Raw genomic sequence first — 72,089 nt, 5'->3', positions numbered from 1 at the left:
TGGGGGAACTTGGACTCCAGTCCCATTTTTGCCTCAGCAAGGTATGCGACCTTGAGCCGGTCACTTCCCTTATCTAGAATAGAGTCTCCTCATCTTGCGAAATGAGGCCACGGGCAGGGAGGCTCATGAGGTGGCTCTCAGCTTTATGAGTCTCGGTTTGTGTCTGACTAAATGGAGGAAGAATTTCAGCCGGCCAGTTGAATGCCACGACTTTGTTTCCATACCCAGGCTGATTCCATTGGAGTGCCCTGCCTTGGGCTGGGAATGGCTGGCCCCTTGCCCTCTCGAGAAGCCTGTGCCAGAACCCGAGTCATCTCCTTTGGGACGTCTGAGTGGTTTCCCAACTTTTTCTGTAGCAGCTGAATTCTCTTTACGATAATAAAAGAGTTAGAAGGACTGGTCATTGTAGGTGGGTAGAAGCCATTGTAGGTGGGTAGAATTCTCTTTACGATAATAAAAGAGTTAGAAGGACTGGTCATTGTAGGTGGGCAGAAGCCATGTTGGCACTTAGACCTGACTTCATCTCCCATACCTACCTCCCACCCCCAGCACCAGCTCCAGTCCTGTGGTTCCCAGCTCACACCATAGAACATTCTGGTCTGGCCAGGTAATAGGCATTTGGATGACTAGGAGTCTGAAATGTTCCCCCTTAACACCCTTCCCTAAGCCTCCCTGTAACCTCCCCCTCGGTCCCCCCGCTACTGCTCTCTGACTACTACCAAGAAGATTGGAAACCCCTCCGTGACAACCTGAAAGATCCTGGATCACCTTATCTCTTCTCTGATCCAGGAGGAATCAAAGAAGACTCCAACAGGAACTTACTTCCTCCGCCAGTTCCCCCTCCCCACCCCCCCAAAAACCCCACAACCTATCCAAACTCACCTGAGTTGAAATGTACACCCGCAGGGATCCTAGCATCATTAATAAAACTGGGTTCATAGTTACGAACCTGAAAAAGGAACGTCCAGTCCCAGATGGCTTTTCACTGGTAAATTCTAACAAGCGTTGAAGGAAGAAATAACACCAGTTTGAGACTGTCTCTTTGAGAACAAGAGGGAAAACGTCCCAGTGTATGACATGAGGCCAACATTTATGGATACTAAAGACAAACCCACAGTCAACTCTCATGAACACAGACCAAAAAAAAAAAAAAAAGCTCATCAAAAGATAGAAGCAATATTAGGGGGCAAATTTATGTGTGTAGAGTTGTTACGTGCCCCTGTCCTTTTAACGTCCGTGGGATCTGTGGTGACACCATTTCTTTCCTTAGGAAGAAATGAGTTTTTTCTTCGTCAGTCTTGCTAGAGGCTTATCAATTTTGATATTGTCGGAGAACCAGCTTTGGTTTCCATTGATTTTTTTTTTTTCTGTTGTTTGTTAGCTTTCAATTTCATTTATTTCTGCCTTTGTCCTTGTTACTTCCCCTCCTTGCTTCGGTGGTATTTTGGTAGTTAGGGCAGGTGGAAACAGATTATTGATTAGAGACCTTACTTTTTCTCTAATACAAATATTTCATGTAAATTTCCCTCTAAGCACTATTTGAGTTGCATCACACACGTTTTGTTGTGTTGCATTTTTATTTTGGTTCAATACAAAAAAATGTTCCCACTTGAGACTTTTTTTGGACCTGTAAGTTATTTAGAAGTACGTTGGGGGCGCCTGGGTGGCTCAGTCGATGAAGCATCCGACTTTGGCTCAGGTTATGATCTCATGGTTCATGGGTTCACGCCCCGCGTCGGGCCCCGTGCTGACAGCTTGGAGCCTGGAGCCTGCTTCCGATTCTGTGTCTCCCTCTCTCTCTGCCCCTCCCCTGCTCTCATTCTGTCTGTCTCTGTCTCTCAAAAAATAAAATAAAAATGATTAAAAAATTAAAATGATAAAAAAAGAAGTATGGTGTATAATTTCCAAGAATTTAGAAGTTTTCCTTTCCTCTTTTTGTTGTCTCTTTCTGTTCTCTTTTGTTTTGATTTCTAGTTTAATTTCATTACGGTCAGAAGACATACTCTGTATTATTTCAATTTGTTTAAGTTTTGTACTTGGAGGTATGGTTAGTCTTGGTGAATGTTTTTTGAGTAGTTTAGAAGAATACATATTCTGTTTTTGTTACTGTTTTATAAATACTAGATTTAGCTGGTTGGTGGTATTTTCTATTTACCATTTGCATATATTACTGAGCGGAATGTTGAGGCTTCCAACCGTAACTTTAGATTTATCTCTTTCTCCGAAGTCTGTCAGTTTTTGCTTGCTTTATTTTGAAGGTTTGTTGTTGGGTGCAAACACGTCCTGTCTTGTCAACTTGACCTTTTTATTGTTATGTAATGTATTTCTTTGTCCCTGGCAGTTGGCTTTGTTTTTTTTTTTTTTTAATTTTTTTTTTCAACGTTTATTTATTTTTGGGACAGAGAGAGAGAGCATGAACGGGGGAGGGGCAGAGAGAGAGGGAGACACAGAATCGGAAACAGGCTCCAGGCTCTGAGCCATCAGCCCAGAGCCTGACGCGGGGCTCGAACTCACGGACCGCGAGATCGTGACCTGGCTGAAGTCGGACGCTTAACTGACTGCGCCACCCAGGCGCCCCTAGTTGGCTTTGTTTTGAAGTCAGCTTTGTCTGATACATAGATCTAGATCTAGATCTAGATCTAGATCTAGATATATAGCCACTCCATTTGTTTTTTTAAGTTGTCTCTACATCCAACTTGGGGCTCGAACCCACAACCCCGAGATCAAGAGTCACACGCTCCTCCAACTGAGCCAGCCAGGCACCTACCCCCACTCCAGCTTTCTTTTGAGCAGTGTTTGCATATCATCCCTTTCTCCCTCCTTTTACTTTTAACCCACCTACTAATAGTATATTTCACGTGAGTTTTTGTGAAGATATAGTTGGCTCATATTTTTTAATTCATTCTCACGGTCTCTGTCCTTTAATTTACACGTTTAGACCATTTAAGTCGAATACAGTTATTGATCTGCTTGGATTTATGCCTACCGTTTGATTATTTATTTCTTTTCAGTTTCTTCCCTCGATTTTCATTCTGGGTTCCCGTGTTCTGCCGTCTTTTGCGTATTTTGAATGTTCCTTAGTGTTTTATTTTAATTGATCTCTTGTATGCCTCCTATGTCTTTGTGTGTGTGCGTGTGTGTGTGTGTGTGTGTGTGTGCGTGCGTGTTTGCGTGTTTGGGTGCATGCTGTAAGGATTCCAATATACATACTTTATGGTGGATTCAGAGTCAGCATTTTACCTCTTGACGTGCAGTGTGGAGACCTTACCCCTCTTCTTTTGTTACATTTATCTTCGGGTTACAATGGCAAACACTGAAACCCCCATAGACCATGTTGTAATTCTTGCTTTCAACAAAGAGCTCAAGAGGAGACGTATAGTGTTTTACATTTACTCAGATGTTTACCATTTCTGCTGCTCTTTCCTAATTTTTAATGTTCCCCGTTTCCATCGTGGTATCATTTCCCTTTTGTCTGAAGAGCTTTCTTTAGCTATTATCTTAGAGGAAGTCAGCTGCCAGTGAGTGAGCTTCTTAGATCTGAGAATATCTGTGTTTCACCTTCATTCCCGAAAGACAGATTCGCTGGATATAGAACTGCGTGTTGGCAGTTCTTTCCTGAAGTGCTTAAACAATACTGGGCCACCTCCTTGTCTCCTCCACGGTTTCCAGTAAGGAATCTGTAGCCTTTTGAGTTTTTGTGCTTCTAGGTAATAGGCCATTTCTCCCTCGCTGCCTTCAAGATGGTTTTGGGTCTCGTTTTTTCTTTGGGCCTATCCTAGGTGAGGTTTGCTCTGCGTTTTGAATTTGTAGATTTGTGCCTCTGGGGAAATTTAGCCAATTCTCAGCCACTAGTTTGTTAAGTTTTTGTTTGTTTGTTTTGTTTTGTTTTGTTTTCTGCCATGCCCTCTCTCTCCTCTCTTTTTGGGACTTCCAGGACACAAAATGACAGACCTTCTGTTACTGTCCCTTGAATCCCTTGGGGCTCTGCTGTTTTGTTTTCAATCCTGTATCTCTTTGTTGTACAGATCGGCCAATCTCCCTGGTTCTGTCCTCAGGTTCGGGCACTCTTCTCTCCATGCTGTGTTGAGCCTGTCCAGGAGGTTTTGTTTTCCGTTATTTCATTTCTCAGTTCTAGAATTGCCCAGCTTCTGTGTCTCTGCCCAGACTTCTCCCGTAGGTTTCACGGTTGCCTGTGACTGGTTGCCGGAGCAGTGTTCTAATAGCTGCTTTCAAGTCTTTTGGATTTTAGCCAGGACGTTTTGAATGTTATGTTACGAGCCTCTGGATCTTGTTTAAATCCCATGGAGAATGTTGATATCTTTGTTTTAGCAGGCAGTCGACTTGGTTATGTTCAGAGAGCAAGTTCTAACCCAACCTCCTGTGACTGTGGCCCCCCAGTGTTCTTAGTCTCAGGTAGGCTGTTTAGGATGAGATCCATGCTGGGGGCGGGGGGGCCTGGGTGGCTCAGTCGATTAAGCGTCCGTCTTCGGCTCAGGTCATGATCCCACGGTTCATGGGTTCGAGCTCTCTCTCTCTATCAAAATAAATGAACTTAAAGGCGGGGGGGGGGGGGGGAAGGACGAGACCCATCCATGCAAAGCTCGTGGGTGAGCACAGGAGTTTATAAACAATTTATGGGGTGCCTTTTCCTGAGCTGCTCCCTCTACATAATTTCTTTAGTACTTCCTGATTGCAAGGGGCTTCCCCGTTTCGGTCATTTAGCTACCAAGGTTGGTCAGGAGGACAGAGAATAAAAAAAAAAAAAAAAAAAAGCATGGTCTCACCCCATCTTCTTGGAACCACAGCTCCGCGGAACGTAGAGGAAGGCTCTTGGCCCTCAGAGTTCTGGCCCTGCGGGCTGCCATTGCCTCTGGGGGTGGGGGGGGGGTTGTGACCTGAGAGGACAGAGCGAAGGAAAACAAAACAAAACAAAAAATAACCGGGGGATTTCCCCCTCTCTCTGAGCATCAGGAGTTCTTTCCTGCTCCCCGAGCCAAAGCTGACAGTGCGTTGGGGTCAAGCCATGGGGTAATACTGGAGGAGACGGTCATGGGAAACTCACTGGCCCTTTGGTGGCATTTTGAATTCCTGTCTTTCCTAACCTTTCCTGTCTTTCCTAGCTGCTCTGTGCAGTCTCTCCAGGTTTTCGAGTCTGGTACCCTGGGAAAAGCAGGACGATGGAGTGTGGGCGCTCTCTCTTTTGCCCAGCCGGAACCTCTCTGGCCATTTTTTGAATATGGAAAATAGTAGGGGTCTAAACAATGAGGGCATTAACTGCCTCTTACCCAGCTTTACGTCTTTGCCTGAGAAACCACCTTAGGACCCACATGCATCTTTTAGGAGGAAGGTAGGATTACTACTGCCCGTCACCTGATGAAACAAACAATTGCTTCTTTCTTGATTCTACAGCTGAAAGGAAATGCGGAGTACTTTTCTCATTAAATCTGTTTTATTTAAATGAACGTTCTTTTTCAAAGTCCCGGGTTATGCATACAACTCACATATTTCTTTTTTTATTTAAAATAATTTTTTTATAGTTTATTTATTTCGGAGAGAGAGAGCTCACGCGAGCCGGGAGGGGCAGAGAGAGGGGGACAGAGGATCTGAAGCAGGCTCCGGGCTGACAGCCGAGGGGCTTGAACTCACAAACCACGAGACCACGACCTGAGCCGAAGGGGGACTCTTCACCAACTGAGCCACCCAGGCACCTCAACAACTCCCAAGATTTCTGAAATCCTTCTGGTCCCAACTAGAAAAGGACCGGGAAGGTCATGCTTCTGTAAATCTGAATGCAGCAGGCACCCTCTGTCTCCTAAGGGAAGAAGCATTTCTTTAATGAAGATCGCTTTGTTGTGGACATTTTTCAGCATCCTGTTTTCCATTCCCAAGGTCCTATGTGCTTATTGTGATTCCTGGAGAAGTGATGATCGTGAAAATCGTTTAGTTAACACGAGAGAGAGGGGGAGAGAGAGAGAGAGAGAGAGAGAGAGAGAGCTTCTGTGAACATCCAGAGTGAAGTTGCAAATCCCTCCCTTTGCGCTAAATGGTTAAAGGGGTCACCAGGGTGGTGCATGATATTCAAAGACCTGTTGTTCAGGAGGGGTGGGGAGCAGGAAGCTCCTGGTTGTTAGAAGAGAATGGAATGTTTCAGGGAGTGAGGGTTTGTCACGGTGGGAAGGTCTGGCTCCAGCTTGAGCCCACTCACAGGATGTCAGGGGGAAGTGTGACTAAGGTCACGGCCACGCCACGTGGTGGGCCAGCTGGAGCCAGAGCAGGGGCCCCTGTGGCCACACATCCTGAGTTTCCATGGTCTAATGCAGTGGGCTTGACCGAAAGGGTGGATGCAGGATGCTGGCTGGGCGTGCGGAGTGCGTGGGCTGTATGTCTTAAGTGACAGTGGGTGGAGATTACAGTATTTCATCTGCTTTTCCTTTGACACCTTTTAAAGCTACAGCCCACGTTTTTCAAAGGTGTATGCCTGTGTCAGCCAGAGGCCTCTTGAACCCCTTCGAGTGCTCCAGAACACAGGGAAAATTTCCATTTGACCGCCATGTGCCACAAATGGGGAAATTTCACGTGAGATCGAGAACCTGAAACGCCATGCCCGTTGAGCAGTTTATCAGGGGGTTATTTTGAAATCCTTCTCCCGTGATTTTCAGACGCTGCCGTATCTGAACGTGGCTCCTAACTTTTCTTGGGAGAGAAGGGCTGGCTCTTCAGGATGCCTCGCAGCCTGGGTCTCAGGATTTCAGCAGCTCTTTGCTGTTGTCGCCCCGTCTGACGGGTTGGATGTGCCCTTAGAGGAAACGGAATGTATTTTTCGTCGCCGGGGTGTATCGTCCCTACGGAACACGGGAGAGTATATGTCAGGTATATGTCAGCTGGGAAGAGTATTTTGCCGATGAGTTTCAACGCTGCTGGCGTGCTTCAACTCTGCGCCTCCTTGAACAGCGCCTAGTATTTTCCTCATTGCAAAGCGGTTAAACGAGGCTCCGAAGATTGGTCTTAGAAGTTTTATCCTCCGTCCCGATTTGAGAAGGTCTCACGTCCGCCTCACTAAAACTGGGGAAACGTTCCTCTCTCCTCTCCGCCCTCCCCCAACAAATGATTTTGAAAAAAAAAAAAATGCTCCAAGGAAGGAGGGGAAGGATTTTCTTCAGATTAGTTAGGTAGTTTAAATTCAGACCTTTTGAGTTCAAGTATCACCATAGAAACACGGGTGGGAGGCTGTTAAGTACTGGAGGCTATTATTGTTAGACATCATTGTTGAGGAGTGCTGCATTTTTCAGTCCGTGCCTCCTGGCAGGAATTCATTGAAGTGTAAAAAGCATCTCCTTTAAAGTGCTAAGTATTTATTTAGTTCCGGTGTTCTTCCTAAAAATTAAAGACTTGCATTCCTCCTACGGGGAGCGAAAAGATAGCATAAATCACAATCCTTAGTTGTATCATTTTGACTGTAATTGCCACGTTCAAGGTAGGAGTGTACCTGGAAAACAAGGTACCTGAAAGAGACAGGTAACGGCTCGAGAGGCTGTGAAGTCTTCAGCAGAAAGGAAAAAGTGGGGAAACCACCCCCCCACCCACTTCGTTGAAGTGAGTTCATAGGTTTGAAAGAAAATCAATTGAGCGGGTGGTTCGGTTTGGCTTTTGTTGGGCGGAGGGGGGAGGATCTGAAGGAGAGGATACACAGATGGATGTGTTTGGGGACTTATAACACTGGTTCTCAGCTGACTTTGCCCCCAGGGGACATTTGGCAGTGTTTGGAACCGGGTTTTCATTGTCACCTAAGGGGTGGAGGCCAGGGTTGCTGGTAAACGCCTTATAATGCATAGGACAACGGCCCTCCCTGTCCCCCCAAAACAAATGATCTGGCCCCAAATATCAACAGCGCTTATGTGGAGCAACTGTGACTTATTTTTTAACGTTTATTTTTGAGAGCGAGTGAGAGAGAGACAGAGTGCGAGCAGGGGAGGGACAGAAAGAGAGAGAGAGAGAGAGAGAGAGGGAGGGAGACATAGAATCGGAAACAGGCTCCAGGCTCCGAGCTGACGGCACAGAGCCCGACGCGGGGCTGGAACTCACAAACCGCAACATCATGACCTGAGCTGAAGTTGGACGCTCAACCACCTGAAACACCCAGGCGCCCCAATAACCGTGACTTCAAATTAACACAGAAAAGACACTAAAACCAGAGCCCTCCCTTTGTCACTGAGCTGTGTGGAAGAAATTTCATCTGGAGGCATCCCTCTTAGCACATAGCTGTATCTATCTAAATATTATTTCTAGACTTCTCAGAGAGTAGTTGACTACAGCTCGCTCACGAAAAGGATTGCCTTGGCGATTTCTGGGGTCCATGATTTTTTTTAGGTTCTCATTTTCAGGGTTCACTTCTTTTCCTCAAGCCCAGATTTCCCATCGTATAAATTTGGCTTCTACTTCATTTCATCCCTCCACTGTGGAGGTAATAATTAGCTGGTGGCCATTCGGCGTGAAGGACTCTTTTGTCCAAGGTATTTAGAGGCTGCTCTTAACATTGCCCCTGAGACTTAGATAACCATCAACCAGTCAGCAGCGCTAGGGGCTGTTAACCTTGCTGAGATCCCTGCTAAGTACAAAATAGTAGGGTGGAAAAGTCAGAATACAATGCATTGTAAGAATCCGGCTGTGTTAACATCAAGTGGCATTAATAATTAATTTCTTGCGAAGAAAACGCCTAAGTTCTATTCTTTTTTTTTTATTTATTTCTTTATTATTTATTTATTTATAGTAATCTCTAACACCCAGTTTGGGGCTTGAACTCCCCACCCACGAGCCCCAGAGTTCCGTTTTTAAATGTCGAGATTGTGCCCGGAGACTCACAGATTGAGTTGCAAGGCCTCAGCAGTGGAGAGGTCCCGGGGCTCCCATCCACCATCCAAACAGGTTCCTTTCTTCAGTGTCCCAAGTGGTCACAGATTTGTAAAAGGTAGTGGACCCGTGGTATCTGGCGCGATCTATCATTCTCAGGCATTTTGGAACACCTAACTGCTGTTTTAAATGTCAGAACGCTAAAATCGATGAAGACAGAATTTAGCCCAGACCGAAAGGATAGGTGGACGGAACAGCAAATAGAACAATCTGGTCTGCTGGCTTTATAAAACGAAACCTTTTCTCATAGTCCTGGGAGAAGACCAAATGTCTGCTTCTTAGTTTTAATTAGGAAGTGTGCTTTAGCTGCCCGAAAAATAAATGATCTCTGCCCTCTTCAAATTACATTTTGAGAAGATTCTACCACTATCTCCACCAAAAAAAAGAAGAGGTATATGTGGCTATAAAATAACACACAGATCGAACCATCTTCTCAGTTATAGACAGTAACTGTCAATTTTAAGAAAAATAAAGATTGTTTTCCCCCCTATATAACCTTTTCAAAAAACCTTGAACATGGACATACAGGCTTTTGTTGTCATGGTTCACTGAACATTAACCTTTTGCTTGCTAACAATTGAAATTCCACAGAAAATACAGAACGGCCTTATCATTTAAAGCAATATTTAAAAAATACACCCCTTGGGGATGCCTGGGTGGCTCAGTTCGTTAAGCATCCAACTCTTGATTTCAGCTCAGGTCTGGATCTCACGGTTCAGATCGAACCCCACGTTGGGCTCTGCACTGACAGTGCGGAGCCTGCTTGGGATTCCTTCTCTCCCTCTCTCTCTGCCCCTCCCCCTTTAACATAAATAAATAGTCTTAAAAAAAAAAATATATATATATATATATATATATATATATATATATATATACACACATCTTGGCTTGAAAAGACTTCTATATTATATTGTTTTATATGTTTTCCTACTGAATTTTTTTTAATTTTTTTTAAACATTTTATTTATTTTTGAGACAGAGAGAGACAGAGCATGAGCGGGGGAGGGGCAGAGAGAGAGGGAGACACAGAATCGGAAACAGGCTCCAGGCTCCGAGCTGTCAGCTCAGAGCCCGATGCGGGGCTCGAACTCACGGACTGCGAGATCGTGACCTGAGCTGAAGTCAGACGCTTAACTGACTGAGCCACCCAGGCTCCCCCCTACTGAATTTTTAAAAAATTTCCTGAGGGGGAGAGAATCTACTGAAAAGGGTGGGAAGTGATTTTTACTCTGGGTCCGTTCTTTTTATTTTTGTTTCTCCGCAGTTTGAATCTCTCAAAGAGCCCATTACAATTACTTAGAAACTTGGCCTGAGATACAGTTTTCTGTCTGCTTCTAACAAGGTGGCTCTGAGTGAGGCCCTTGCCCTCTCAAACCAATTTTGTTAGAACGATGTTTTTAAAAATTTTTTAATGTTTTTATTTATTTTTGAGAGACAGAGTGTGAGCAGGGGAGGGGCAGAGAGAGAGGGAGACACAGAATCGGAAGCAGGCTCCAGGCTCTGAGCTGTCAGCACAGAGCCCAACGTGGGGCTCGAACTCGCAAACCTCGAGATCAACCGCGGACCCTTAACCGACTGAGCCACCCAGGCGTCCCCCAAGTTTGTTAACTATTAAAATGAGAGAGGAAAACCAGTGCTGGAGGGGATAGATGAAACAAGATTGGCAGAGACAATCTTTGAAGCCAGGTAAAGGTAACGTTGGTTCATTATACTAGTCTCTCAACTTTTGTACGTGCTTTTTAAGAACATCCTTATTAATAAAAATATTTTTATTTATTTTTTTAAGTTTATTTATTTATTTTGAGAGAGAGAGAGAGAGAGAGAGAGAATCTCAAGCAGGATCCGCACTGTCAGCACAGAGCCCGATGTGGGACTTGAACTCATGAACTGAGAGATCATGACCTGAGCCGAAACCAAGAGTCGCATGCTTGACCAACTGAGCCAACCAGGTGCCCCCCAAATTTTTTTTTAAAGGGCGACAGAAATAGATAAAAGTGTATCTTGTTCTAGGACTACCGTTGGTGTTCTCAAAAGGTCAGGGGGAAGATCTGAATATACTTCAAGGCCAAGTGCAAAGGCCGGCCTGGCATGGGATCAGTTCAGGACCTGTATTTGGTGAGTGGAAGAAGAAGGGACTAGATGTGAATGTTTGAGGAGGGTTACACCTAGAAATTCCTTAGTTAGACCCGGCTGACTGCCTCTTTTTGAGGGGGGGAGGGTATATTCTCAAAAACACCTTTTTAAAACCAGTTTATTTATTTAATAAATCTCTGTGCCCGACATGGGGCTCGAACTCACAGCCCTGAGATGAAGAGTTGCGATGCCATCACAACACGTGCCCTCCTTCATCCCCATCACCTGTTTCCCCCCTCCCCACCCCCCCCCACCTCCCCTCTGGTAACCATCACTTTGTTCTCTATAGTGAAAGAGTCTCTTTCTTCCTTTGTCTCTCGTTTTTTCTTTGCTCGGTATTTGTCGATATTTTTCTTTGCTCCGTATTTGACGGTATTTGTCTTTCTCTGACCGACTTATTTTGCTTAGCGTTACACACTCCAGGTCTGTCCCTGTTGTCGCAAATGGCAAGATCTCATTTTTTATGGCCGAATGATACTCCATTATATACACACACACACACACACACACCGCGCATCTTCATTCATTCATCTATCCATGGATGCTTGGGTTGCTTCCATAATTTGGCTATCGCCATAATGCCGCTGTAAACATTGGGGGTGCATATAGCCTTTGAATTAGTGTTTTTCTTTTAATTTGTTTTTGTACATTTATTTATTCTTTAGAGACAGAGAGGCAGAGCACTGGTCGGGGAGGGATAGAGAGAGAGGGAGACAGGATCAGAAGCAGGCTCCGGGCTCTGAGCCGTCAGCACAGAGCCTGACGTGGGGCTCGAACTCACAAACCGTGAGATCATGACCTGAGCCGAAGTCAGACGCTTAACCGACTGAGCCACCCAGGTGCCCCTGAATTAGTGTTTTTGTATTTTGGGGGGTGAACCCCCAATAGTGTGATTACTGTATCAGAGTAGAATAGTTTTATTTTTAACTTTGAGGGACCTCCATACTGTTTTCCAGAGTGGCCGCACCCGTTTGCGTTCCCACCAATAGACCTGGCTCCCATAAAGCCTCCAGCGAAGGCACTTTTCGAATGAAGCCTATTGTGTGCTCATCCCCTTCAGCCTGTTGTTTTCCTTTTACCTGAAAACTGGCCCAAACCATTGCCAAAATCTTACATGCTCTTAGCAAGATGATCAGGAATTCCTTCAGCCCTGGCAATTCTAGGATCTGCTCATTTCGGGGACGCTTTGGTCTTTGCCCTCGAGCTCCGATTAAATGTCTCATGTCAGTGGTTGCCTTTCTGGAGCCATCCCCTCATTACCTTGGTAAGAGTTGTTTCTTTCTTTTTTTAAAAAAAAATTTTTAATGTTTATTTTTGAGAGAGAGAGAGAGAGAGAGAGAGATAACGAGAACGAGTGGGGGAGGGGAAGAGAGAGAGAGAGAGAGAGAGAGGAAGACACAGAATGAGAAGCAGGCTCCAGGCGCCGAGCCTTCAGCACAGAGCCCGACTCGGGGCTCAGACTCACAGACCGTGAGATCATGACCTGAGCCGAAGTCGGACGCTTGACCCACTGAGCCACCCAGGTGCCCCTGTAAGGGCGGTTTCATTCTGATGTATGGGATACACCTTAGGTAGAACTTCCCCCGTGTGCATCTTGGAACTCCCCTGATTCCTCAAACCTCACACTTGGCTTTCTGTAAAGTCCAACCAGAGCTACTGAGAACAGAGTCTTGGGACCCATCTTCAAAACCCCAGAAATACATTTTGAGATAAAAGCTCCAGAGCTATTTCTAGCAACCCCATGAGTGTGCACGTGTCCTTCCTAGGTCTCCCAGCGAGGAACAGGGCTCTGAAGGGCAGACGCTCAGAGCCCGCCCAGGTCCTTGCTACCTTCTGAGGCTGGAGACAGATGTCACGCCACCTGCCACCCTGATGTGCAACTACAATACGCTCCCCATTTACTTTGTGATAATGACTTTCTTTTCTTGGCCCAACTCCAAGTGAAGTCCTTGAAGAGGGTGAGGGGAAAAGAGGAAGGGAAGCATTCGATTGCGATTATGCGTAACTGCATAATAAATGAACTTGAGGAGGTTCAGTGCGGAGAGCAAATACAGTAACCATGACACTGTTCATGGTGACTTTGTGAGTAATTTCTACATAGACCTCCCTTTACTTAGAACCTGCTACCCGATCTCTGTCCCCCAAACTGCAGCGTTTCTCTAAGGGAAGAGAGGCAAAGAAGCCGGCTTACCGTTGGCTGCCTATTCTGATATTTGATTCTCACATACTCATTGAACAGATACGTATTGGACACACTGTGTGCGTTGGGACCCTGGACAAGATGCTGGGACCGTTGTAGTAGGCAAGACAGCCTCAGACCCCTCTTCTAATGTGGCCTGTTGGTACATTCTCTTTGGCTCACCCAGTGCTATAAACGCTATGGTGTTTTTTCCTCTTGAAAAATTGGGAGATTTGCATCTGGTATTTGAGCTCTCGGGGGCACCTTTGGTTGGGATCCCCCTCTTTATGCGCCTCCCTACACAGTGATCACCCTCTGAGACGGGGAGCCTTGGGTGAGAGCCGGGGTAAGAGGCCAGGTTGGTTGGGATGGGAGGTGTGGCTCCCAGCAGTTCTCTCTGCCAGTGGGCAATGCTCTTGAACTCTGCCCTTCACCCTGCCCTTCCCAGGCCACTCTGGCTTGCTGCGCAGCTAGCTGCCTTGCGAGGTTCAGGATTAGAATTTAAATCAGAAAGGGGAAATTGTGCTGCCAGTTTTTTCTAGTCCTCCACACCTGTCTTTGCAGTTCTTACCTGCTTGTGGTGCCGCTCACCTTTGAGAGCACACCCTACCTCTCCTTCTCGAGCATTCTGAAGGCTAGGCACTTTTGGGGCTCAAGGCTGGGGGGCAGGCAACAGAGAACAGAGCTGCACGCTGGGGCTCTTCCAGCTTCTGCCAGGTCACTTGCTTTGAGCTGATTTACATATTGGGCTTTCTTTGTACATTTCCTTTGAAGAAAGCCTTCCAGAGCTTAAGGTATTGTCTGTTTCACTAATTTAGAGCCCACAAATTGCCTTAGGTTGTTCGTTATCTTTCCTAATCTTTGTATCTGGTCTCTCTAATTGCATCTTGAATTCTGGAGGGCAGGGTCTCTGTCCCCTATGTTTCTACTGACCCAGAGCCCAGCCTTGGACTGCACGAAGTGAGTTAGAAGAAGAGATATTTGGGGCACAATCAAACCAATATTTCACTTACTGATTTTTAGGGCACAGGGTCTATAGGTGATACAAATTTAAATTTTTTTAAAGCATTATTCTGCTTTAACTTTTTTTTTTACATTTATTTATTTTTGAGAGACAGAGACAGAGCACAAGTTGGGGGAGGGGCAGAGAGAGCAGGAGACACAGAGTCTGAAGCAGGCCCCAGGCTCAGAGCCATCAGCACAGAGCCCGATGCGGGGCTCGAACTCACAAACTGTGAGATCAGGACCTGAGCCGAAGTCGGACGCTTAACCGACTGAGCCGCCCAGGTGCCCCCAAATTTAAATTTTAATACCCTGAGACCCTCTTCTGAGGGCACATGCATTCCTTGCTCCTCTTAAAATTTGTATAATTTTGAATATGGAAGCCATCCATAGCATCGTCTCTTTATTTCCCCAATCTGTTGGGATCTGTCTTATTAAATCAAGGGCTAAAAGTAAGGGACAAGTGGTGACAGGCCTGGTTGGAACAATCCTGGGAGCCTCAAGCCACCTTATGTGAGGGAGAACCAGGGAGGGCCGGGCACTTTGACAGTATTCAGGGTGGAGACCACAGTCCTGTCAGAAATACCCTGGGGATTCCCAAACTCTCCTGCTAAAAAACATTGTACTTACAACAAGGCATCTCTCCCTGGGCAACTAGGACATCCCAGGTCAAGTTGGAGGCATGACTGAACCTGCAGTTGGGAGCCTTGGTTTACTTGTTAACCCCACCATATTCTATGTATTTAACCCTCAGCAGTCACTCACCTTTTTTTTAAGGTTTATTCATTCTTTAAAAAAAAATTTTTTTTTACGTTTATTTTTGAGACAGAGAGAGACGGAGCATGAACGGGGGAGGGTCAGAGAGAGAGGGAGACACAGAATCTGAAACAGGCTCCAGGCTCTGAGCTGGCAGCACAGAGCCCGATGCGGGGCTCGAACTCACGGACTGTGAGATCATGACCTGAGCCGAAGTCGGACGCCCAACCGACTGAGCCACCCAGGCTCCCCAAGGTTTATTCGTTCTTGAAAGACAGAGACAGAGCCCAAGCAGGGGTGGGGCGGAGAGAGAGGGAGACACAGAATCTGAAGCAGGCTCCAGGTTCTAAGCTGTCAGCCCAGAGCCCGACGCGGGACTCAAGCCCACGAACCACAAGATCATGACCGGAGCTGAAGTCGGACGCTTAACCCACTGAGCCACCCAGGCGCCCCACTTCTGTGTAATTGTTCCATGTTGGGTCAGTTTTCGGTTCCCCGATGGAGAATATGAGTTTATAATAATTACTGTGGATAGCAATTCTCTTTCTCCTCCTAGTAACCATATAAAATAGGTACTGTTAGTTACCTCCATTTTGTAGATGAGAAAACAGGTCCAGAGATGTTCAGGAAGTTGCCCAAAGTTATACGGTTTGTAAATGGTGAAGCTGGGACTTGACCCTGGCAGTCTGGCTCTTAAAACCTGTGCTCTTAACCTTACTCTGCTGTCTGCAGTGTAGACAAGCGTGATAGAGTAAACGAATTCAAGAAAACCAATTGATTGTGTGTGTGTGTGTGTGTGTGTGTGATTAACAATGGTTAGAATTTTGGTGCTGCTTTTCACAGCCACTATATGACGCACAGCGTTTCTGCAATCAATTGTAACGTCATTTCCAGGTAACTTATTTATCTAGAACTCAAGAGGCTCAATAGTGGGGCTTCGTGTCCTCATTTAGCCAGAACTTGGTCAGCCTCAGTTCTGTGGCCACAGACAGACTCTACCCGATAACCACCAACTCCTCAGCTTCTGAGAGATGCCACAGAGGGAGTGCCTCTCTGATTGGAGTGACCCGTCTCAGACTAGAGAGAGATTCGGTCTGAAGTTTGTGTCATGACATCAGGTGATGGATCTCCATAAACCATGTAGTTGGGGTGTTTTTCCAACAGCGTGGCTCAGGTACAAAAGATACTGATACTGAAGTCGCTGTGGTGGCTTTGCGGTGTTATTTGGTACCGATGCTCTTTACTTAGCGTGCATTGTGTTTCTTAGCTATGTAAACTAAGGCTAATGCCATTCATTACCCACAACCCCATTTAATGTTTATTCTTGATACGGAGAGAGACCGAGCATGAGCGGGGGAGGGGCAGAGAGCGAGGGACACCCAGAATCCGAAGCAGGCTCCAGGCTCGGAGCCGTCATCACAGAGCCCCGTGTGGGGCTTGAACTCGTCAAACTCGAGATCGTCACCCGAGCCGAAGCCGAGTGCTTCACCGACGGAGCCACCCAGGTGCCCCCATGTTTCTTTAGTCATTTAAAAAATTGTTTAAATATTTGGATCAGGACGGTAGGCTTTCTGTATCCATTAGGGCAACAGCAACAACCCGAAGTCACGGAGGACAAATGAATCCAGCTCTAAAAAGAAAGGTCTTAAAGAGACGTATAACATAGAATTTAGACCTTCCACACGTCCCACCCCTGGGTCTACTGGCATATCTCAATGGGTGTGCATGGGGTTGTTTTCCTGTACTGCCTTACGAAGGCCAACCTCTCCGTGGCAAACTGGGTCCTATCCTCTGTCTCCTAATTGAGGCTCCCGCACTTATCTGTGCTCCCCAGCATCATCCGTTTCTTCCACCCGCATCATTTTCCAGCTACCGTGCTATTTCTTGGTGTTTACGTTATCTACTGCCTCAAATACGTTTCCTCCCATGCCCCATTGTTTGCACTCCAGTTAGGTTGTATGCACCTACAACCTACACCCCAGCCCCCCAAATGACTCCTGTCCTGAGTGCCTGGGACCTCCATGTGTCGCCTCCAGTGAGGAGCTCCCAATCCTTATCTTATTCAGCCTTCAGGCAAGATTCGACCCCCGCTGCTCCTGAAATCGGTTTCCTTTTCCTTGAAATCATTTTCTTTACTTGGCTTTCCTTGGTGTTTTGCCCGCCCCAGGGTGTTCCTTGCCAGTCTCCTTTGCTCATTTCCTGGCATGGCCCCAACCTCTTCATACTCAAGTGCCTCGGTTCTCCTACCACTTCTCTATCTGTCCTCACTCCCTAAGTCAAGTTAATCCTTTGGCTTTACATGCCACTTAAACACTGATGATTTCATCTTACAACTCTGCTCAATTTCAACTTCCATCTCTGCTTGGATGTCTGATTGGCATCTCCCACCGAGCAGGTCTAAAACTCAGCTCTTCCTTCCCCCCTGTGCACCTCCCCACCCCTGCCATACCCAGCCGGTCCCGGCTTGAGAAACGGCAGCTCCTTTCTTCCAGAAACCCTGGAGTCCCCATTGAGTCTTCTCTTTAGCTTACCCCGCATCTGCAAGTCCCGTCGTCCCTTCCTTTAAAAGATATCCTGGGGGCGCCTGGGTGGCTCTGTCCGTTAAGTGTCTGACTGCAGCTCAGGTCATGATCTCTTGGTTCGTGAGTTTGAGCCCCCGCCCCACCATGCGGCTCCCTGCTGTCCGAGCAGAGCCCGTTTCAAATTCTCTGTCTCCCGTCCTCTACTCACTTTAGCTTCGGAAACGCCGGCGTATCTTCAGGTCGTGTGTACTTCATGCCCACTCTAGCGTAGGCATTCCAAAAGAAGGGAGAGGCTTGGGCAGGTAACTGGAGTTACGGTGTGCTGGGTTTCTTACCGAACGTTTTCTCCGGCATTGAGAGCCCCCGGCACCCTTGGGAGTAATTATCCAAAAATGAGTTTTGCCTTTGGTTTGGGAACGATGAGGCGAAGGTCAGTTTTTCGGACAGCGGCAGGTTTTGCTTTCCAGCTCTTTCTTTTGAAATAGTAATAGGCTCCCAGGAAGTCCCGACCGGGATGCAGAGGGCTGGTACACCCATCTCCCAGCTTTCTCCCCCGCTGGTGACATCTTATGTTAACTGCAGCACAGCCACGCGTGTTAACTGGATCATCTTGTTTTCTCCCAGTGACCTGTGGGGGTAGGAGTGGAGATGATAAGCGGCTTTGTCCTACGGTACAACCAGCCCATTCACTTTATAGGCCCCCCCCCCCCCCCCCCGTCACGGGAGCTGAGATCAGAGGCAGAGACGTCACAGAGGGATTCGCGTATTGATTGTCACGTCACGGAGGAAATAATCAGGTTGAATTGATTTGCGATCTGTTTCTCCACCAGGGGAACCCTGCATCGACTTGTGTTTTTGCTTCAGCACAAGCTTTCTTGTGATGAAATTTAGAGTGAGTTACAATGCTCTACAAAAACTCTGGAAATAGTGCAGTTCTAGAATCGCACAGTCAGAAGGGACTTAAGGCCAGCTACACGCTGGATAGGGTGACTCCTCTTTTAACCTCCCTGCCAGGTTCCTATTTCATCCCCCCCCCTTTTTTAATGTTTATTTATCTCTGAGAGAGAGAGAGAGAGAGAGAGAGAGAGAGAGGGAGAGGATCTGAAGCAGGCTCTGCACTGACAGGCTGACAGCACAGAGCCCGACGCGAGGCTGGAACTCACAAACCGTGAGATCGTGACCTGAGCCAAAGTCAGATGCTCAGCTGACTGAGCCACCCAGGCGCCCCACCCACACAACACGTATCTCTGTGCCTCCCTGCCTTCCTTCTGCTTAAATACATCTAGATCCTTTAATCCCAGGGTGCTTTAGACCCCCCTTATTTCCCTGGCTGCTGCGTTTTTTGATAGCTTGGCCACATCCTGGAGACAGGATAATGATGGGTCAGGTATTTTAATTAGGGAGTGAACTGGGAGATACAGTATAGGAAAAATAATAATAAACAGGACTTGGTACAAGCTTGGAAATAAAAGCTCGCCATTAAAATAGTAGTGTTTTTTTTTTTTTCCATTTTTTAAATTTGTTTTAAAGTTTATTTTGAGAGAGCGCGCGCGCACACACAAGCCGGGGAGCAGCAGAGAGAGAGAGAAAGAGAGACAGAATCCCAAGCGGGTTCCGCATTGGCAGCTCGGAGCCCGACGTGGGCTTTGAACCCGTGAACCGGGAGACCATGACCTGAGCTGAAGTCGGACGCTTAACCGACTGAGCCACCCAGGCGCCCCTACTGTTGAGGACATTTCAAAAAAAAAAAAAAAAAAAAGAGAAAGAGCTAAAACATGAGTAGAAAATTTCTGGTCACTCCTAGCCCCTTGCCATAGAGACAGTTCAGGATGTGACAAAATCAAGTTTGGGAATATTGGTTCTGCTGCAAGAGAAACTAGACAGTCTAAGTGGGGAGAGTTACTGGCCTGAAATGTAGAAGGTTAAATACTGCCATGTCGTGAACTTGGCTGTGACCAGGTAGCAGGTAACTGGAGGGCTGGGGCTATCCAGAGATCGCCAGGTCACCTAGTCTCAAAATACATCTGGCTCATGTTGTGTGAACCTTCTGTTGCTATATCTTTCTAGATTATGTAAATAGATCTTGACTAAAATCTCCAAAATGTTAATGTTACATGACAGGTTTGGAAGTGTGTTACAGATTACAGTTTCCAGGTTGAAGAACACAGAGGCATGGAAAAGTTAAAAACTTTTGCTTATTCAGAGTACTCTTGAAATCATTTATTTGGAGACCCTCCCGCCCTCCCCCGCCCAGTAAAGTACGTCGTCCCATAAATAGAAATGAACTTTGGAAAACGTGACAGTGTGATAAAGACACTATCCTCCTGGAGCTCCTGTGTGTGGAATGTTCTGTAAGGGTACTGAATTCACAGGGTGCACTTGCCTATGTATAGAATATCTATAGATATATCGCGCCTTTCTCTTTAGGTAGCCAGTTTTTTCCCCATGGTAATATTTAGATGCCATGAATTACTAAATAGATCGGATTTAAAAATACGGCCTAAAAGGAAGTGCCTTTCTATAAATCTGGTTAGATCTGCTCCCTGACTACAAATAACTGAGCTGTGTTCTTCCTCTTTACGTAAATTCCAGAAAACCTGATTTTCTATGTTCTGAGCCATTGTTTTCTCAATATGACTCCTTGTAAATTCTCAAACCGATGAGGATCCACTTATGTCAGCATAAGGTAGTTCAGAAAGGTTGTGCGGCAGCTTTATTCTCACCGAAAACCCTTGTGAAAGGATGCCCACTTTTTTCCCCCCCCAAAGGTTTGTTGTTGCACACAGCATTCCCCTTGGAGAGCTCTGGAGAGGTTAAACTCATTTCTGAGCGATTGTTTTCATAAACTCAGTATTTTGCTTCCAGCCCTCACGGCTAGAGCCTGTGTAACCTGGTCTCTACCCAGCGCTTAGCCGCGTTGTTTTCACACTTGTCTCCAAGGGCCAAAGATTATCTCGCAGAAGCTCCGAAGTGATTCCTGTTTCTGAAATTCGTGTGTAAAAGGAAATTTTTAAAGGGAAGCGGGCGAGGATCAAGTCCAAACCCTTAAGAGGTCTCCTAAAGGGTTATATTGATGAACAAAAGCTCTCCGGCATCTTCTGGCAGACGAGTGAGAGAAGGCAGTGATTGTAATTAATTTTCAGTGAGTGCCGCATATTTGATAATTGCTCTGATTCATGCTATTATATTCCTCTTCCTTCACCCACAGCAAAACAAGCTTAATTTGATTCATACCCTTAGGAAGAAAAAAAAAAAAAGCCTAAGATTACTCACATGGCTGTGATTCAGCTCTTGGTTCCTACCACCACCTTCTCCTCATCCCCCTTTCTCCCACCCTGCCGCCCCCATACTCACTCCCACCCGGTGGCATTGCCATCAGAAAACTGAGTCAGTTCGTTCTTTAAAATGGGTGGGGGAAAGCAGACGACGAATAAAAACTTTTCTGAGCACAGTATACTGCTCAGCTCTGAAAGCACTGCAGGAAGACGGGCAAAGTGGCTGCTTATATAACACACAAAAAAGCGTGGAACCCGAGGCAGCGCTCTCCTAGAGAAACGTTCAGATGGTCTTACGTAAGCCTAGACTTCGTTTGCGTGCGTGTCCATAGGGCGTGCACACCCGTCGCCACGTAGGCAGGTTTTCATTTTGTTCAGATCGGGACTCTCCCTTGTACCGTATACACACGAAGGTGGTCTTCTGATCTCCAAGTAGGGTACTCCGTGAGCAGCCAAAAAGTGAATCGAGCAGCCGTCCGAAAGATTTTTGATCACTGGGACGTGATGATGTTGCTCTGGAACCTTCAACCTTCAAAGGAGCAGTGTGGCTTGGAAGCCTAAGATTGTTGGGTTCCCCCTGCCCCCCTCCGAGCCCCGCCAGGAGTCGTCAGGTTGGTAACTGGGGATGGCAGCCATGGAGTTCTTCTCATCGGTTCCCCTTCTCCAGATGAAACAAACAAGCAAACAAAGCCTCCGTGAAATGAAGTGACTTTCCCACGTCCCTCCCCACGTGCTAGTCCCAGAGCCAGTCTTGGAACCGGGAACCCAGGCTGTTTGCGTCCTGACCTATAGTTCCGGTTCGTGGGAACCCGACACAGTTGGGTCATTTGGTATTTTAGCGATGATTGCCTGGGGACAGGAGTGGTGGCCCAGAGGAAGCTCTGTGCCGGGGCTCCGGACCTGCCTTTAACTGAACTGTTGAACCAGGTCTCCGGGCATCTCGGAACTGACATGCAGGGGAGCAAAACCAAACGGTCCCCCAAACACTCATTTGTAATCCTAACCACCTTCTCCCCGTGTTGCCGGCTTTCCCCCCATCATGTTACCATCTGTCTCACAAACGTTGCCTGGATAAAGACAGGTTGGAGCAGTTGTTCGCCCTTGAACAAAACCTAGAATTACTTCTCATATCCCCCAGGGCAGTGTCGAGCACCGTATTTGAGGAGCTCCATATTTATAAAGCTTGCCTGAGCCTCAGAAATGTCTGGTTGCTGTCCTTCTTATCATTCTTCAAATATGTTATATGCTGGCTGGAAACGATTAGCTTTTGTTACTGAAGGGTTTGTGGGATGCTTGAATTTCTTCGTATGGTTTTCAGATGGAAACCCATGTAGTTTTCTCCTTTAAGAAATGAAATTTCTTGGGGCGCCTGGAGTGGCTCAGTCAGTTAAGCATCCAACTTCGGCTCAGGTCATGATCTCGCGGTTCGTGAGTTCGAGCCCCGCGTCGGGCTCCGTGCCGACGGCTCGGAGCCCGGAGCCTGCTTCGGATTCTGGGTCTCCCTGTCTCTCTGTCCCTCCCCCGCTTGCACTCTGTCTCTCTGTCTCTCTCAAACATCTTTTAAAAAATAAAAAATAAAATTAAGAAAAAATCAATAAATATTAGGAAAAAAAAAGAATTGAAATTTCTTAATGAAAGACCACAAAGGAGAGAATGCACCCTCCGTTCCATGATTTTCCCTTAGGGTAACCATCATAAAGTTTTGTGTCTTGACCCTGTATAAACTAGTGGATCTCACGTACTGTTTTCTGAGCCTGGAACCCCTTCCTCATACCTCTGTTTGCCCCCCCCCGCCCCTGGCCCCGACAGGGATGTAGTGTTACCCCTAGTCTTTGACCCATTCACCTTCGTTTCTAGCTGATGAGTTTCATGTCTTGACCCATCTGGGCCGCCTGGAATGGAAGTTCTTTTTGAACGTCTTCCCTGGCCGGCCCGGACCCGATTCTGTACCGGATTTTGGAAACTCCGAGAAGTTTGGACGGAAAGACCCCAAACAGATGTCAAATGTAAAATCAGAGGAATATGTACCAAAACTTTGGTAGGAGAATATGGCCTGGTGAGGTATTTGTCATCATTAGTAAAATAGTTACAAGTGGGTTTTTTTTTAAAAAAAAGTTACAGGATTGTATTTTTCTCGGGCAGAAGTGTTGTTTAGACTAAGGTGTCTCTGACTCTAAAACAGTGGCACAAAGAATGGCGAAAAGGGTAGAAGTGACATGATGACAATAATAGAAAAGCTGTAGGAATGACAGAGCCAGGATTCGAATCCCAGCAAGTCTGGCTCCAAGCTTTTAAAATGTTATAGATTCTTTTAGATGCCAAAGTTTTCAGGGTTTGGTTTTATTAACGTTCTGTTTTCATAGCCTGTTTTTATTTCCATTGAAAGCCACGTAATTATAGATTTTATGTTCTCTGTCATACGGAGGTAACTTTCTTTACTCAAAAAGTCCGTGGCTAGATTAACACATCCCTTTTGAAGTATGAATATGTTTTAATAACTGAATGACAACTATGTGCGTGCAGTTAAAATACCAAGGCTTCAAAAGTATAATTCAAAAATGCGCTTCCAGGGGCGCCTGGGTGGCTCAGTCGGTTAAGCGTCCGACTTCAGCCCAGGTCATGGTCTCACGGTCTGTGAGTTCGAGCCCCGCATCAGGCTCTGTGCGGACAGCTCGGAGCCCGGAGCCTGCTTCCAATTCTGTGTCTCCCTCTCTCTCTGCCCCTCCCTTGCTCATGTCTGTCTCTCTCTGTCTCAAAAATAAAGAAAAACATTTAAAAAAACGTTAAAAAAAAAAAAAAGAAATGGGCTTCTGAATTGTATCATGTGACTTTAGTTTCCGAAAGTCAGTTCTCTATGTATATTTAATGTAGGGTTTATTCCAGCAAAACCCTCAAGGGAATCGTTTTGTAAAGTGAATAGTCAGGTCCGGAATTAGCTCTTTTTCACTGTTTCAGTGTGTATACCCTTTCTCTGGCCTCATCTACCAATTTGAAAGTTAGGTGTTTGAACAATTTTGTGAATTCTAGAAATAGAATCTTTTTCCTGTTGTAACAGAATTAGTCCTCCATCAAGGCATTGTCAACCATAAATGTTAAGCCTTAGTCCAAGCGGTTGCTGGCTTTGCTCAAGGTTAAAGGAAGCACTCTGACAAGAGATAACTCTAATGAAACTTGCTCAGACCAAGCCTTCCAGATTTTTCGGGTGGGGAATTGCACTTCTTAGGACTGCCTTCTTCCTGCCTGTGTAATACCCGGGAATAATTTATTCCATATAACGCCTCTGCCATCTTGGTAGTCAACTTTTTCCTGAGGTGAAGACTTTTCAGCATGGCCGTGTATTTAATGGGAATTTTCATAGATGACAGTTGATGATTTCCAAGTTTTTCTCTTGCAGCTCTTAGCATGTTGGGATGAGAGGACTGTATAGATTTGTGTGAGTGCGCGTGTGATGTGGTTGAATTGCATGAGTGTGTGTGTGTGTGTGTGTGTGTGAGAGAGAGAGAGAGAGAGAAAAGCTCAGGTTAGTATGTGAATTGCAGTAAATGCAAAAGTGAAAGCCTCAACGTGGCTCTTATGCTCCCGACCACTTCCTGAAGAACCTGCCACGTGGGCCCCAGACTTGGACTTGCAGTTGGGTCCTCAGGACAGAAAGAGTCTGAGTCCCCCTCCCCCGGTGAAAGCCTCTAGTAGACCTAAATGTATAAAATTCGTTTACGGCTGTCCTGTGAACTCAAAGGTTAGGTTGCCTCAGGTATGACATTTTCAAGGGATAATCAGGAAGTTTTAAGGATTTGGGACTAGAACCAGAGCTTTGCCGTACCTTAAAAATAATCTTGCAACTTTCTCGTTTCCGCGGTCCAGTTCTTTGAAACTGTTTAGAACGTGCATTCTGATCCTGAAATGTACACGTTATAAAGGAAAAAAAAAAAAATGTGAGCTTGTCAGATGAACTACAATCACCAGTCTCATAAAACTGAGTCACATCCAAATGGGCTGCACTTACGCTACCCTCCCATTCTGGGGAAAATGTGGCTGGGGGAGGCAGTGTGAGTCATCACCTGGTTTGTTTGACATACGCTTCCTTCCATAAATTGGGAATGGCCAGCAGCACAGTGTTCTGGGCTTGCCTCGGAGAAAGAGCCGTTGCAGCGTTGCACGATCAAAATAGGGCCTTTAGGCTTGAAGGATGAAGTTGAGCGCATGTTTTGGCTTCAGATGTCGGGGGAGGGGGAGAAACTGACAGACCCAAACAGACAACATTTGTAAGTACCGTTTTCGGGTGGGAGGGGGCAAAGAAACGGTAGGGGGTTTTCACAATTGAATTTTTCCTAGGACATAAATGTGTAAGCAATAAATCGGAGGTGTTAAACATAAATAGATTGGTAGCTAGTAGGTGGTGGTGGTGGGGGGGACTCATTTACTTAATGAGAATGTTCTTGATGTGAGCAGCCTAAAACGATTACATGAGAGAGAGAGAGAGAGAGAGAGAGCGGGGGTGGGGGAGACACATATGACTTGGTAGCTACCGTACAAATGTGTCATGACAAGGTTTAATTTGGCCTGAGTTATCCAACCATTTTGAAAGGAATGCATTTTGGTTAAGCAACTTGTTGATGGCGCACCTCGAATCTCCGTTGGGGGTATTTTGAGGGGATGGGAAGAGAAGGGGCTCGCGTCTCTTATCCAGTTTCCTACCGGAGTTTTCCCGAGGCTCACGGGAGCCTTCTGAACTAAAGACGTTTAGAATGCAGAATTGTCGGGGAGACTGTAGAGGAAGGAAGAGTGTATTTATAGCTGACGTGGGTTTGTAAACTCAGCCTTTGCTTTGGGATTAATTTTTAATAAGTGCCAGGCATTCCTCTGATTTTCATCCTGGCTTGGCTGTGGCTTTCTCTCGGTCTGTGTGAAGTTCGGGTGTTCCCTGTTTTAAAGCCGGAGTTGTCACAGCCTGGGCGTTTTCTGTTTCGGCTTATGGCTTTTTTTTTTTTTTCTCTTTTCCTGAATGAGTGTCCTTTGTGTAACCCCAGTAATTCAGAAATCCTGCAGTCATAGGGACTGCCCTGTCATGTGACTTAGGTACTAGGTGCTGTCTGTGATTGGTCAGCAGCTAATTGGCGGGTCCCTATAAGAGGTCCTGCTTTGGGTGTCCAGCCACCATCCTGCCCGGAGTGCTGCTCAACAAGGGTGGAGGTGGGGGGGGGGTGGCGGGTGTCCAGTGATTCAGCTACATGTGATAGATGACCAAGTGACTTCTTCCTTGGGGTCTGCACATCACTAGAAGACACCCAACACCGGTGGTGGCCGACTTGATCAAACTCTGGCTCCCCGAACTGGTAACTGTCACTTTAATATAGCTTACTGATTAAACTCAGAAAAATGCAGCTAAAATTTTTTTGCCAGGAACTTGTGTGGACTTAACTCCCTGTTCCCCAACCCCCCCCCCCCACCCACCCCTTGTTCTTGTTCGTTTTGTAACAGGAATGAAATGCAGTTAACTCTTTAGAAAACTTTCGCAGGAAAAGCGCCTCGTGTGATCTGGAACAAAGACATTTTATAATCAGATTTATCAAGCTGTGAAGAGGGAGTTGTAGCGAACGGAAGCAGCAGCATTCTGTCACCAGGAAATACTGCTTTATCCAGAATTGGTAAGTGAAAAGTGGCATCACTCCCTAATAGATATCATATGGTGTACGTGGGGATTGTAAAATTGTTCACAGACCCCTAACAACTGTGTTGAACCAGAGAACACATAAACAGGGGGGAATTCTCGAAAGAAGTCACCCAGGAATATACCATAAAGTCTGAGAAGAAGCCAGGTTATTAACAAAGATGATGAGCTGGGCTTTGCCGGTTTAGACAAATACATGTAATATAACCAGTTGGCTTCCCCTCCCCCTTTTTCTTTTTAGTGGGGAGACACAAATCAAACGGGCTGTTTGGTAGAGTTGGGGCACTGATAGTCCATGGGTATAGGTTTCCATTTAGTCTGAAGAGTCTGTATAATATTTGAAGGGTTGCTTTCAGAATTCTCCAGCTTGCCCTCCTAGCCCTCCCTCTACCCGAGGATGACAACTATTTACTTAGAACTCTACAAAATGAAAGTTTAAGTAATGCATTGGAAACATTTCCTACCGATCGCGAGGGGCTGATTAAGCTGGCAATAGGTTTTTTTTACATTTTAAAGTGTCTGATTTCTTGATTTGGCTTTTTAAGAATGATTGTGCCGGGAAGGGGGACTAGAATAAGAAAATATAGTTAGAATGGGGGGGGGGGGGTGGCTACCTGATCTTACTAGTTTCTTATTGGTCACTACGAACAACCATGTGATGTCTCCTTATAGAATCCGACAGGAAAAAAAATGTTGTTATTTAACTGCTAGCAATGATATAGGTAGTTTTGGTGATGTTCCTTTATGAAAGTGACTCTATATAATTAAAACCGTTACTGACAGAGTGGTTACGTTTGGGGTTCTGTAGGACATAATGCTGTTGATTTCTGTTTTTAAGTACCTTAAGCCAAATTGAAAGTCGAATCTGCCCGTCTGACTTTTGCTTCCCATTCCGTTACTTTCAAAATCTTAAAAATCCTTAACTTGAAAGGGAGAAAAACGTATCATAAAAAACAGGATGACTTGTGAGGTCAATTTTGCTCAGACTGAGAGCTCTCAAAACTCCGGTATCAGGATTTAGTTTCAAAGAAAGAAACAAAAAGCAACGTGAACATGGCCAGCAAACCAGATTGGTGATCCAAACGTGTGACTGTTACAGGTTATTTGACTTTAATTAAGGTGTGGCTGAGGACAGGAAAAACTCTCCTGGTTTCCCTGAAGCCCCTGAATTTATAGGTTTGAGATATTTACAGGTAACTTCTATCCAATTGTTAGCTTGTGTTCTGTGATTCGCAGTTACCTTGAGCTCTGTATTTCATGTAAATACCTGGGCAAAACTTGATGATTTAATAATCTGGCTACTGCCATGCTTAATGAGAAAAAAAAAAAAGCCTCTAAGTATTAGGTTTTACTCATCCACTGAGAAGCCGTTGTTTTGAGTGATAAAAATATAATGGAAGCAGAAGCAGGTGGAAGCAGTAAATGCCAGGAAGTATATTCCAGAAGAGTTCCTTTAGCCCTTCATGTTTTTAATTCTCTTTGCTCTTTTGTTATCAACTTACTGATTTTTAAAAATACATGTAGGATAAATGCCATTAACATTGCCCTGACTTCTCTACTGGGGTTATGGAGAGTATTATTTTTGTGTGCTCTGAAAAGACACGAGCACCTTGGCTTTGTGGGGCTTGTAAAAACTACAGACTGAAGGTATGCAGGTCAAGTGACAGACCTCAAAACAATTTCTCGCAAATAGCATTTGATATTTGCATACTCAGGGATATGAACATGCTCCCTTTGGGCTTGTTTCTTAAGTTTTTGGTGTAGTATACAGTTTTATCCAGAAGTATTTTTTTTTAAGGTTAGGTATATGGGGTGTGTGGATATATTTGATTGGGGGAGGAGGCTTAATTTCTTAGCGAAACAAGTGGCTGTTTGTTAGAATCTAGATAAGCCGCCTAGTGTTGTTCCTATGACAACTGAGGGGTTGGGTGTTGAAATGTAGCTTTAAGTTCTCGGTTTGGAAATGTCATTCAGACCTCCCACTACAGTCTCATTGAGTAGGAGGATAATGAGAAGGGGAAAAAACCATGAAGCAACATTAAGTACCTCCGTTCATTCCATGTCTTCCTGACTCGCCTTTGTGTCCGGATCGCCATGGGAGTGGTAAACACAGGTTTCGAACAAAGCAAATACTTGAGGAGTAGAATCCACGGAAAGGGGTCCGAAAAGTTGGGGAAGATAAATAACAACATACGGGGCTAATAAAGAGGCGGGAGAGGTCGGCTTCCATGGGTTGGTGCAAATCCTTTGGTGGCAGGATCCTTTAACCACTTTGGCATAGCACATTTCTTCATCTCCTCTGGGCTGACTGCGGAGAACACTGTATTCTTTTAAGGCACATGTTTTGAAGTCAGTTATTTGCCCTTTGATAGCTTGTCTGTTTCCTGTGGGAGAGAAGGTTGTACCCTGGAAATGGTGGTAAAACCCAAGCATTTCGTCCTGTAGTGAAAAACTACTTTAAGACCTGCCGTTCGTAGGTAGAAGTGACTCGGTTGACCGAGTCTCTTACGGTGCCCTGTATTTGGAGGGGGGAGGGGTGGTTTAGATACTGTTTGGCATAGATTAATTAGGGAGTCATGGATTTTCCATGCCTGAAGGGCTTCCTATTTTCTGCTCCTAAGTGGTTTTGACTATTTATTTGGTCATTAACCATGACCTGAACTGGGGGGGGGAGGCTATTTATATATAGTCTCTATTTATCCCACTTAGTACAAGCGTTCGTATGGTTTACTGGTGTTTGATTACGGAGTGCTGTACCAGACCCCCCGGGAGTTTTCACAGGTAGAAGAGTCCCCTGTTACCGTTATCAGATCGTCATCGTAATGATCACAGTGTCCGATACAGGTCGGTGGACCTCTAATTACTGACAACACGTTGAGCTCCTCTCATGTGCCAGGCACTGATGTAAATGCATCACTGACGCCCACAGCAGTGTCCTGGCCCCTAGACGTATCAAATGCTTTACCTACCTTAACTTATATTGAATCCTGGCAAAAAGTGAATATCGCCAATCCGTTCACCCCTGTTTTACGCGGGGAAACTGATGCACGCAATGGGGAGGCGACTTGCCCAATGTGACACCGCCCACGTGGTCTGCCCTTAATGAGCCCACTTAGGTCTGAGAGACGCCGGTGGCACAGGAAGTCTTGGCTGAGTCAGAGGGGCGGGTCAGCCACTTACCTGATTCCTAGGTCACCCGGTGCCCTGCTGTCATCAGAAGCCCATGACCTCGCCCCCGTGGTCACGGCCAGGAGCCTGCAGTGGAATGCTTCTCCCAGGTCCTCCTGGGTGGGAGTGTGGGAGCTCCAGGGGTGTGAGAGGCTGTTAATCTCTTTACAGGCTTGCCAGCATCGATCTCCACCAGCAGGCAGCAGGACTTCTTGATCTTGAAAAATTAAGACACACGAAACAACTCTTTCCTCAGCCCCAAGGAAACAATCTTGAGTAGCAGGGAAAACTCTTTTCATAGACATTTTCTGGGCCCCTGAGCCAGCAGGCGGTGTGGGCCCTGTGGAGGGCATGGGGTCACCTCGGAGAGGGTGAGCACCCTGGCATGGGAACCACGTTGGGACAAAGCAAGGGCCCTTTTTTTTGGGGGGAGGGGGGCGGATTCAGGCAGTCTGTGGAACTTGAGCTGTATGACCTTGAATGACCGCGAGATCATGACCGGAGCTGAGATCGAGAGTCGGTTGCTTAACTCACCGAGCCACCCAGGTGCCCCACAAAAGGAAACTTGTTAACAGCACTTTTCAAACAAGTATATAAGGTGTCTCTTCAATACCTATGCATTTCTAGGGCTAAAAAAGATTCATTCCAAGCTGATAGCAACCTCCGCATTCTCCTTCCCAAATTCTCTGTCCCTCTACCCTGCTTCATTTTTCCTCTTAGCACTTGTCTCTCCCTGATGTATTACTTCTGTGTTCGTTTGCCGGTTCAGTCAATCACTAGCAGAAATGTTATTTTTGAACTAATGTAAGGATCTCCGATTTATTTCTCTTTGATCTCCGTCTGATAGTCCCTCCCATCAGTCTCAGGCTGCTGTCGGTAATGAAATTTTTTCTGCCCATTGGATTTCTCTTACTTATTAGTTACCATTTTTGTATTCACAGCCACGAGAGTTTCTTCAACAGCTTTGATTGTGCAGTCAGTATTCGGAGAACTGATGGCTTCATTCAGGAGAGGAAACTAGCCAAATTTGAACATAATCATTGAGGATTTTTAAAACCAAGCCTATTTTAAGGGACTAAGGAGGATATGCAAAGCAAAATACTTCCATGCTTTGTGAACTGCCTTCAATCTAGATAGGGAGCTGGGGAACCATGCAAAATTTTTATTCCAGTGAAAACATGGAAACTCATGCTTCCAGGGGTTAACATGTTAAACTCACCTACCTGGTACCAGTATTTTTTGGGGGGGTTGGAAATTAAGAAAAATTTCAATATAAGACAATTCTACACAATTACACTAAGGAATGTAAGTGATTAGGGGTCCCTGGATGGCTCATTCGGTTAAGCATGTGACTCTTGGTTTCTGCTCAGGTCATGATCTCACATTTTGTGAGTTCAAGCCCCACATCGGACTCTGCCCTGATGGTGCAGAGCCTGCTTGGGATTCTCTCTCTCTCTCTCTCTCTCTCTCTGTCTCTCTCTGCCCCTCCCTCTGCTCGATCTCTCTCTCTCTCTCTGTCTCTCTCTCTGTCTCTCTCTCTCAAAATAAATAAACTTTAAAAAACATAAAAAGAATATAAGTGATCAAATATTGGACAGTTTGTGGGTCAGGTTCCTAAGTTCTCAACTATAACCTATTGCCATAACATCCTATATTGATTCTGGTTTGCACATTCCAAAGTATTTAGAGCATTTACATAGTTGATTTTCTTTCTTTAAATTAATTCCTAAAGGAACAGATGAGATGCCTGTAAAATTGAATACAATATGCTTTTGTAAGTCGATATAATATTTGGGACATTTTGTTTTTCTTCGTTACATTTTAATAGCAAAATAGTTTCTCATTGCTTTCGATGATAGAGTAATACCTTGCTTAAAAGCACAGTGTAACGGCTTCCTTTAAGGTAGAAGGTGGAGTCATCGATTGTGAAAAGGAAGGTAAGGTTTTATTTTAAAGGATCTTCTTTTTCTGCCTTGGAAGACTTTAATTCTCCATAAGCACCTGTTCCACTAAAAACCCATTGCTGGTGGTGGCATTGGAAGAATGCTTTGTTGTCCCACCTCTCTTAAAAGTAGATGGATAAAGGCTTTTTCAATGAAAGCCCATCGATTTCTCTCCATTAGGATGTGTGTGACATCTGTGTAAAGTGAGACCCGAAGGTCTTACAATTGAGAGAAACTGAGTTGAGTTTGTACGAGCCCAGCAAAGCTTTCCAGGGTGCTTTCAAAGTTCTGATCACCTGGGGAAAAAAATCTCCAAACCCCCAGGCATTGTCTAGTGAGTGGATCAAGTACGTGGCAGTGGTTACGGTGACCCAAGACGGTGCCCGTTCACGGCACCCATTGGAGCGTTTGCTCCCCCAGAGGTCTAGCCTTTGGGCACCAACAGACCTGTGCTTTAAGCGCATCCTGCCCCTCGCTAGGTGAGTAAATGAGTCCATTTATTTCCAGAGGCCCTCGAGAGTGGAGGGTCAGGACTCACAGGCTCACGGGGCTATGGCAGGAAACGAGAGAACCACGTGTAAAGCACCTGCTGTGGTCCCGGGAATCATGGTGCTTCACACACTTGAGTGCCCTTCCCGGATCTTTTTGGGAACAGGCTTCAGTTCGGTTGCAAAGCCTGTGGATCCATTCTAAGGTATGTGTCTTTCTTTTTCTGTTACAACAGAGCGCCATTATAAGTGCTCTGTCCGCGCTGACCGTTTCAATCCCCTCGACATCCCACTGGCGCGATTTGGGGGGGCCCGTTTCATAGATGAGGACACTAAGGCACAGGGGTAAAGGAACGTGCGTAGGGCCATTCACCCGGTAAGCTGTGGAACCAGAGTGTAAATCCAAATAGGCTCTTGCCGGTACGGATGGGAAGTCCTTCTGGCAGAAAAGCAGAATAAAAGTTGACTGAACCTGAAAGTCTCAGAAATGGCCTTCTCATTTCTATTCTGCAAAGTGTCACGTCTTCCGAGCCTGGCCCTCTCAATAGTGAAATACACAGTTGACTTTTTCTGTTTCTTATTTCACAGATCAACGGGGGCAGTTTTAGTCATTTGTGTGTTATGAGTTTAAATTAGGCCACGAAAGGCCAGGAGGGGAATTCCTTGTTTTCATTTGATCTCACGCGCTTCACAAATTTACTCATGTAACTTCCCCTGCTTTTTTTTTTTTTTCTCGAATGTTTTCACTTGAAAGTGGGGGTGGAAGTGAGAAGTTTGTGAGCCTTTGGGTCCCAGGGATGCACGGTTATTAACCTTTCTGGAGATTCTTCTATCTGGCGTGGAATTAATCCCTAGAAATGGAAAATGAGTACGAATCCGCAGTGACTGATGTCTTTCTCCTTTATCTGCATCTATTTCTGGGTGCTGTCTAGGAGGGCGAAACTGCCGAGCAAAGAATTGCAGGAACCGATGTGCATCAAAAGCCTATGTTTGGATGAGGAGTTCATTTTCAGAGTGTGGGAGAGGGGGCTCACATTTGAGAATTTTCCTCCTCTTTCAAATGTGGCTTGAGAATTTGACTTGGAAGGTGAGGGCAAGCTACCCAAGCTGACGGGTTCAGGGCGCTTTGAAATCTCGGGGCACCTGGGTGGCTCAGTCAGTTGGCTTCTGACTTCGGCTCAGGTCATGATCTCACGGTTGGCGGGTTCGAGCCCTACGTCGGGCTCTGCGCTGACATTGTGGAGTCTGCTTGGGATTCTCTGTCTCTCTGTCTCTCTCTCTCTGTCTCTCTGCTTCTACCCCACTTTCCAGCTTTCCTCTCAAAAATAAATTAAAAAAAAAAAAGAAATGTTTTAAAAACATCTCTTGGCCTTGGATTGACCTTGCCCGTAGGAGGATATAGGAGGATATAATAATCCTTCCTTCCTTCCTTCCTTCCTTCCTTCCTTCCTTCCCTCCCTCCTTCCTCCCTCCCTCCTCCCCTCCCTCACTCCCACTCTCCCCCCCCTCCTTCCTTTATCCATATTCTCACATAATTCATTCAACGCCTACCTGCAGACAGATGAAAGAAAGGACAGTGTGAGGGTCCATTAGGGGAAGGCAGCCCACTCTTTGTTCCTTTCCCCTCAGTGACTCCGTCTTTTATTTGATCCTTTGCCATTTTTGCGACAAGGCACATTTCACAGGCTGACATTCATAAAAGTCTTTAAGCATCTTCCTTTGGCAGCCAGGCTTCTTTTTTTTAAAGTAAGGGAGAGAAAAGGCTTGTGACAGGAAAATAATGCAGAGAAATGGTCTTTCTTTCTTTTCTTTTTTGATGGTGGCGGAGGAAGGGCCCCCTAGTAGGGAATGTGGCAGGAAATACAGTCTAAGAAGCCCCAAGCTTTCAACTCCTTTCCCTGTTTGGAGCACATGAAGAGACCGCAACGATGTGTTGGAAAAGATTTTTTTAAGTAGGATTTAGGCTAATTTGGAGGGGGGGGGGGCGAAATCCTGCTGTGCCCTCAATTAAATTTATTGTGAGATTTTGGAAAACATCTTTCAGTAGGGATGGGAACAACGAGGGATACCCTCTCTTTTGGGGAGAGGAAGATACGGAGGAAGGAGGATTTGTACTCACACTTGGTGATTATTTTTTTATTAAAAAATTTTTTTTAACATTTATTTATTATTGAGAGACAGACACAGAACATGAGCATGGGAGGGGCAGACGCAGAATCCAAAGCAGGCTCCAGGCTCTGAGCTGTCAGCACGGAGCCCGACGTGGGGCTCGAACTCACAGACCACGAGATCATGACTTGAGCCGAAGTCGGACGCTTAACCGACTGAGCCACCCAGGCGCCCCTCACACTTGGTGATTTTTAGCCTGGGAGTCATTTGGCACGGTTTTTTTTTTTTGGGGGGGGGGAAGAAGCCAACAACAACAACACATAACTAACCATTCAGGTTCTTTGTCCTGGCACAAACCGTGTGTGTTTTCTGGTAGAGGGTTGACCACACAGCAGCAAAGGTAAAACCCTTCCTTCTCTTCTACCCATAAGGAATCTATTCTTCCTCCCCCCCCCCCCGGTCCTGCCTGCATTCTAATGCTTGGGGATATGGGCTCTCTTCTAACCTCCGTCCACCTGGCCCTTGAAGTACGGGGCGTTTGGGTGAGGGGTTAACAGAAATTGTCCCGGGTGCCGACTAGACTTCATGAGCTTGTCGTGGAACAATTGGCAGAGAAATGTGCATTTTGCAAAAACGTGTTGCACACCTCGCACGTGCCGGGTGGTGTTTTGGGTCTGGGAATACGACCGTGCACAGGGTTCCTGCCCGCATGGCAGCAGGGGGAGGCGGACAGCCAGGTGTCAGTAGGTACTTAGGTCAGACAGAGGAGTATCCGAGGGGTCCAGGAAGAACGGCTTATCTGGGGCTCTCGGGAAAGGCCTCTCTGATGTCGTGATACTTTGCTCAAAGACTTACCCACGGGTATGCGGAGGAAAAGGATTGTAGGCAGAGAAGACAAAAACCACACCAGTGGAGTTGGGAGCAAGCTTGGTATGTCCATGAGTTAGAAAAGAGGCCAGTGTTGGGGCGCCTGGGTGGCTCAGTCACCTAGGTGCCTGACTGTTTATTTCAGCTCAGGTCATGATCTCACGGTTCATGAGTTCGAGCCCCGCGTCGGGCTCTACGCTGACAGCGTGGGGCCTGCTTGGGATTCTCTCTCGCCCTCTCTCTCTCTCTCTCTCTGCCCCTACCCCGCTTGCTCTCTCTCTCTCTCTCTAAAAATAAATAAAGAAACTTGAGAAACTTTATTTTTTTAACGTTTATTATTGAGAGACAGAGACAGAGCGTGAGCAGGGGAGGGGCAGAGAGAGGGGGAGACACAGAATCCGAAGCAGGCTCCAGGCTCCGAGCTGTCAGCACAGAGCCCGACGCGGGGCTTGAACTCACAAACCGCGAGATCATGACCTGAGCCAAAGTCAGATGCTCAACCGACTGAGCCACCCAGGCACCCCAAACTTGAAAAAACTCTTAAGAAAAGAGGCCAGTGTGGAACGGTAAGCAAGGGGGAAGGTAGCAGATGAGGTCTGGGAGGTAGTGAATATCAGGTCTCCTAGGGCCTTGTTGGCCACAGAAGCTGCTGGAAGGTAGGAGACGATAACTAGAGAGAAGAAGGATGGCGTTCCGAGAGTATGGGTGATTTTATGTAGGGATCCCAGAGAGACCAGCCCATGGTGCCTCGTAACTGGAGTGTGTACAAGTTACACAGGGCTCTCTTTGGATAAAATGCCACTTTTGTCATTTAAATTACCTGAAAACCTCGGGAGGAGGAAAGAGGGAGACAGAGAGAGAAAGTTGAGCTAGCAACTCCTTATCAGCCAAGGAGCCAAAAGTGGGTTAATGCTTCACTCTCCAAGGGGCATGTCTTTGCTGATTTTAGACTCAGTGAAACAGCTGAGGATTGGTAACTTCCCTGGTTTCCACGTAACTCTGTGTCGAAAACTCCGTGTTTTCTTTTTGGGGGCCCTTAGTTTTATGTTCACTTACTTGATAGATGTCCTCTCAATTGTATATGAAAATCGGCCCGATACAGGTGAAAAGGCTGTGTTCCCCCGTACTTTTCTACAATCGGAGGCAGGAAGGGAGCGTGCCAAAGTCAGAACAGTTGCTCAGTCGGGAGGAATGCAGGTGTATCTACTTACTGTCTTTTAAATAACTGTGTTAAAGCCATTTTTTTTTTTTTTGCAATTTCTTAAAGATAGAGTCGATTGCTGCAGATGGGTTGCAGTCCCTTGTCATCATCCGCTCTGTCATCATCTGATGTTAGAAGTCCTCCCTTTTGTGTTAACAGACGTGGCATCCGTGAGAGCGGACGTAAAATGCATATACACGTCATTTTACCGACATTGGACCCCGCAACCAGGTCTAACGGCACGCACCGCGCCACAGGGCTTGAGAGCTGTTTGTACGTCTTGTCCACGTTTATCTTCCTTCACCCGCCCCCCCCCCCCTTGAGACTTTATTTTCTTACCGCCTCGCCTGACTTTCCACTAGTTAGTTATGCATTTGGGTTAGCACTCCTATTCTTTGAGCCAGGGACCCCACCTGCAGAAAAGAGTTAACTGGTTTTGTCATTTATAGTTTAGTTCAACTGGACCGGATTTCCTCACTGCCTCTGGCTGAAACTGACTGAGAGATTGAGAGTTTCACTTGCGGGTTGGAGAAATTAGTAATTGGGGAACATAGAGTGTTTGCCCGAGGAGGGTCTGGTTTGCTCTTGTTCCCCCCGCCCCTCCCCGGAGGTGGGAACTCTGGACTGGGAGAAAGGGAGCTGAGAGTTGGCACTTCCTGTGGAAGCCAGCCCCCTTGGATGAGCTTGGGAGTTGAGAGAGAAAGAAAGGTGTAGAAGTAGATAAGGAAGGAGGTAGGAGACCCCCCGCCCCCCAGGGGACCTGCAGATTTCTGGTCTGAAGCCCAGGTGACTTCTGTCTGTCATCTTCGACCTGGGGGTCCATTCCCGTTTAGCTCCTGAGACATGGGGGGCGGGGGTGTGTTCCTGATTTATCAAGGAATTCAGGAATGGCAGTTGAGACCCAGTGGCCCCCAAATTCCCCTGTGTACGTGTCTCAACCGAATCTGCTTTCTAGGTGAAAGATAGAGAGCTAGATGTTAAGGTCCCTTTGCCACCTGGTCTCTGACTTCTAGCTTTGAGGGCAACACATGTGTTAACTCATGAAGTCGTTGTGTTCTCTTTGGTCCTTTTTCTAAAGCCAGTCACCTCCGATGGTCTCCCGGGGCTTGCGCCGTTTTGCCCCATGCATCCGGGATTTCCCCCCCTTGTCTCCCCCATATAAATAGACCATTTGCTGCCTGTGTTCTAAGGCCTTGCTATTTCTGCCTTTGACTGGAGTCCATTCTGGAACGCCTGTGTGGTGTCTGGGCGCTGCAAAATGAGTCAGTTCCTGCAGTTTGGTTACAAGTTCTCAAAAAGTATTTCAGAATGTGGATGTGGTCAGCAGAGTCATTTTCCAGGCATCTAAAAGGAAACCCACATCAACTGTAACAATTGAGCTGCGAACCAATGGCCCCTCACGGCAGAACCTGGCCTGCTTTTCCTCAAAGGAAAGCCTGTAGCTGCCCTCAAACTAGCCTACTCTGTAGATCTTAAAGGAAGACTGTAGCCATAACTGATTGCACAAACAAGTGCGAAAGAGGTTTGGCCTTGCGTCGCTTTTTGAACGTGGGCACGAGTTTGACGCGAGAAATTCTTTTTGCAAAATGGAATCTTCAGGGATTAGAACGCACTGAGCACAAAGCGTGAAATGTGGCCCTGGGGACAGGAACTTTGGGGATCTTAGCTGATGGCGCTGAGGAAGAACTAAGATGGTTTAGGTACCACTGCGACACGCGGAAATAGGATTATTTTGTTCAGTGATGGAGCTCTGAGCCTATGTAGAGTTAGCGGCAATACCAGTAAAAATAATCCCACCCTTTTCTAGCTTTAAAAGAATTTCAAGTTTGTCCTAACATTTGGACAGTATTTTAGTTCGGCATTGGTGAGGTTTTTTGCTCCTCTCGGGGACCTGTGAATTAATGTGAAATTTCGACCCGAGTGCTTAGGTGTCCGTTTTGCACCACCCGTTAAAGCTGACGGAGTTTTCAATAATGAAGACACAGCCTAGAAAAAAGGGGCAAATGGTTTGAACAGACGCTTTACCCAAGAAGAGAGACAAATGACAGATCTGCAGATGAAAGGATGTTCACCATCAGTCGTCATGAGGGAAATGCAAACCGAAACACCAGGTGATCATTCATTCGAGGGTCGGCAAGTTTGTGGATGATCTAGAACTCTCCTAATACATTTCGGTAGAAACGTAAAATGGCACATTCTGGAAGACCGTTGGCAAAGTCTTACGCTATTAAACGTACACCTACCGTATGGTGCAGACATTTCTGCTCCTATAAGTAATAGCTAAAAACCGGAAACAACCCCGATGTCCATCAACAGGTAAATAGATCATCAAACTATGGTGTATCCGTATGATGGATGCTACTCAAGACCGAAACGAAGTGAGTTATTAATGTAGTCCGCAACATAGAGGACCCCACCTGAGTGCAAGAAGCCAGACAGAAGAGAGGACACACTGTATGATTCAATTTATGTAAAATTCTAGAACATGCAAAAGAAATTCATAATGACAGCAGATTCCTGGTTGCTTCGGGTGGTAAGTGGGAGGGATTACAGGAAGGCACAGGGAAACTTTGGGGCTGGTGGATAATTTCACTATCTTGGTTGTGGTGATAGTTTCACAGGTGTAGACACATGTCAAAGCTTAATCAAATTATATGCTTTAAATAGGTGCACTTTATGGCGTGTTAGTTATTCCTCAGTTAAAAACAACTTAAAAAAATGAGCGATCACGATGCTAGTAGATGGAGCATTTAAAAATGCCCTTATTTGACAAAATAAAGACTTGGCCTCTCTTAGGAAAAAAAAAAAACCTGATGAAAGTTTAATTTTGGGGGGATAGATCTATAACCTTCTAGTGCAGATGAGAAACCCAAGTTAAACTGAATGTAATAGATGTGATAGTTTTAGTTCCTCCTGTTTCCAGGGCATTGAAACAGATGATTCCAGACAGATCTTGTCCAGCGCCGTGGGGCCAGCTACCTGCCTCGTGTGGAAACATCGGCAACTGAAACAAAACTCTTGTACCACTCGCCAGATGATGAGGGAGGGCTAAAGGCTCTGCAGCAGGGTTCGCCTGGCAAAGATGAAAATCCCACCTTCAGATTCTACCACCGTTAGAGAAGTAACTCTATTTTCAGAGCACAGGGACATTGATAGAGTACTTTGGTAAACCTCATTTTGTGTGATCATCTCCGCCATCCCGTTATCGGTAGGATCAATATTCCCCTCGTTTTCTTGGGGCACACCCTGCAACCCAGAGAAGCCAAGCTGTTTGCCTGGATCACAGAGCCCCCAACTTCTTGGGGAGAGGTCACCATTCTTCCTACTGTACCTTGTTGCTTCCCCAAATTCATGCCATTGGGTACTTGGCCAGGGTTCTTTGCTCATTGGTTTGTCACTTACTAGAGTCTCCTCTGTTTGCATACGAGCTGCCCGCGGTGATGGTCTTTAATCCCGTTTCCCCTTGTCTAGAAGGGTAGTAATACAACCCCAGGCTTCACGAGAATGTTCTAAGGGCCAAAGACTCATTTGGTGAAAGAGCCACGGTAGCCCGTAAACATCGTATTCGCAGCGGATATGGATATTTACTATGTGATTTCCCTATCAGGCGTGCTTACTGATGGCGCGATACTTAACTCCATTAGAGCTTAACTCCATTAGTTGCGTTGTGGCTTCCATCAACATTGCCACGTTTCATGATACGTGAAATCTTGTGCCCTGGATTATTGTCAACTTTTCTTTAAAAGATACCAAACAGTCCTGGAGCACCTGGGTGGCTCGGTCGGTTAAGTGTCCGAATCCTGATTTCGGCTCAGGTCATGAGCTCACGGTTCGCGGGATCGAGCCCCGCACTGGGCTCTGCGCTGGGCAGTTTCTCTCTCTCCGACCCTCCCCCCCCCCACCCTTCTCTTGGTCATCTGTGCTCTCTCTAGCTCTCAAAAACAAAACAAAACAAAAACAAAAACAAAAGATACTACACAGTGCTTAGTGGAGTCCTGATGCCTGAAACTCATGGTTTGAAAGGACACTAAAGAGCTGAAGGCAGGTGCCATTAGGGTTTACTTAGCTAAGAAGGTTGGCCCGTCCATGCCTGGCACCTTTTTCCTCGTTGGCTATGTTGACTGACAGTTCTCTTTGCTCTTTGTCACATTCAGTGGCCCTCTTTCTTTAGTATCCCTCTTCCTTTCTGATGGGTCTGTTGCCAACCAAAGTTCTCCGCAGCTGACGTGATGAACAACGTGGGGACCGTTGTAGCCTTTTTTACTCCCTAGGATGGCCTTTCACAAAACATGTTTTCAGAAGACAGGGAAAAACTTCTCTGGTTGAATAAGTTCAGGAAACACTGGGTTGAACGACATTAAATTAAGTTTCTTTCCTGCAGGACTTCTCAGAACCTTTTATGTTTGTATTGAAACATTGTATTGAAGCATAGAGTACCTCAGTAACATTTCCCAAATTTTAAGAGATTCATAGAACTGTGGTGTGTGTGTGTGTGTGTGTGTGTGTGTGTGTGTGGACTCGTCTCTTGGTTTAATACTCCAAAGTAGAATACACTTTGGAAAATGCTGTCTTGTAACTTGTCATTTGCTGTGTTGGTAAAATGACAATTTCCCTACGAGTTTTCTGTCTGTTCATCCTTGTACATCGAAAACAAATCGTGACTTGTTTTCCTGACTAGGGTCTGGAGAGTTCCAGTTTCTAAACTTTCTATTCATGGTTTTAAAAACTCATTCAGGTTTATTTTCACCTTAGAAAAATCGGGAGATGTAATCCTCTGAGGGCACAGAGATAGTGAGGTTTTGCCCAAGCATGAAAGTCAATGGAAGGAATTTCTCTTTTTTTTGGTTTTGTTTTATTTTGGTTTTTCACCAAATCGTCTAGATTCTGCTGTTTGAAGTCCCTCCATTTATTCCATCCTTGTTCTGGGGTCCCAATAGCTGTCCTGTGGGCATGTTAACTGTTAGTGAGTACAGCAGTAGGATGAATTTGACCTCTCAGCATGAAAAGAATTACATTGTATAGATTTTTTTTTTTTTTTTAACAGTTTGTTCCCCCAGACGACACAAAAGTTCAGTCATCAGGATAGGACTTAAAAGGGAGCTCATGTCAGAATGAATCGTAATTGTCAGGGAGAAATTTGAATAGTTTCAATACCCTTGTCTGCCAGCGAGGAACGGGAAGCAGGGGAATGAATGTGGGGCTAGGATCGTTGAGTTGCAAAGCGGACCAGGTGATTCTGGACTTTGGTGAGTTGGGGTCGTTCCTGGCTTGTCCCATCTCCTAGGAGACACGGGGCTCGATCCCACAAACCGTGAGATCATGACCTGAGCCGAAATCAAGGGTCGGACGCTTAACTGACTGAGTGACCCAGGCGCCCCCATTTTCTAGCTTCTTAGGCCTTGCCGTTTGCTGTAAATGAGAGCGTTTTGCTATTCCTTTTTGACTGAAAGGCACTGCTTCGGTAGACACATTCTCTCCTGTCCTCCGTAACCAGTCCTTTCAAGGTTGTACATTATCCTTCGGTGCCAAGTGTCTCTCCTGACGCCTTTCTCCACTCACAGAAAGGGGAACCAGATTTCCCTTGTGTTACTTACCATGAGTATAAACAGCAGTTGTGTTTCTGTTATTTCCCCTTTCAACTTAGCGATAAAGTTTGCCACTGTGTCTTCCCCCACCTTGCACAGGAAGAAAGACTTCCTTCCTTCATCTCTTGCCTTTTTGCTCAGGACTGTGAATAATCTTCCCTTTCTCTCGGACTCTGGAGGCTCACCTTTGCTAACTTTTTTTTTTTAAACGTTTATTTGTTTCTGAGACAGAGAGAGATAGAGCATGAACGGGGGAGGGTCAGAGAGAGAGGGAGACACAGAATCGGAAACAGGCTCCAGGCTCCGAGCTGTCAGCACAGAGCCCGATGCGGGGCTCGAACTCACAGACCGTGAGATCATGACCTGAGCCGATGTCGGACGCTTAACCAACTGAGCCACCCCGGAGCCCCCCCGCCCTTTTTTTTTTTAACTCCGGAGGGTTACTCCGACTGTATCCTTCCTCTCCCAACTTCTGGTTTTCTCGATCTGATACCCTTCCATTAGGACAGCCCAGGAAGCCTTACCTCGTTGATGAGTGCCTAGGTGCTGTAGTTGGGTGTCGGGCTTCTCTTACACCCCTTTTCTTCTTGGCTGTATTGACCTCTGTCTCTCCTCCTTGCTCTTTGTCGTTTTCCTTTTTTTTCTTTTTTTTTTTTTTTTTTTTGAGAGCGTGTGTGCAAGTGAGCCGGGGAGGGACAGAGAGAGAGAGAGAGAGGGAGAGAGAAAGAATCCCAGGCAGGCTCCGCACTTGGCACTTGCCAGCGCGGAGCCCAATGTGGGGCTTGAACCCACGAACCGTGAGATCATGACGTGAGCCGAAATCAGGAGTCGGACGCTCAACCCACTGAGCCACCCAGGCGCCCTAACTCTTTGTCATTTCCAGTGGCCCTCTGTCTTAAGTAGCCCTCTTCCTCTAAGTTGAGAGCTTGATCCTTTGATATTTTCTTCGTTATTTTTTTGAATCTGGCTCATTTTAATTAGATTGATAGTGTCTCTCTAAACACTGACATGTACTCTGCAGAATCATCCACATATTGTCAAAAACGTACTGAGTGTAGACCAGTCGAGCATCAACTAATGAGGGAAGAAGGGAGAGAAAGTGTTTCGGTGGTAGTAACTCAGTACTGCCCAATAATAATGTTTATTTATTTTGAGAGAGAGGGCACAGGCAAGAACATGAGCAGGAGAGGAGCAGAGGGAGAGAGACAGAGAGAGAGAGAGAATCCCAGGCAGGCTCCATGCTCAGCGCAGAGCCCGACGCGGGGCTCGATCCCACAACCCTGGGCTCATGACCTGAGCTGAAATCAAGAGACTGACGCGTAACCAGCTGAGCCACCCAGGCGCCCCTACCTTTGGTTTCTTTGTGACCAGTTGAAGTGGCCACACATCCACTGGGTGGAGATCGCTCTGGGAGCAAATACTTGATGTGCAGGTTGGGACTTTATAAGGCTGTCTTTCTTCCATTCTCTAGAAACTGAAAAACATCCCATTCTGTCCCTTTCCCCAGTGCAAGACACATCAGGACAGTCTTTTCTAAATCTCCATCAACTTTCCTGTTTTCTCTTGGTTACATAGTAGAATCCACGTTATCATCCTGTTTGCCCTGGTGAATATCTTGTGGGTGTTGTAACCGCTAGGTCATCAGATAGTATCAGCAAGCATGATATATACATGTAGCCCTCCATCATTTCCAACGGTTATTATTGGCCCCTCCAAACCTTCACACGTATCCGTTCGCCGTCTTCCCTTTTCCTTTGTGGTATGAGTCATTTACCCAAACCAATAATTTAAAAAATCAACATACTACCACGGACCTCGTAATAATTGAAGTCCAGTACGACTTCTGGTAGACAGCTATGATTTTCGGAAGAGGCTTCATTTGATTACAGTGTAGTTTATTGTAAAACCATCGTGAGCCGAAGAAACCGTAACATGTGGATGTTCCTTTTGTTCTTTTCCTTCTTCTATTCTCTTCCCTCCTCCACTGTTACTTGTTCGGTTGTCTCAATTGTTTTCATTGCACCACAGTAGATCTTGCTTACTTATCCTGTGGAATGAAGGCATTTAGGAGAACCTTCCTGAATGCCCAGGACTCTTCGGTACCCACAAGGGATTATATAGGAACGTGCTGTCACTGGCCTATACTTCTGTCAGGAAACTGGCTCCTTTACAAGTAAATAGCTTGCTCCTATAAACACCCACAAATGTTACAGAAAGGTACCATAAAACTAAGTTGGGAAGCATGTATTGTTTAAAGGATAAGGATACGTAAGAATTTTCCTGGAATGGAGATCCTCTGAAACTTGATGGGAAGAGCAAAGAAAGACCAAACGAAGAATTTCGCACCGTGAGCACATTCGGTGACAAAAGGGAGTTTGGTGCCGCGGCGAAAGCAGAGGCCTGGTGGACATTTGATTCTGAATGAAACCTGCAACACTTACGTGTCTGTGATACTGACACATTTTGAAAGACCCCAGTAATTATGGAAAAGGAGTAGGGGGTTAATTGTGACAAAGTAAAGGGCTAAGTCACAGAATCTTGGTCGAATTGCCTGGTTTGGTAATTACAGGTTCAGAAGAATCACCTTGTTTTGATCTTAACTCTCTTTTTACTTACCATTGATAGAATGCAAATGACCTTTCTTCTTCAGTGATAAGAGTTCCTCACTGCAGTTGCGCACCTGCAGACATTGTATGAAGTGAATTGAGTGGTTTCTTTCAGAGAGAGGGAGAGTGACACAGAGAGATATTTGCACATGGATGGAAGTTCAATTAATTTCTGGACCTTGTCCATAAAAAAAAAAAAAGGCTGTTCCTTAGGTGAAGACCATCCTTTTTCTCTTGAGTGTTTTTAATGAGCCAAATGATTCATGTTTTCATCCTGTGATTGTGTAAAAAAACAAAAAAAAAAATTGGTTTTCGTTGAGAAGGATTAAAGGCATGTGTCTAATTGCTAAATAGTATTTTTAAGAAACTAGTCTGGGTCTGTCTTTATGGGCTCTAAGTGGTTTCGCCTTTGCAAGCTTGTTTTAGGATCTCGTGCCAACCCCATCCCTTCCCAGGCCTGTTTGGACTAGAATTATCTGGCAGGCAAAGTCCTTTAAAAAAAAAAAAAATGTCTTGAGCAGGAACGTCTCAGAAAATGTTCACCTCAGGCTTCAGGTTGACCTGCAGAGCAATTTACTAAATAGAGCGATGCGAAAATCAAGTGACCATCAGCTGGTGTAAATGTTTTTGGTCCGTCTGGTCACAGGATCTCAGGTATGCAGGAGTTGGATGGGCTGCAACCACGTGCTGGTTATGGTGAGACCCTGGCTCACATACCTCTTAACGTAACCCAAAAGGAATCTAGGTCCGCAAGAATGTACTTTAGTTAGTCACCTGTGTTTAAAAGGTTGGGTCGGGTTTTTTTTTTTTTTTCCCTCTGACATAGTTTCACCCCATGGGGCCCGGTGTGTATATACGTGTACATTTCTTCCCTGGGCCCGCCGGTTGAGTTCATTAGACTTTTTGTTCTTAACCACACTGGAGGCAGTTTGGTAGTTGTTTTTGCGTTTTTGGTCAACAACTTTATGGAGGGATATGATCGATCGACAAGGAACTGTACGTATTTCTTGTATGCAATTTGATGAGTTTGGACATATGCAAATGCCCACGATACTATCACCACAATCGAGATGTAACAGACATATTCAACACCTCTTAAAGCTGCCTTTATGTCCGTGTGTGTGTGTGTGTGTGTGTGTGTGTGTGTGTGTGTGTTAAGAGCACTTAACATAAGATCTACCCCATGGGAGGCCATTTTTGTTCATTGAAAAAAATTTCTTTTTAATGTTTATTCATTTTTGGGAGAGAGCATGAGTGGGGGAGGGGGAGGGAGAGGGAGACACAGAATCAGAAGCAGGCTCCAGGCTCTGAGCTGTCAGCAAAGAGCCCGATGTGGGGCTCGAACCCATGAACCGTGAGGTCATGACCTGAGCTGAAGTCGGACACTTAACCGACTGAGCCATCCAGGCGCCCCATTTTTGTTCGCTTTCTAAAGTAAACTCTGACTTTGTTAAAATAGCTTTCTGGGGTGAGTCCTGTCAGATCCATAGATATATTTGTATTCCTATTTAGTTTCCGAAAGCTGCTGGGACATGCACTAAAATATGCGAAATCGCATGGGTGGGTGTTGGAGGGGACATCTAGAGTCAAACTTGACCATTTTGACTTGGGAAAGTCAACGTTCTATTCATCCCTCTTTGTTGACTTCCAAATACAGTGCCTGGGGTTAAATTTCTTTCCAAAAACCACAATTTCTAAAGTCAGTGATACTTTGGGGGTGGGGCAAATAGAATTGTCCCAATAATCCCTTAAAAGAGACAGGGTAAGTCTACTCTTGTTTTGTTGAATGACAAATGACACTGCGTTTCTTTCATTTCTAGTGGAACTTTGATGAGAATGCCATTTTATATCTGTCATCTTAGCTTGAAACATCAGTGGGTTTCTTTACTTCTTGATTTGGTTTATAGGTCACCCCTGTTCTAATTCTGGAGAGTGAGCTCTTCAAATTCTAGGTTAACATTTCAAGAAATGGGCTTTATCTCCATTCCAACCAGGCTTTCCAACAGCAGGTGTTAGGCTTCACTGTTCATCAGTCTTCTTCCTTCAAACTCCCTTTCCCATTCTGTACACCTCGCATAAATGGTCTTTAGCTTGAATGGACAGAAATGTTTTAAACCGTTGTCTTTATTTTGTTTGCTTACACCGTGAATGAGACTTCAGCAGCAAGTACCTTGGTTATAGTTTTGTCCCCCGTCCCTGGGGCTTAGCTGGCTTCTTAATTGCTAGATAATGGAATTATATATAATGTGACATTTTCAGTTGGACCCAATTCCTTTTTTTTGACTTTTACTTATAAACTCTGAAAATGGTTCTTTAAAAATTTTATCTAAAAATTTTATTTTTTGGGGGGGGCGGGCGGTGCCTGGGTGGCTCAGGCGGTTGAGCGTCCAACTTCGGCTCAGGTCATGATCTCACAGTTTGTGGGTTCGAACCCCGCGTGGGGCTCTGTGCTAACAGCTCAGAGCTTGGAGCCTGCTTCAGATTCTGTGTCTCCTCTTTCTGCCCCTCCCCTGCTCACGCTCTGTCTCATTCTCTCTATATCTCTTTAATGCTTAGTCAACATTAAAAAATTAAAATTAAATAATTTTTTTTTCATCTCAGATTGAGTGCATGCTCAACGAGGGGAGAGGGGCGGAGGGAGAGAGAATCTTAGGCAGGCTCCACACTCAGTGCAGAGCCCAACACGGGGCTTAATCCCAAAACCCTGGGATCATGAGCTGAAATCAAGATTTGGACGTTCAACCGACTGAGCCACCCAGGTAGTCCTACGCTTTGAAAATGTACTATTGGTTAATACTCTGTGTTATAGTATATTCCTTAGATATTCTATTCTATATTTTAATAAACTTTAAAAGTGTGTTAGTGGCTGACACTAATCTATAGTACAGTCTTTAGTAAAATCTTACTTAGATTTCCCTTTTGGTATTACCTAGATAAGTGTAAAAGGAGGGCGGGGGGGAAAGACCACGTTAACTTCATAGTTCTTTAAATTTAGGAACATTTGGAGGATAGGCAGGGCAAGCTTTAACAATTAAAAGTATCATTCATTCTTCTAATTTAAATATGGACCAAAACTTATAAAAGATAATCCTTTGGATTTTGGCATTAAAACTAACCAAACGGAACCCTTGCTTCACCGTAATTGTCAGTGTTATTCATAAAAGTAGAGTTATGAACATTTAGTCTTAGCGGCTTATGAAAAATAAATTGGCGTGTTCTATAAAATGCTTCATTTTACATTGAGGGTGAGATTCAGCCAAACCTGCACAAGCAGTCTTTTTTTTTTTTCCACTTTGGTACTTCTGCCCGGGCTTTCAGGCAGGGCCAAAATGTCCTTCACCATAGAGTTGGTTTTAATTTAATGAAAAAGGAAAAAAAAAAAGAAAACAATCAAACAAAAACCTACTTCACCTTGTAAATTTCACCCTCCTCCCCTAAGAGCGAACCACCTGGTGAAACACCATTATTAGAACTTGGCAAGTAGCTTGTGTCTTAAAATTAGACATCTGTGATTAAATAGTTAAATCATTCCTTTGAAATGTATGTATTTAGAACTCCCAGAAAGCTGGTCATCTTTTCTCACAGCCAACACAGTTTTTTTTTAAAGGCGCTTTTCCTGGCCACGAATATTTCAGTGTCATTCCGTGGTCTAGCTACATGTCCAGTCGGATTGCCGTGATTTAAAGTTCTAAGTATTGGGGTGCCTGGGTGGCTCAGTTGTTTAAGCGCCGGACTGTGGCTCAGGTCATGATCTCGCAGTTCGTGGGTTTGAGCCCCGCGTCGGCCTCTGTGCTGACAGCTCGGAGCCTGGAGCCTGCTTCAGATTCTGTGTCTCCCTCTCTCTGTCTTTGCCCTTCACCCGCTCACGCTCTCTCTCTCTCAAAAATAAACGTTAAAAAAAAAAATTAAAGTTCTAAGTATAGGCTTTCTTCCAGTTGATGATAACTTTCCTCAGTCTTTTCAAAGTGACAGCCAAAGCATTTTAAATTCATAAGAAGGTAGGATTCTAAGTAATCTTAAAAGTCAAAAATAATAGTTGGCCACGGTGGTCATGTGCCAGTATGAGAGTGCCTTCTCGAAGACACCGGGCTTTTTCCTGCTCCGGGGCCTTTGTTCTGACTCTTGCCTCTCTCCTCGGTGTTCTTTCTCACCCCAGGTCTGTGACAGGTTCCCCACCTCCCTCCTCCTCCTCCTCCTCCTCCTCCTCCTCCTCCTCCTCCTCCAAGGATCTGTTCAAATGAGGTTTTTCCCTGACTACCTATGCAAATAGCGTTCGTCTTTACTGTCCCATTACTCTGTGAAACGGTCATACATATCAATCGAGTTTCTTTTTTGTCTTTGCCTACACACCCCTCGGATCTTAGACACTCAGTTCTATGAGTGCAGGGCCTCTGGTCAGTGTCACACTTCCGGGACCCAGCAGAAAGTACGGAGAAGGCACTCAGTAGGCATTTCTGGGGTGAATGAATGAATGAATGAATCCATGGAGAGGACATCTATCCTCGAACTTTTTGTCTTCCGACATCGGATTAGGGGAGGAAAGCTTGGAACTGACATACTGGCGAGCTGCTGCTTTGAATACTTGGTGACATCTCTTTTTTGCAGGTTTCTTTGGTAGAAATAACTTTATCATCCTCAATTTGTAGTGGGGAAATACTATTTCTTTACTGTAATTGATCAGTTTTTCATATAATAACATTTTACTGCAAACACGTGCCAGGTAATCAGTTGTAGATTTTCTCACAATCATGTGCCCAGAAAGGCAGGGATTTTCATCTCTTGTTTGCTGCTGGATCTCTAGCACCTGGGAGAGTATCTGGCCCTTGATTCAATATCACTCAATCAATATACACTGAGTGAATAAATCTAGAGGTTTGTTTTAAAACTGTATACATGGGATTGTTGTCAGCTATGTCAATAAAGAAAATACGGAATTGAAATCCATTGATATCACTTCCCCATAAGTTTCCAGGATTGATGTTTTTCTCTTTCCTTCCACAGAACCCCTCCCCAGAAGGCTGCGGATCACCTAGCTGCTGGCGTGTGTAGGTACCCTCAATGGCTCAGTAGCCAGTGTAGATCCTGTCTTTTGTAATCAGTAGCTACATCTGGCTACTGGGTCTCTGATGGCATCTTCTGGCTTCTGTTACAGCGTCCTGAGCGAGGTTACTGGGGAGTCCTTAATAATTCAACTGTTGCCTTGATTTGCGCGCGCACACACACACACACACACAGAGTTAAGTTCCCGAGTGGTAACTCTTCCATTATTAGCTGGAGTGTGAGAACCATCAAGGTTTTATGAAGGATGAGGTGACTTGATTTCAGCACCACAAGACGGGGGAATCCATAGACTCTCTTTTTCTTTCCTCTTTTCCCCATGTGGAAGGTGTCATTTGGTCACAAAACCATCTGTCTACCTACCTACTTCTCTACCTATATATCTTATTCATCCCTCCGTCCACCCATCCATCCACCCATCCACCCACCCATTCATCCATCCATCCATCCATCCACCCACCCATCCGCCCATCCATCCACCCATCCGCCCACCCATCCATCCATCCACCCATCCGCCCACCCATCCATCCATCTATCCACCCACCCATCCGCCCACCCATCCGCCCATCCACCCACCCATCCATCCGGCCATCCGCCCACCCATCCATCCATCTATCCGCCCACCCATCCGCCCACCCATCCGCCCATCCATCCACCCATCCACCCACCCATCCATCCACCCACCCATCCGCCCATCGATCCACCCATCCTTTTCATCTCTTGACTTTTAAATGGCATTTTCACAATTATGTGATTAAATAATGACAATCTGACGGTATGGCAGTTTAAGGAAATTTTACTTGTCGTTGATAAGTCCCAGCAGTGCATTCTGACTTGTCTTTTCAGTGTGGTAGATAAGATACATACCAGGCACTTTGAACATAGCCAGCAATTGCATTGAAATCATGCATGGGGAGGACTTGCAAGGCCAGCGTCCAGGTCTGGGGCGTGAACCTGGCATACAATGTAGATATCTGTGTTTCTTGGGCAACAGCTACATTGTCTGCTGGGTTTCAGGCTACCTGGAAACATGTTCTTCATGGTTATGCCCTCAGTGCTTCACCTGTACGGGGTTGGAATAACTGTTTCCCAGGAGGCATAAACCTGTGGGCTTTAGCATTGGACAGAGCGTAGAGAAAGGACCTCATGAGAGCTGATCACCTTAGCAAAGAATTATTTTGCCCTGGTTTCACCCAAGATGCTCTCCCACACCAGCCGAGGAAACGGAATGAACCAGAGAAAAGGCGTAATGCCATTCTTCCTTCTTTCTGCCTCCGCTCTCAAAGATTGATCCCCTTCCATGCCGTTATTAATTAGTGTTTGGTTTCTGTTCGTAATTACTATCACAAGGCACGGCACCTATGGGCCCTGATCACAATTCCGTGCTCATTTTGGTTTCTTGCCCAGGAACCCCGTTTAGTTTTGTTCTCCCCTTACCACAGCCCCGTAAGTGAGTGACTCTGTCTCACCAGAATCCAGAGCTTTCACTCTGCCCCAACATTCAACCCCATCATTTGCTCCCTGAACTGAGCTCTGGAATTTATGTAAACTGGATGTTTGTTTGTTTTCTTACCACTGTTCACCATCTCTGTTACGAAACCAAAAGAACAGCTTTATGGCATGACCGAGAACTTGTAAAGACAAGACACCAGTTGGCAAGAGAAAGGGAAGAAGAGAATGGAAATAGCTTCTGGAAGACTTTTTACGTTATGTTTTGTTTGTCTGCTCCTGGTAAATAATGTAATCGTCTAAACATTAAAAAAAAAAAAAAAAAAAAACCTAGCAATTTAAACCATTAAATTCTCAGTAAGAAAGGAATATAACTTTTTAAAGAAGTTTGTAACCTCTTGGTTATATGAATTGGAGAATTTTAGTAAGAGATCATGTGTTTTTAATATGTTTAATATGTTTTTAATTAATATGAATTAACAGATTTAAAGTAGAAAGTGAATGATAAGGAAATGTTTGTATGTAATGGTTGATTTTTGTGATCATAATGCATTTTTGTCACCCCATGCTGAATTCAGGAAAAATAAAGCTAATGACTTGGAACTTTTGTTGTGTGTGCATCTTGTGTGTGTGTGTGTGTGTGTGTGTGTGTGTGTGTGTCTTTTGGCTTTTTATCCACCTATCAGTTCTGTTACCTGTTCTGCACTGAAACCACTGGCCTGTGTGCCCTAAGAGAGAAAGTCCTTGCACTTGAGGTATTTGACATCCTTAGAGGAGGGATAAAGGTCTCTGGGTGGCATGCTTATATTTAATAAATCATAATTCCCAAAAGGACAGTTTTCTTTTCCCTCTGTCCACTCCCATACTTGTGATGCCCTTTGAGTCCCTTTGCCTGTCATTAAAAAAAGAGTGTTGACGACGAGACCGGCTGTGAAGAACTCCTTACGTGGTCAGGGTTTCATTTCCCACTCTCCATTTTATATTCTCCATTCTTCTCAACCTTTTCTCTCTCTCTGGGACCAAGAAAGTGATGGACATTTGGTGTGTTGGCTCTTCCTAAAAGATGCACAGCAACGCGGCTGTAGTCTTTTTTTTTTTTTTTTAACTTTCCATTTTGAAACAATTTTGGACTTTCCAAAAATTACAAAGAATACTATAAAGACCGTCCTGCCAAAAGTTCAATAGAGTTCCCATGTGACAGGGCAGTTCTGCTCCCAGGTATAGACCCAAACGCATCGAAAACAGATACCGAAACGAATCCATGTTCACGGTAGCACTATCCCTGTTTATGATAGCCAAAAGGTGGAAAACAACCCAAATGCCCGTCACCTGGTGGATGGATAAAAAGGGATCTATCCACGCGATGGAATAGTATTCGGCCATAAAAAGGAATGAAGTGCTGATACACGCTATAAGGCGGGATGAACCTTGAGAACATTACACTAAAGTTCAAGAAGCAGACACAACAGGCCACATGCCATGTGATTCTGTTAGCTTGAAATGTCCAGAATAGGCAATAGAGAGACTGACGGGAGGTGAATGGTCGCCAGGGGCTGCCTGGAGGAGGGAGCAGGGAAGGAACGCTAGTGGGTATAGGGTTTCTCTTTGGGGTGATAGAAATGTTCTGGGATTCATTTTCTAGTGATGGTTGCACAACTTTGTGAATACACTAAAGACCCCTGAATTGTACACCTAGGGTGAGTTTTATGGGATGTGAATTCTAAAAATATGAAAGCCTCACATATCCTTTATCATCTCCCCAAGTGTGAATACCTTACGTAACAACAGTTACGAAAATTAGGAAGTTAACGTCAGTAGAACACCGTACTCTAGTCACCTGATTCACATTTCACCACCTGTCTCACTAGTGCCCTATTTTAGGTTCAAGATCCGTCGAAGATCCCAGATCTAACTGTCCTGTGTCTAGTCTCCTTTAACCCGAAAGAGTTCCTCAGCCTTCCTGGCTCTCATGACTTTGACACTTGACGAGCACGAGCGAGCTACTGTGTAGAATGCCCTTCAACTGGTATTTTCTCTGATGGTCCCTTCTGCTTCAGGTTACGCATATGGCAAGGATACCACACGAATGGCCATTTGCTTTTCTTCGTGATCATTTAGGAAGCATATTCTGTTGGTTCGTCCCACTACTGGCATCGTTAACTTTGACCATTTGGTTAAGTTGGTGTCTGATCCTGGCTATTTATATTTTTCTTTTTAGGAGGTTTCCCCTGAGGTGCCTGGGTGGCTCAGTCAGCTGGGTGCGACTCTGGTCATGATCCCAGGGTCGTGGGATCCAGCCCTCTGTCGGACTCCGTGTTGAGCATGGAACCTGCTTAGGATTCTCTCTCCTTCTGCCCCGCCCCCCTCTAAAAAATAATAAAATAAAAAGTTTCTTTTATCACCATCTTGTACTCTCCATTTTCCCTTACTCTCCACCCAAAGTAATAGATAACATTTTGTTTTTATATGTCCTTGAAAAATCGTTTTTGACATTCAGGTATTTTTAATTTATATGAATGACATTGTGGTATGTCCCATCCTATTTTTTAAAAAAATTTTTTTTACATTTATTTATTTTTGAGAGACAGAGCATGAGCAGGGGAGGGGCAGAGAGAGAGAGAGAGAGAGAGACACAGAATTCGAAGCAGGCTCCAGGCTCTGAGCTGTCTGCACAGAGCCCAACGCAGGGCTCAAACCCACAAACCGTGAGATCATATATCATTACTTGGATCATATAGTGAAAGGTGGAGTTGTTGGGTCATAGAAGATACACACACACACACACACACACACACACACACACACACACGTGCGCACCCCATATCCCTCAGAATGCCTTGATAAGTGTATGCTTCCCACCTTAAGCGAATGGGACTTCTTATGCACATTCCTGCCGATAATTAATACAACGGAGCTGTTTTTGCCAGTCTAAAAGATGTAAAGTGATATCCTACTGTTTTAATTTGCATTTTTCCAGTTACTAGTGATCACGGGCATTTTTTCACACGCACTTGGACTTTGGGAATTTTCGGTAAGGTTCATACGTTTTTCTATTTTTTAAGTTACGATTCTGAACTACAGCACACCTGTGGGAAAATGTACATAAAATAAATGAGGCGCCCGGGTGGCTCAGTGGATTAAGCGCCCGACTCTTGATTTCGGCTCAGGTCATGATCTGACAGTTCGTGAGTTCGAGCCCCGCATCGGGCTCCGTGCTGACAGCGCGCGGAGCCTGCATGGGATTCTCTCTCTCTCTTACTTTCTCTCTCTCTCTGCCCCTCCCCCACTCATGTGCACGCGTGCGTGCGCAGTCTCTCTCAAAAATAAACTTAAAATATAAAATAAATGAACGACTCACTGAATAGAGTTGTGTGACCACCACCGAGATCAGGAAATGGAATACTGCTGGGACTTCAGAAACCCCACCTCTATGTGTCCGTCTCACCCATTACCCCTCCTCCTCCCAAAAGGTGACTCCTATCCTGACGTCTAAAATTACAGCTTAGGGGGCGCCTGGGTGGCGCAGTCGGTTAAGCGTCCGACTTCAGCTCAGGTCACAATCTCGCGGTCCGGGAGTTCGAGCCCCGCGTCAGGCTCTGGGCTGATGGCTCGGAGCCTGGAGCCTGTTTCCGATTCTGTGTCTCCCTCTCTCTCTGCCCCTCCCCCGTTCATGCTCTGTCTCTCTCTGTCCTAAAAATAAATAAACATTGAAAAAAAAAATTACAGCTTAGCCTTGCTTGTTAGTGAAGTTTGTATAAGTCGAGTTATGTCGTACATAATCTTTTGGTTTTGACTTATTTTGCTCAAAAAAATGGAAATGTATCCATGTTGTAGTCCGTTCGTTTTCACTGCTGCATCGTAATCCACATCAGTAAACATATGGATGCAGCCAGGTGTGTACGTTTTTTGGAGTACTCTTTTTTTTTTTTTAATGTTTTTTTTTTTTAAATTTACTCTTGAGAGAGAGGGAGACACAGAATCGGAAGCAGGCTCCAGGCTCCGAGCTGTCAGCACAGAGCCTGATGCAGGGCTCCAACTCACGAACCGCGAGATTATGAGCTGAGCCGAAGTCAGACGCTCATCCGACAGAGCCACCCAGGTGCCCCTGGAGTATCCTTGCCGTGAATGTCCTGATGGCACAGACACCCTCATTCTGTTGAAGTATATCCAGGGCTAAAAATGTTGGATCATAGGGTATGCGGAAGTCAACTCTCGTAGATAATGCAAACGTTACCGGGCGATTGTTAGTTAGTTACACTTTACCCTTCCATCAGCCATGTTGCTGTACATCCTCACCAACACAGCACTATAGGTCTTAATTTTAAACACTCTGCTAGGTATGTAACAGTATCTTATGGTGCATTTAATTCGATGACTAATGAAGTTCAGCACCTTTTTATATATTTATTGGCCATTTAGATACCCACTCTGGTGACATACCTGTTCAAAGCTCATTTTTATATTAGGTCGGGTTACTTGTTGACTGCAAGGCACTCTTCGTACACCCTGGAAGCAAGCCTTTTGTTATTTTACTACACATATCATTTACTCTAATGTCCCTTTCAATGTCTCAGGGGTTTCAATGATCAAACAGTCTTAACCCAATCTATCCATGTTTTCTTTACGACAGTGCGATTTTTCTTGTGTTCCCTGTTAAAATCTTTCTCTCCTCCAAAAGTTTTATTGTTTTGCCTTTCCACATTTACTTTTTTTAAGTTTATTTATTCATTTCGAGAGAGACAGAGTGAGCCGGGGAGGGGCAGAGAGAAAGACAGAGGGAGAGAGGGAATCTCAAGCAGGCTCTGTGCTGTCGGCAGGAGCCTGATGCGGGGCTCAAGCTCACGAAACCCAAGACCATGGCCTGAGCCGAAACCAAGAGTGGGACACTTAACCAACTGAGCCATCCAGGTACCCCTGCCTTTCACATTTAAATCTCCAGTTCTCCTGGAATTGGATCTTGTAAATTGGGTGCATTAGGCATCACATTTCAGTTTTTAGTAGAGGGCTATACAATTTACCCAACATTGTTGAAGAGATTCTCCCCCCTGCCCTGGAGTATCGCTTTTGTTGTAAATCAGATGTGCTTCCATGTACGTGTCTAGATATCAATTCCATTTTATTGGTCTGTTTGAGAATTCTTGAGCCAAGACCACACTATCTTTATTATCCTAGCGGTGTAGGTTTTTATATCCACTAGAGTTGTTCTTTGATATTGCTTGGGATTTTTTAGGCACTTGGCCTTTGAATGTAAATTTCAGCATCCACTGTCAATTTCGACCAAAAAGTTAGGATTTTAATTGGAATGGTAGTTAATTTGGGGAGAAGTGACATTTATACTCTACCGATCGGGACCTCTCCTTTGGTAGGTCTTCCTTATTTCTGTGTAAGTTTCTGTGTAGTTTTCTGCGTAGAACTCTTAACGTATCATACATTAGATTCATTCCTAGGTATCTGACCTTTGGTGATGCTATCAGAAATGATATCTTTTAAAATTTCAGCCTGTTTGTTTTTTGTTTTTCTGAGATAAAAAATATTCACTTTATTTTATTTGATTTTTTTAAGTTAAATTCAAGTTCGTTAACGTACAGTATAGTCCGGGTTTTGGGAGCAGAACCCAGGGATTCTAGTGATTCATCTCTTACATATGACACCCAGTGCTCATCCCGAAAAGTGTCCTTTTTAAAAATTTTTTTTTCATTTATTTATTTATTTATTTATTTATAATATAATTTATTGTCAAATTGGTTTTCATTCAACACCCAGTGCTCATCCCAACAAGTGCCCTCCTCCATGCCCATCACCCACTTTCCCCTCTCCCCCCGACCCCCCATCAACCCTCAGTTTGTTCTCAGTATCCAAGAGTCTCTTATGGTTTGCCTCCCTCCCTCTCTGTAACTTTTTTTCCCCCCTTTCCCCTCCCCCATGGACTCCTGTTAAGTTTCTCAGGATCCAATAAGAGTGAAAACATAAGGTATCTGTCTTTCTCTGTATGGCTTATTTCACTTAGCAGAACACTCTCCAGTTCCATCCACGTTGTTACAAAAGGCCAGATTTCATTCTTTCTCATTGCCAAGTAGTATTCCATTGTGTATATAAACCACAACTTCTTTATCCATTTGTCAGTTGATGGACATTTGGGCTCTTTCCATGATTTGGCTATTGTTGAGAGTGCTGCTATAAACGATGGGGTACAAGTGCCTCTATGCATCAGCACTCTGTATCCCTTGGGTAAATTCCTAGCAGTGCTATGGCTGGGTCATAGGGTAGATCTATTTTTAATTTTGTGAGGAACCTCCACACTGTTTTCCAGAGCGGCTGCACCAGTTTGCATTCCCACCAACAGTGCAAGAGGGTTCCCGTTTCTCCACATCCTCGCCAGCATCGATAGTCTCCTGATTTGTTCATTTTGGCCACTCTGACTGGCGTGAGGTGATATCTGAGTGTGGTTTTGATTTGTATTTCCCTGATGAGGAGCGACGCTGAGCATCTTTTCATGCGCCTGTTGGCCATCTGGATGTCTTCTTTAGAGAAGTGTCTATTAAAGTTTATTTATTTTTAATATAATTTATTGTCAAATTGATTTCCATACAACACCCAGTGCTCATCCCAACAAGTGCCCTCCTCAATGCCCATCACCCATTTTCCCCCCTTCCTCACCCCCCCATCCACCCTCAGTTTGTTCTCTGTATTTAAGAGTTTCTTGTGGTTTGCCTCTCTCCCTGTTTGTAACTAATTTTTACCCTTCCCTTCCCCCATGGACTTCTGTTAAGTTTCCCAACATCCACATATGAGTAAAAACACATGATATCTGTCCTTCTCTGACTTATTTCACTCAGCATAATAACCTTCCAGTTCCACCCACAGTGCTGCAAAAGGTCAGATTTCATTCTTTCTCATTGCCAAGTAGTATTCCATTGTATATATAAACCACAACTTCTTTATCCATTCGTCAGTTGATGGACATTTAGGCTCTTTCCATAATTTGGCTATTGTTGAAAGTGCTGCTATAAACATTGGGGTACATGTGCCCTTACGCATCAGCACTCTGGTATCCCTTGGGTAAATTCCTAGCAGTGCTATGGCTGGGTCATAGGGTAGGTCTATTTTTAATTTTTTTTTCATTTATTTATTTTTGAGAGACAGAAAGAGACAGAGCACAAGTGGGGGAGGGGCAGAGAGAGAGGGAGGCACAGAATCTGAAGCAGGCTCCAGGCTCTGAGATGTCAGCACAGAACCCGATGCAAGGGCTCGAACCCACGAAACCGTGAAATCACGACCTGAGCTGAAACCAAGAGTCAGACGCTTAACTGACCGGGCCACACAGGTGCCTCCCATGTATGCATTTTACTTTGAAGATTATCATGCTCTTTATATCCTCCTGAAGAAGTCTCTGTTGTTGTCTACCCCATAGTTAGGAATAATTTTTCTTGTGTTTCCTTGCAGAATATTCTTCAGTTAAGCTTTTATGTTTCGGTTTATGATCCATTTCTAATTAACTTTTATATACGGTGTGAAGTAACAAAGTTCTTATTTTTTTAATGTAGATTGCCAATCTTTTTGAGCACTATTTGCCGAGCAAAGACTCGTCTATCCGTAATTATTTCTCTTGTCTTCTTTTAATAAAAACCAATTAACCCTATATGTTTGACCCTATATGTTTCGATTCTGTTCTGATGACAAGTATTACCTATTTTCATGTCCATACTACAGTGTCTTGATTACTGAAGGTTTATTGTAAGACCTGAAGTCAATAATACATGTCCGTCAACTTTATTTTTCTTTTTCAAAACTTACTTGCTTATTTTAGATCCTTTGCCTTGCCATATAAATTTTATTTTATTTTATTTTTAAAACTTTTTTTGAAACAGAGAGAGACAGAGCATGAGTGGGGGAGGGGTAGAGAGAGAGGGAGACACAGGATCTGAAGCAGGCTCCAGGCTCTGAGCCGTCAGCACAGAGCCCGACGCAGGGCTCGAACTCACAGACTGAGAGATCATGACCTGAGCCAAAGTTGGACGCTTAACCGACTGAACCACCCAAACGCCCCTCCGTATAAATTTCAGAATCATCTTTTTTTAAAAGTTTATTTTACGAGAGAAAGAGGGAGAGAGAGAGAGGGCGCACATGAGCTGAGGAGTGGCAGAGAGAGGGAAAGAGAGAGAATCCCAAGCAGGCTCTGCACTGTGAATGCAGAGTCCTATGCGGGACTCGAACTCATGAACTGTGAGATCTTGATCTGAGCCAAATTCAAGAGTCCAGCACTTAAGTGAGCCACCCAGGCACCCCTAGAACCATCTCTTTAATATCTACTAAACAACCTAGGGGAATTCTTATTGTAATTACATAGAACCTATAGATACATTTGGGGAGAATTATATTAACAATATTTGGTCTTTTAAATCCATGAACAATTATATATTATATATATAATATATGTATATTATATATTATATATTATATATATGTATTATACATATATATGTATATATATGTATATGTATATATATAATGTATAGATGTATATATATTATATATATTATATATTATATATATGTACATATATATATATTATGTATATATTATATATTATGTATATATATAATATATATATTATAGATATTTTCATATATTATATATAATATATAATGTATATATACGTTATATATAATATTTATGCATAATATATTATATATATTATATATAATATATATTATATATATAATTTCTTGCTTAACTACCCTGAATAAGACTTCAAATACAATGTTGAATAGAAGTTGTTGAACAGAGAACATAAATACTTCTTTTTCTTCATGTTATAAGATGATCATATGGCATAGGTTTTTTAGTCAGTAAGGCAAGTTACTTTGAATGTTAAATCAACTTTACATTCCTATGATATACTTTATTTGGCCAATGCGTATAATTCTTTTTTATATTGCTAGATGTGACTTGCTAATATTTTGTTGACAATGTCTGTAGCTATGTTCATGAAGATAACTGTGGTTTTCTTCTCTTGTAATTTTTTTTAAAATTTTTTTAATGTTTATTTATTTTTGAGAGAGACAGAGACAGAATGCGAGTGGGTTAGGGGCAGGGAGGGGAGACACAGAATCCGAAGCAGGCTCCAGGCTCTGAGCTGTCAACACAGAGCCCGACGCAGGGCTCAAACCCATGAACCGTGAGATCATGACCTGAGCCGAAGTCGGACGCTCAACCGACTGAGCCACCCAGGCGCCCCTTGTAACGTTTTTTTTCTTCCTGATTTGGTATCAGGGTTATGCCGGCCTCATCAAATGAGTTGGGAAGAAAGAGTATCAGATTGGTAGTATTTCTTCTTCTAAATGATAACATTTACTAGTGAAGTAATCTGAGCCTGGAGTTTTCTTTATGGGAAGAGTTTGAATTAAGAATCCAATTTCTTCTCCCTTTCTCTCTGTCCCTCCCCTGCTCATGCACTCTCTCTCTCTCTCTTTCTCTCTCAAAACTAAGCACTTAAAAAAATCTAAAAAAAAATTAAAAACGGGCCCCTGGGTGGTTCAGTTGGGTAAGCGTCTGACTTTGGCTCAGGCCATGATCTCACAGTCTGTGAGTTCGAGCCCTGCGTCAGGCTCTGTGCTGACAGCTCAGAGCCTGGAGCCTGCTTCCGATTCTGTGTCTCCCTCTCTCTCTGCCCCTCTGCTGCTCGTGCTTGGTGTCTCTCTGTCTCAAAAATAAATATAAACATTAAAAAAAATTTAAATATACATTCTTTCCAAGTGCACATGGACTATTTACCAAGATAGATCATATTCTGGACCATAAAACATGTTTCTATATATTTTACATTAACACCTATCTAAGTAATAGAGAGGTAAAAAAAAAATAGAGATTAGAAAATATTTTAAGCTGGATGAAAATGAAAATATAGCTTATCAAAGCTTTAAATATTTATATTTACAGTAGATAAGATGAATAATTCAGTCAATTATTGAAAATTCTAAGAAGCTAGAAAAAGAGCAAATAAAACCTTAGTAAGTAGAAGGAAATAAAAAAAAAGAATAGAAATCAATACAATAGGAAATATATGAACAATAGAAAAAATCAACTAAGCCAAAATCTGGCTTTTGAAAAGATCAACAAAATTGAAAGCTTCCCAGCTAGATTGATCAAACAGAAAAGAGAAGCCACAAATTAAATGTGAACTATAAGGGGATATCATTGCAGATCCTATAGATATTAAGATCTTACCATTGAGTAGATGGTGCACACTCCTAAACTCTCTTTTTTGAGGTTGACTTAGCTCCTTATGACCATTATTTTCTATATAAACGTTAAAGGAAATATATTGTGTTTCTAAAAAATATCCATCTTGGATTTTGGTTAGAACTTCATTGAATTTATAAATTAATTTAGATTGCCCTGAGATCTTTAGAATATTGTCTTCCCATCGAAGAACATGAAATTTCTCCCCCTTTACATAGATTGTCTTTTACAGTCATTTGTAAGATTTTTACGTTTTCCCCAAAGAAGCCTTATGTATTCTTGGATTAAATGATTTCTAAGTAAATTATTTTTTTATTTTACCAATGGTATTATTTATTTGTGATCTAGAGGAACATATCATCTGTTGTTGGCCTTTCTAGGGAGATCAACTTGTCTGAAGATAATGATAATCACATATATTTCCTTCTAATACTTAACCTCTTCTTTCTTTTTCTTTTTTTATGTCTCTGGCTAATATTTCCAGTAACATTAATTAGTGGCAGTTTTTCTGGGCATTTTAATCTTTATTAGTTTTTTTTTTTAATTTTTTTAACGTTTATTTTGAGACAGAGAGAGACAGAGCATGAACGGGGGAGGGTCAGAGAGAGGGAGACACAGAATTCGAAACAGGCTCCAGGCTCTGAGCTGTCAGCACAGAGCCCGACGCAGGGCTTGAACTCACAGACCGTGAAATCATGACCTGAGCCGAAGCCGGCCGCTTAACCGACTGAGCCACCCAGGAGCCCCTAATCTTTATTAGTTTTTTTAATGTTTATTCATTTTTGAGAGAGAGAGAGAGAGAGAGAGAGAGACATAGCATGAGTGGGCTCTGAGCTGTCAGCACAGAGCCCGACACGGGGCTAGAACTCACAGACCGTGAGATCATGACCTGAGCTGAAGTCAGATGCCCACCTGACTGAGCCACCCAGGTCCTCTATGGGCATTTTAATGTTATTCCAAATGTTAAGAGGAATGCACTTAAATTTTCTGTAATAAATATAATGTTGCTGGTAAGTTTTATTAAGCACGAAAAATCACTTCTAGATTGCTGAGGTTTTTTTTTTATCATTAATGTTGAACTATATCAAATTGTATTCACTACATAAATTGAGATAATATATGACTTCTCTCCTTTAGTCTGTTGTAAAGCATCTCTTAATTCCTGGTGCAAACATGATCTGTTTCTGTTGTGTTGTTCCATTTTTATATTAATTTGGCTAATATGTCCTTTCAGAATTTTGCATCTGTATTCAGAAGTGGAAGGAACCTAAATATTTCTTGTACATATATTATACTTCAATATGAAGCTTACGTAATTTCTTAAAATCCAGGGACCTGAGTGAAGAAGATAAGAGATAGTGACCTCCGAGTTCTTTGAGATTCCACAAAATATATGATCTCCCATCAACCCCGGGAACAGGTGACCTTCTGGCGGGGCAACCTCATAGCCCAGCTCATTCCCTTTTCATGTGACTTCCTCAACCAGGTTGCGGCTTAAGGGTCCGATGTTGAACTACTGTGTCAGGGCATTGATCTGAAATCACTCCGTGGGATTCCATAAGTGAATAGTCATCCATCCATGCATGTAGCTGTTCAAAAGACTGAGGTAGATCTAAATGCCCTAGTATGAGAGAGCTCCCCAAACTTATTGCTAAATGAGAGGAGCACCATGTGGGGTTATGACTGTAATACGATCCCATCCGCCACTTGCTTGTACGCATGAAAATTATCGGGAAGCATACCCAACAAAATGTTAAAGTGGTTACCTCTGGGAAGTGGGCTGAAGAGGTAGGGTGACTGGCTTTTCATGTCATGCCCACCTGTCACGTTTGATTTTTTTTTTAAATCCTGTGGTTATATCACATTTATTTCCATCAAATGAACAATAAGCTCCCCGGATAAAATTGACAAGTTCCTTTCCTATGTATAGCTCAGATATACCAACCTATCGCTCTCCTCACATTTGAGAGATTTTATTTTTTTTTTAATGGGAGGAAAGAGAGTAACGATGCTGCGTTGGAGAAGTATCCAGGGTTGAAGGCTGCATTCATTAGGGCAGGGTTACGTGAATGAAATCTGTGATAAGGTCAAGACACATTGAAAATCCATCAGGGGGCGCCTGGGTGGCTCAGTCCGTTGAGTGTCCAACTTCGGCTCAGGTCATGATCTCACGGTCTGTGAGTTCGAGCCCCGCGTCGGGCTCTGTGCTGACAGCTCGGAGCCTGGAGCCTGCTTTGGATTCTGTGTCTCCCTCTCTGCGCCTCCCCCGCTCATGCTCTGTCTCTCTCTTTCTCCTTCAAAAAGAAAGAAAGAAAGAAAGAAAGAAAGAAAGAAAAGAAAAGAAAAGAAGAAAAGAAAAGAAAAGAAAAGAAAAGAAAAAAGAAAATCAGTCAGAATCCCACAAGGACAATATCTATCCCAGGGTTGCAAATCACAGCCCTCACACTGAGTACCCTCTCTATGGCGATGTGGGTGGTCAGTGTTAGCTGAGGTTCTTTGTTCACGCCCATTACCCCTGTAAAGGAACTCTGATTTGAAAGTGCCTGAATGATGATGAATTTCTTATCACATTTACATAAAGAAGACAGCCCGTGCAAATACTTCATTGCCCCCCGCTTGGCATTTATTTTGTTAGGTACTTTCATTTACTTGGAATTTGGTTTCATTGAAGTAAGGTCATCCCGGTAAAAGCAACCTTTTTTCCCCTCCTGGGTAATACGAGTAATAACATTCAATGTAGGAGAAGCACAGAAGAAGAAAATAAAAACCTAGCCACTAAGTACAGTCTGGTATATGTCTTCCCCCTCTCTTGAGCTCCCTTTAGCTGTGAATACATATTTTCATTTTTTACCTATTGGCTTTTGTCCAGAGTTGCCTACAATCTATGACATCTTTTCCGTAACATTCGACATTCTTCTAAAACATGATTTTCAGCTATTTAATATGGTCGCCCTATAGTTGACTTAACCAATCTCCTATTATTAGACATTGGATAATAACAATTTTTAGTGCTATAAGTTATTCTACACAAACGGATTTATACCTACCAATGATTTATCTTCTTTTTAGGATTCTTAGAAGTATGACTGAGTTCAAAGGATATAAATATGTTTAATCTTTTATTTTTTTTTCAACGTTTATTTATTTTTGGGACAGAGAGAGACAGAGTATGAATGGGGGAGGGGCAGAGAGAGAGGGAGACACAGAATCGGAAACAGGCTCCAGGCTCTGAGCCATCAGCCCAGAGCCTGACGCGGGGCTCGAACTCACGGACCGCGAGATCGTGACCTGGCTGAAGTCGGACGCTTAACCGACTGCGCCACCCAGGCGCCCCTGTTTAATCTTTCAATTCAAATAGTTCTCTGGGAACGTTGTACCAATGAACAGTCTTATAATATATATATATATTTTACATCTTTTATCAACTGGGCAAGTAGAAGTGGTATTTTGGTTTAATTTGGACTTATTTGATTACTCTTGAGGTTGAATTTACTTGCAATTACTTTGACATACGTGAGCTATGACCTTGTCTTTGTTTGCGTTCCTAAGCACATGATAATATGGTAGATTCTCACTGGATAACTCCTAAAGTGCTTGCGGAGGAACTGACTGTATTCCTGAAATTTCCTTCCTAAAAAACTTCTCGGACATCCGGATTTAAAATGTACTCTAGTGTCGTAAATTTTTCTATCTCAGAACTCTGCCTCTTTTTTCTTTACCACCCTTAATAAGGTTCTTCTAGAGAATCAAAAACTTCAGCTCTTTTAGTAAGTTTCAAAGGCCATGCGCACAGTTTTATAAAAGCACCATATACGATGATGACAACGTTAATGCAAGTTCGCTTGATTTTGTCTTCTAAAACATTCCCGAGGACACACATGAACAGTGTGACCTCTTTGTTAAAGATAAATTGTAGAAACGGAGATTGAATTAGCTATCAAGGGCACAAGATTTCTTGGCAAAGGCAGTGGATTTTTGTCTCCTGGGAATCTTCTGTTGTATTTGATGGCATTTAAGTTTACCTGCCTTCCGCAAGCAGATCTGGTAAATAACAGTTTATATACAATCTCAGATTTAAAATTACTTTTATCTGAGACAGAGAGAGAGCATGAGTAGGGGAGAGGGGCAGGGGGAGAGACGTTAGAAGAACTTAAGCAGGCTTCACGCTCAGTGCAGAGCCCGATGTGGGGCTGGATCCCATGACCTCGGGATCATGACCTGAGCCGAAATGAGGAGTTGGAGGTCAACCGACTGAGCCACCCAGGCACCCCACAATTTCAGATTTCAACACAGATGTGCTTAGGCAACCCAGAACATATACATAATTAGAATTAGAGATCCTACATAAAATCCACTTGACTCTTGAAATAATTCCTTGAGTTTGTGACCCAATTACCAGAAATGTCCTGTTACAAAGAGATGAACTGATAACTATCATCTGTTAATAGAGGCTCTACATTGTCATTCATCCACAAGGGTTAGGGAAGGATAAATTTGGCTAATGCCCCACACGGAGCATGGATTTTCAGTTTCAAAATTCAGCAAAATGTACTTCTCACTACATTTAAATTATTTCCATTTTTTAGTTTAGAAGACATCAGGATTATGGGGATGCCTGGGAGGGGCTCAGTCAGCTAAGTGTTCTGACCCTGGGTTTTCAGTTCAGGTCACAATCTTACGGCTTGTGAGATCAAGCCCCACGTTGGGCTCTGTGCTGACAGTGCTTGTGGGGCCTGTTTGGGATTCTCTCCCCCCCCCCCCGCCCTTCCCTCCCCCCCACGTGCACACGCACGTGCACTCTCTCTCCCAAAGTAGTTTTTTCATAGCCATCTTTTTGTGGTTTGTTTTCTTAACTGATGTGGAGGATAAAGGCAAGAGAAAAAAAAAAATGAAATTCCCTTCTGACTGACAGCCCATTGCCAAGTCCTTGAGACAGAGCAACCTTCCCCTAGGAGCTCAGCTGCCTGGATATTAAGACTTGAGTTTAACGTCAGCCCGACCTCATGGATCCTGTAAGTCTCCTTTAACATATACAAATTCCCTTGGAAATGTCCTTTATCTCTACCCCCGGCCCAAGATATATGCTGGCAGTCATACTCCAAACATACGGCCCCCTGATACACATCTGAAGGATCTCATGACTAAGGTTTCACTGAACAGTAATAAATGACATTTTCCTGACAACAGCTAGCCCCTCAAGGTCCTGGAAATCTGGCTTCCAAATTCCTTAGAGACTTATGCTGTCCCTAACCCCCTCCCAACCTGAACGTATATAATCAGTCACCCCTCACAACCCCAATGCATCTTTCTACCCAGGGGTCCTGTCCCCACGCTTTAGTAAAACCACCCTTTTTGCACCGGAGACGCCTCAAGAATTCTTTCTTGACCATTCCCTCCGAACTCTAACATTTTCACATCATTAGCCTCACACAAATTTTGAAATTAAGAATAAGTTGTTTTTAATAGTCTACTTCTGTTGGGTCTCACTAATCTTAAGCCGCCCTGTCATTCACTAAATTGATTTAGGGGACAAATAACCGAAACAACAGAATCTTGTCTTATCTATTCTAGTGTGCTCGTTTGCTGTATACTCTTCTTCTTCAATTGTGGCATTTTTGTCACCTAATTTGCACACGTACTCATCAATAACATTGTGTCAATTTTGTAGAAGGAAATCGAAGTACCTTAAATCATCTGCTGAGATAGTCTCGTGAATTCTTAAGTTTTACAAGTTGTTTCTCTTAAAAAAGGTTTTAGTTGCTTCTGTTTTCTTATTTATAGTTTAATTTTCTAATTCTTTTAATGTTTATTTTTGAGAGAGAGAAAGAGAGAGAGAGAGAGAGAGAGAGAGAATGGGGGAGGGACAGAGAGAGAGAGACACAGAATCTTAAGCAGGCTCCAGGTTCTGAGCCATCAGCACAGAGCCCGACACGGGACTCGAATTCACAAACCCCATGATCGTGACCTGAGCTGGAGTCGAACGCTTAACTGACTGAGCCACCCAGGCGCCCCAGTTTAATTTTCTAAAAGTTGTGTAGGAATATACACAGTTTAAGAGGCAAATAGGCCTATAGGACGTGTGGAGCACAGTTGTCCCTGAACTTTTCCCTCTACTCTCCCCTCCCCCAGCATTTCCCACTCCCCAGAGACAGCCCCCTTCAATGTCTTTCCTTTTTTCTTTTGATATTTGCCTGCCTTTTTCTTCCTCTTCTGTTTTAAGTTAACTCTACCCCCCACTGTGGGGCTCAAACTCATGATGCTGAGATAGACAGTTGGCCTGCTCCAGCAGCCAAGCCAGCCATTTTGTCCCCCTTTTTCTAAATAAAATCCTTACACTGCTACTCCTTCATTTTTCACTGTTAAAAGGTATCCCCCTACCATGTCATACAAGTACACTTTCCGTCCTCCGTTCTCCTAGTGTGGCCATATGGAACAACTGGAACAATGTTCTGTGTCTAATGATTATGGCCGTGTAACGAACGCTAGTCATAGCTAAGTCACGAAGTATATGATGACTACTTGTTTTTTTTTTTTTTAACCACATAACTTTCTGTTTTCTCTGGAATAAATCATTTTCTTTTTTCTGTTTGTTTAGTTTTCTGTGTACCTACCAATACTTCACCCCCAGACTCTTCTCTAGTCTTCCTCTCAGGAAGTTTGCATGCGTTAGATACTCTATCGATTTCTTCTTCTTTTTCTGAGAAATCTCTTCCAAGACTTCTGATTTGCTTAAATATGGGCAGCTTGCTCTCTAGGCCTGTGGAGAGAGAGAGAGAGAGAGAGTGCAAGTGCCAGAGGGACAGAGAGAGAGGGAGACACAGAATCTGAAGCAGGCTCCTGGCTCTGAGCTGTCAGCACAGAGCCCTGTGTGGGGCTCAAACTCATGAGTGGTGAGATCGTGACCTGAGCCCAAGTCGGACACATAACCGACTGAGCCACCCAGGCGCCCCCATATTAGGTATTCTTTTGTGCCTTCTTCCTCAGTTGGTTCTCCTGTTGCTTTGTATTTTCCTTTTTTTGTGGCTTACTGTCTTTTGGTGAGCACCTCCCCCAGTAGTTTCCCAAGAAAGAGGGCACGGGAGGTGAAATTTTTGAGACTATAGGTGTTTCGTTTTGCTCTCATACTTAATTCATAGTTTTGTGGAATGTAGAGCTCTAGGTTGGAAATGCTTTTTCCTTCAAGTTTTGATGGCATTGTTCCATTGTTTTCTAGCTTCCAGCATTGCTGTGGAAAAATAAAATGCCATAATGATTCATGATCCTTTATATAAAAGCTTGGGTTTATTTTTTTTGATCTCTTTTTCTCTGGAATGATTTTTTCTTTGCCGCAAGTGATTTAAAACCCTGCCTTGATGTGGATCTATTTTTCTCCATTTGTGATGAGGTCTTTCAAACTGGAAATTCAAATCTTTCAATTTTGGGAAATGTTCTGGAATTATTTTACTGATGATGTCTTCCCTTCTGTTTTCCCCTGCTTTGTGTTTGTGGAACACAGGGATGGGAGAGAGGGACAGCTACTAATCTTCTTCAGAGGTCTTAGAGACCTATTTGCCTCTCGAACTATATACATTCCCCCACTACTTTTAGAAAACTATATGTAAGCTATAAATAAGAAAAACAGCTAAAACTTTGAAAGAAACAATTTGTAAAACCTAAGAATTTATAAGACTGATTCAGCAAATGATTTAAAATATTTCCAATTTCCCTCTATAAAATTAACTCACATTACTCAAATCTGGAACTTCTGAATTGTTCCTTTACTTACCTTTTTTCTTCTATTTTTAACCTTATACTTTTACCCTGATTTTTGAAAGATTTTCTCAACTTTATTTTCCTAGTATTTTATTGAATTTTTATTTTATTTCCAACGGTGTTTCAGCTTTCTGCGTATTCCAAATGTTCTTTTTTCATATCATCTTGTTCTTGTTTCATGAATATACTACTTTGTCTCTCTGAGGATATAAAGAGTTTTCTTCCCTCTGCAGTTTGTTTCCTCTTCTTTTCTTTTTGGTTCTTTTGTGGACTTTGTTTCATGTTTCTCCTATCTGGTGACCCTTGAATGTCTGAGTACATGATAAAGCTTTGGATGCATAAGCAGGTTTTTCAACAGTGGGAGGCACCATAGAGCAATCTGCCTGAATTGAATCATTATGAAATCCTCAACAATAATGTGTATTTTCCCTTTGAACTGGTCAGATTCCCAAGAGAGGACCCCTACCATCTTTTGCCAGCCTCTGAAAAGCTGACTGGGAAAAGAAAACTGGCCGAGTCAACATTTAGTATGTCAAATTTCCCTTATTCTCCTTATGTTTATTTTAGTACTTTTATACCATCTGCTGTACCTGGTGTTCCCTAGCTGGGAGACTTGCTGTCCTTCTTTTTCACTGAAATGAATAAAACTTCAGTCTTCTGCTAAAACGAGATAGAATCTGTCTCTTGGCTGTTTGGAGTGAAGGAGACACTTTGGAGCCTAACTTCGTACACAGATTTTCAATGAAACCTGTTTTTAGCCTTACCTTAACTGCCGTTTCTACAGTTTCCACCAATCCCTGAGCTCTTAGGGAATTCTGAGGTGCAAAATGGGTTGTTTCTTGGCTTTCCCACTGCTGGCTTAGAATTCAGCTGAGTTGAGCCTCTTAAGTCAGTTACCACTTATCCATCTGTTTCCCAGCTTCCAAAATTTTATTGCTGTCATCTTCTCTTTCTTCTCTTTGTTCCTGTGGCTCTCTGGCAGATACAGAGTGTGTGTTCTTTTGGTCATCATCATCCCGAATAGTGCCCTCCTTTCAACGTAAATTCATTACAACGTTCTGGTGCTTTTCTAATACATTCATTTCCACCCATTGAACCCACCATCCCTCTCTTCCCTCAATGTAGCCATATGTTCAAATGTTGAATCTCATTTATGAGACACACGCAAGGTTCTGAATGACAGTTGCAGATTTCAGGACAACTGTTGGAAGAAAACATGTGATGCGAGTGCGCATGCACGTGTACAGACACACATATACGCACACACATGCACGCACGCACTATGATTAGATCAGACACCTCGTTTATTTAAGGAAGAGTACGGAATCATCTTGGAAGCAAGCTGGCCAAACAGAACAAGGGCAGGTTCAGCATATCTTGGAAGCTGCAAGTGACACCAAACGTATGAAGTTGAGATGTTTTGTTTGTTTTCTTTTTTGATCTGGGAAACATATATTTTTTTTTCAACGTTTATTTATTTTTGGGACAGAGAGAGACAGAGTATGAATGGGGGAGGGGCAGAAAGAGAGGGAGACACAGAATCGGAAACAGGCTCCAGGCTCTGAGCCATCAGCCCAGAGCCCGACGCGGGGCTCGAACTCACGGACTGCGAGATCGTGACCTGGCTGAAGTCGGACGCTTAACCGACTGCGCCACCCAGGCGCCCCTAAACATATATTTTTTAATGTTTATTTATTTTTGACACAGAGAGAGAGCATGAGCGGTGGAGGGCAGAGAGAGAGAGAGAGAGAGACGCAGAATCCGAAGCAGGCTCCAGGCTCCGTGCTGTCAGCACAGAGCCCGACACGGGGCTTGAACTCATGGACCGCGAGATCATGGACCGCGAACTCATGGACCGCAAGATCTGTCGGGCACTCAACCGACAGAGCCACCCAGGCGCCCCAAGGGAAACGTATTTTTAAACCGCACCACAGTATCACTGAAGAAGAATTTAGAGAAATAATGTATGCCCTCAGAGGGAAATATTTGGAGATATCCTAGCACATTAGAGGCAAGCTGGAGAGTAGATGGGCAAGCGATTTTTGGGCTAAACGTAGCATCAGTAAGCCCCCTTCGTGTTCAAAGGAAAACAATACATCCCTGGACATTCTCTGAATTCATCTTCTCAGTGTCCTAGAAAGCCTGTTTCCCTGTGATCTGTCCACAGTCTTCAGTAGAATACCCCTTTTGCTTGAGTGGTTCTGATCCTACATTTGGTAAAAAGATCATATAGCATTATATTTTAAAACAGTCCCCCAAATGTTGGACATCAGCATTGATGGAATATGGCAATGTTGATGTCCAAAGTCTTGCTATAGAAGCCAGTTATGACGCTTGTGACCATTAATATTATTTTTGACATCACACTTTCAAAAAACTTTTTAAATATTTATTTATTTTGGGGAGAGAGAGAGATGGAGTGTAAGCGGGGGACGGGCAGAGAGAGAGGAAGACAGAATCCAAAGCAGGCTCCAGGCTCTGAGCTGTCAGCACCGAGCCCTACGTGGGGCTCGAACCCACAAACTGAGAGTTCATGACGTGAGCCGAGGTGGGACACTTAACCGACTGAGCCATCCAGGCGCCCCGTGACATCGTACTTTTTTAGTTCTAAGTAGTTACTGACATACGTGTGTGATCCTCAACCTTGTAATTTTAAAGAAGAATTTTAATTTTACCTTACTTTGCATATGGTCTTTCTCCCAGTAAGACATTTTGGTGTTTTGTAATGGAGCAGAGTAGGACTCTGTTTAGTTACGGATCGGTTTAGTTGCAGAAGCTTCAAAGAGTGTTATAAGGTGCTCAAAACCTTCATACAGCCTTACGGTAGGTGCTACAAGGACCATAATGTTCGGTGCAAGTTTATTTGCAGAGAATAATAGCAAACATAAGTGAGTTCAAAAAGGGCAGTAATTGGAAACAGAGTGAGCGTGTGTCACCAAGGTATAAATAGCGAAATAACTCATTGTCATTCATAAGAGAAAAGAACATAATACGTGACCGAAAGGAGTAAGCTGAATATCCTCCATTTTTTTTTAAAAATTGCCACTCCAAATTGCTGTTTAAACAAAGACTTTTGCAGGTACAGAGATGATAAGCCTGGAAATTTTTACCCCAGCGGAACTCGGCGGGCTGTAGACATTATGAAAGCAGCCATTGAAAAGGTTGTCACCCATAAGCCA

At 44.2% G+C, this 72,089-nt stretch overlaps 1 long non-coding RNA gene across 1 annotated transcript; it reads left to right on the top strand.

Moving 5' to 3' along the window:
* Window positions 1-25,120: 25,120 nt before the first annotated feature.
* On the top strand, window positions 25,121-49,919 carry LOC123594090. The gene is made up of 3 exons (XR_006710666.1): window positions 25,121-26,107; window positions 26,253-26,419; window positions 49,411-49,919. It is a non-coding gene; the product is annotated as an uncharacterized LOC123594090 (long non-coding RNA).
* Window positions 49,920-72,089: the final 22,170 nt, after the last annotated feature.

Source organism: Leopardus geoffroyi, chromosome X (genome assembly GCF_018350155.1).
Source record: "Leopardus geoffroyi isolate Oge1 chromosome X, O.geoffroyi_Oge1_pat1.0, whole genome shotgun sequence".
In the NCBI taxonomy this organism is placed as follows: domain Eukaryota; kingdom Metazoa; phylum Chordata; class Mammalia; order Carnivora; family Felidae; genus Leopardus; species Leopardus geoffroyi.
This window is presented reverse-complemented; position numbering and strand designations above follow the sequence as displayed.